This window comes from Lepus europaeus, chromosome 20 (genome assembly GCF_033115175.1).
Source record: "Lepus europaeus isolate LE1 chromosome 20, mLepTim1.pri, whole genome shotgun sequence".
NCBI classification, from domain to species: Eukaryota; Metazoa; Chordata; class Mammalia; order Lagomorpha; family Leporidae; genus Lepus; species Lepus europaeus.
In genome coordinates this window covers 3688536-3760624 of record NC_084846.1, presented here as the reverse complement: position 1 = coordinate 3760624, position 72089 = coordinate 3688536, and the positions used below count along the sequence as shown (strand labels likewise).

General features: G+C 39.8%; 2 protein-coding genes across 2 annotated transcripts; one reads left to right on the top strand and one right to left on the bottom strand.

Moving 5' to 3' along the window:
- Positions 1-4085: 4085 nt before the first annotated feature.
- Positions 4086-5065, bottom strand: LOC133750020 (vomeronasal type-2 receptor 116-like). The gene is given in 2 exon segments (XM_062179407.1): positions 4086-4171; positions 4174-5065. Coding segments are annotated over 2 exon segments (978 nt in total).
- A 14484-nt stretch (positions 5066-19549) lies between these two features.
- Positions 19550-58803, top strand: LOC133750019 (vomeronasal type-2 receptor 116-like). Its single transcript, XM_062179406.1, has 11 exons — positions 19550-19563; positions 21219-21510; positions 24569-24808; positions 26029-26226; positions 26804-27223; positions 39221-39273; positions 39496-39787; positions 41715-42521; positions 53846-54073; positions 55267-55390; positions 57890-58803. The coding sequence occupies exons 1-11, from the start codon at positions 19550-19552 to the stop codon at positions 58801-58803; spliced, it is 3582 nt and encodes a 1193-aa protein (XP_062035390.1).
- The last annotated feature ends 13286 nt before the right edge of the window (positions 58804-72089 follow it).

Here is a 72089-nt window from a genome sequence, read left to right as displayed (position 1 = left end):
CATTAAACAAACAAAAATAGGGTCAGTGTTGTGGCATGGTAGGTAAAGCCACCAACTGAAATGCCAGCATCCCATATGGACATTATTTGTGTTCCAGTTGATCAATTTCCAATCCAGCTCCCTGCAAATAACCTAGAAAAAGCAGCAGAATGTGGTCCAAGTACTTTGGAACCCCACACCCGTGTGAGATACCCAAATGAAGCTCCTGGCTCCTGGCTTCTGCCTGGCCCAGCCTGGCTCATTGTGAACAATTAGATTCTCTCTCTCTCTCTCTCTCTCTCTCTCTCTCTCTCTCTCCTGTTCTCTGAATTTTTGATTTTCAAATAAAATAAATAAATCATTTTTAAAAAGAAAGAAAATGGTATTAATACGTATGGCTACACTGGCAGTAAGACTCCTACTCTTTTTTTATCCTTGGTTCAAGCAAGAATACAAGCTTCAGGGACTAGAGTTGTCATATAGGAGGTAAAGCAACTGCCTGCAATGATGGCATCCCATACAAGCGCCAGTTCATAACTGTCTGCTCCTCTTCCAAACTAGCTGCGTGCTAATGTGCCTGGGAAACCATCAGAGGAAGGCCAAATACTTGTGCCTCTGCAATCCCCGGAAGAAACTCCTGGTTTCTGGCTTTCTTCTGGCCCAGTTCAGGCCACTGCAGCTATCTGGGGAATGAATCTGCCCGAAGGAAGATTTTCTCTGTCACTTCTCTCTCTCTCTCTCTCTATTAGGCTCTCCTTCTCTCTGTAACTGACATTCAAACAAAAAAGTAAACATATTTTGTAAAAAAAAAAAAAAGAAGCATCTATAAAAATTTGAGGAATCTCACAATTCTTTTCAATGCATACCCTTTACTTTTTATAGAATCTGTAGGTGCTTCTGGCACCTGTCTCAGAGACACATTGGACACACATAGGCAAGTGTACATTGTACAATGGGTTGGTGTATGATACTTTAGTTTTCTTTCTTTCACTAACTTACAGCATGTTGAATATTTTCACAAAATTTGTAGTCACTTTTTTGTGATCTTCTTCATGAGGGAAATGATATATAGCTTTTTTGAAGTTACTGAAATGAAAACATTTCTAGACCTAAGATTATGGGAATTGAAATATCCTTTTGGAAGAATTCAAATTATTATAAACATATTTATTAAGCATTGAACAGTGAAACTATTTACCAATGAGATTTAGTACATTTTTGAATTTCTCAAAACAATCGGCTTTGATATTTAACATTCCTTAAATGTTTGCCTTTGGCAAAGGTTTTTGGGGTTACCAAGTTGCATCATTTTTAGGATGTTGTGTCTCTATATTTCACCTTGTTTTTTCCTTTTATTCTTTTTTTTAAGCTTTTATTTAGTAAATATAAATTTCCAAAGTACAATTTAATGATCACAATGGCTTTTTCCCCCCATAACTTCCCTCCCACCCGCACCCCTCCCATCTCCTGCTCACTCTCCCATTCCATTCACATCAAGACTCATTTTCAATTACTTTCATATACAGAAGATTAATTTAGTATATATTTAGTAAAGATTTCATCAGTTTGCACCACACAGAACATAAAGTGTAAAATACTGTTTGAGTACTAGTTATAGCATTAATTCACATTGAATAACACATTAAGGACAGAGATCCCACATGAGAAGTAAGTACACAGTGACTCCTGTTGTTGACTTAACAATTTGACACTCTTGTTTATGACATCAGTAATCTCCCTAGGCTCTTGTCGTGAGTTTCCAAGGCTATGGAAGCCTTTTGAGTTCACCGACTTTGATCTTATTTTCTCTTACTATATTATATATATATATCCAAAGGACAAAGTAGTGGTATTCGTTATGTATACTGCACACCATGCACAATGTCAAAGATGTAGCACAGAAAGTAATTCAGTATTCCCATCACAATTCATGTGAAGTAGCTCCCTGATTGTCAATTGTGTATGAGAAAGTTTTGCTTTCAAGCATTCTAGATATATAAAGGGAGCCTTAACAAACACAAATATTAAATTTTTTGTGTAGACATTATTTCTCAAATTGAGAGAGTCTCGTCCTGCAAGGGGTGGGAAAGAAGAATACCAGGTAGAATCAGTGTCAGAGTTGAGCTTGAGAGGATGAACACCACCGACAACAACTTACACAAAATTTAATCTATTTGTCCCATGTACATGCATATAAGAATTACTAAATATATTCTACATATTAATGATGGATTCAGATAAAGTAGTAGTAAAATGCAGACAAACCCATCTATAATTCAGGAAGAAGTCATCCTCAGTATCTAGTGATATTGCTTTCAAGAGGAGCATAAGAGTTTCCTCTGCAAATATGCACATGCTACATTGGTGATGTAGAGTCTTGTCAATGTACACATTGTGAAATAATGCTTCTTCATGTGGGGAAGGTGTGGCAGCAACATGGGGCCCTGTTGTGGAGGAAGCCACCCCCATACTGCACTCTGTCATTCTGAGCACAGTGATGACATTTCACATGACCATTGCTTTAAAGAGAGTGACTGCTTGCTAACAGCATGGAAGAAAACAGGCAAGATCCCCACATGCTGTGTATGCTTTGCAGTTCCAACTGTGGAAGGCGTGAACATTGGATGTAGCATCATCAGGGCAGTGGTCTTTCCCTTATTTTATCTCCATGTCTCTGAGGAGCACAGCCCCCTCTCTCAGCAACCACTGTTATATGCTCACTATGAGACTACTGTAAGTCTTTACTGCATTGATCACTTACAACTTTGGTGTTCATGTGTTACCATAGCATAATATGAGTTACCTTGGAAATACAATCAATTTCCAGTCCAGAACCCTCCAAAGCTACTGTGTTCTGTGTTTGGCAGGGATATTTTTGAAATTTTTACTAAAATAAACAAATATTTTCACTGCATTTTCTACAGAATCATTTGAAATATCCTGTGCAGTCAGACGAGCTGAAGGTGCATACCCAAACATATATTTTTACAAGAATGCACATACAAGTTGTTCATAATACTGAAAGTGTGAGACATCCAAATTGTCATCTGTGAATGATGGAATAAGTTAAATGTGGGAAATCCATAACATTGAATGTTAAACAGCTACAAAATAATGAAGGATACCTGCTATAATTTGGGTGAATTGAAAAAGTAATGACATGTGAAAGAAGTTAGATTTAAGAGGTCACATATTATCTCATTCCATTGCTAGGAACTATTCAGAATAGGTAAACCCATAGCAACTAAAGGAGATGAACGTTTGCATGAATTACATTCATGGAGGTTGTCAAGTGGTTGCTTGGTGGAGAAAGGCTTTGATTATGGGGTGATGCAAAGGGCTACGATCTACAGACATGATAATTGCACAAACTTGTAAACATACTTTATAGAAAATCAATGTGGAATTTGAAAGTGAATGTACTGTAATACCACATCCTTATACTATACTTCAGTGATTCCTATTGAGTATGTGAATTCTCCCTCAATAATAGCATCATTGTCCCCTGGAATAAGAACTCTAAGCAAAGGCCAAAAGAGAAAGCTCTCAAATGATAGAGGACACAATTATAGAATCACTCATATGTAATCGTGAAAACTACCTACATATTTGATCAATATAGCATTTCAACATATCCAGGCGGTGATCCTTTACTAACAGGTTTGTGTCCAAAGAGAAGAATGCTCAAGGATTAGTTGACTCTTGTATTTGGGAATGAAATGCCACTTACATTATTACCACAAAATGAAAAATGCTCCATGAAGTTTGGAGATTCAAAATAAAGCAAGTTTAACTGAGACATAATTTTAAATATTAGCACTTAGAGTGTCTAACTTGATAAACAAAAATGAAATTAAGTAGTTTGTATATTTTCAGTGATAGCCTTATCATATAAAGTGAGATTGCTGTTTATAAGTTGATGGTCAGCTCTGTTTCAGTTTTAAATTTTTTTCAACTTTTATCTGATAAATAGAAATTTCTGAAATACAAATTATGGATTACAGTGATTTTTAGTTTTTCTTATTTGACAATTTTGGAATGCTATGTTCCTCTTGTTTTCATTTACAAAGGTTGAAAATGTGAAGGAATTCCTAAGAAAAAATAATTTAGGATCCTCTTGAACTGCTCTGATTTTTTAAAGCTTTCAAAGAATTTTTATCGGGTTTTATGAGAATAACATAGCATTTGAGTCAAAGATGCAGCCCAGGATACCTGCACTGGAGGCCAAGATGGAGAAGACCTCCACAGCCACCATGACCTTCCCCTTGGTGCTGTGGTAGACAGGCAGGAAGGTCACCCAGACACTGCAGAACACCAGCATGCTGAACGTCAGGAACTTGGCTTCATTGAACGTGTCAGGCAGATTCCTGGCTAGGAAAGCCACAATGAAGCTCGCCAGGGCCAAGGAGCCCAGGTAGCCCAGGACACAGTAGAAGGCAGTGACCGAGCCCTTGTTGCACACCAGGATGATGTGGCCAGGCTCAGAGTGTACATCTATGTCAATAAAGGGGGGAGAACTTCCCAACCAGATGCCACAGAGAGCCAGTTGGATGAAAGAGCAGATGGGAATGATGAAGTTAGAAGCTCCTATTACCAGCAATCGCCTCATTGTTCTCCCAGGTTTCAGAGCTTTGAAGGCCAGAATCACAGTGATGGTCTTGGCCAGCACAGTGGAAACAGCCACTGTGAACACAAGGCCAAATGCTATTTGCCGGAGGAGGCAGGTGGCTGTGTTGGGACGGCCAATGAAGAGTAAGGAGCAGAGGAAGCACAGGAGCAGGGTGATGAGCAGGATGTAGCTGAGGGTCCTGTTATTGGCCTTGACGATGGGAGTGTCTCGGTGCCTCACAAAGACCCAGAGGACCGCAGCTGTGAGGACAGAGAAGCACAGAGCCATGCAGGCCAGAGCCATCCCCAGAAATTCCTCAAAGCCTAAGAAGGTCATCAGCTTGGGGAGGCAGTGATTTCTCTCCATGCTTGGGTACTCTTGATCTGCACACAAGATGCACTGTTCTGCATCTGTAGGGGGAAAAGCACTTAAGTAAGAAAAAATCTTAAGTTTTCCCTGTTGAGCAAATTTCTGCATTCCTAACCCAGGAAGAATTCTCATCTACAGCTGGCAAACATTCCACCAAACAAAACCTTTAGCAGATGGCAGGGCCTAAATTGCATCCTCCTTAGGTTCACTGATGAACATGGATGCTTCCTGTCGGGGCTAGAGCTCAGGCCCGACATGAGCTGCAGCAAACTGAGGCTGCCCTTTGCCTGACCCTGTTTCCTGGAGTTGTTGTTCAGAGGCACATGCAGGTGTTCTAGACCTCTAACTGCATAACAGGATGTTATTGAGGTTATCGGTTGTTTGAATTTTATGTAGCCTTTTGTTTGTTAGGCCATACTGATTCTGTGTAACTATCTTCGAGCTTGTGGGGCTGGGGGTATATATACTCATTTCTTGCTGTGTTTGGGGCCAGTGGTTGAAGAGCCTCTCAAGAAAGCGGCCTCCGGTCCCTTGTTGCCAAGCTCCCTACCTTGGCTTGAAGGCTTCAAGGCATTAAACGCTGATGAACGGACCGAGTACTGTGTCTTCGCTTAGTTTGTCGAGTGGCCACCGACAGCTGGTCCCGTGACTCAGATTCGCTTCAACCACAGGTAAGCCTCTGAAGAGGGAAGTCTGCGGCCAATAGCCATGGGGAGTTAAGGGAGGTGGATTAGCACGTGTAGGGCGTGGGAGCCTAGGGTTTGCCCTGGGAGCCTCTTAAATTGACCATGGGGAATACACAATCGCATAAGAATGTAAAGAGGATAATTAAGGCCTTGCTGAAAAGTGCCAGGATGCCGGTTGCGGGACAGAACATTTCTGAGTTTATTGACAATGTAAGAAGCCATACACCTTGGTTTACTGAAGAATGCCTCCTAACACATAGAAGGTGGAGGGAGCTGGGAAAACATCTTAAGGGAAAGAAACTCTCACCAGAGGCATGGCACCTCTGGCGATGTATTGACCAAGCCTTTGAGAGTAATCAGGAGGAGGTGGTCCAATGTTTGCTGGCCGACTCTGAGTGCCTCGAGAAAGAGAGCAGGGCTGGCAGTCAAGGTGGAGACAGTGATATTGGAGCAGCTGCCAGAAAGGACAGGTGGGGAGGAGCCATCAGCTTCCCCAGAACCCACGCCTCCAGAACCGTGGTGGGCAGACGGCCCACCACCGGGATATCCTTCAGATGGGGAGCCCCCTGACGGTGCAGACCTCAACTAGTGAGACAACAACTCAGTCAGAGAGGGCATTTCCGGCCATTGCGAGAAAAAACAGACCCGTGCAGACAACCAGATCCAAGCCCGACTGGGGAGCCTATTATAATCCATTCCAGGTCTTTCCAGTAACTGAGGATGCACAGGGAAACAGGGGTTGGACTCCAGTTGATTTTGCCGCCCTTAAAGAACTTCAAAAGGCAGTCAATCTATATGGACCCCAAGCTAATTTCGCTCACGCCATCTTAGGCACGCTGGGGATGCAAGGGCTAATTCCCGATGACTGGAAAAACATTTGCAAGGCAGTCCTGGGAGGAGGAGATTTTCTCCTCTGGATGTTGGCTTATTGGGAGTTAGCCTGTGCCCAGGCTACTAAGAGTCGCTTGGATGGACAGCCGGCATGGGATGAGGATATGCTATTGGGAGCGGGACACTTTGACATGGAAGACAGGCAATGCAGGGTGCCAAGAGAGGTGTTAATACAAATAAGGGAAATCGCGCTTAAAGCATTGAGTGTCGAGCCAAAACACGGAGAGATAAACCATAGTTTTACAAAAATCTTGCAATGACCCTCTGAGCCCTATGCAGACTTCATTCATTGGCTTAATGAGGCAGCAGGCACCTTATTTAACTCTGTTGATGAGGCCATGCCTTTAGTCTCATTCTCTGCCACTTTGTTTCAGATGTGTTTCCCTGTCCTAAGCAATGGGCTCCTATGCTGATGACCAGCTCTTTTCTGTGCTGCTATAGTTAATTTATCTGAGAGTTTGCAAACTGTGTCTTGAAGTTTTCATGTTTTATTGGATTTGTCTGTCTTTAATGTTTGAGTGACTACCTAACTCTAATCAGATCTAGCCCACAGCCTTGGTTACTAGTTTTTGGCTGAGCGGTTTGACTCTCTAACAGTTTAAATTCTCAAGTGGAGTCTAACAACTTTGGGACTTCCAGTAGGATCCCTGGAACTCTCAAAGAATGAGACTCTAAATTTGTCAAAGTAACAACTGTTTGAGTCAATTCAAATTATACAAAGTGTATCAAAATGTTGTAAATAATGTCAGAACTACATTGTATTCATGTTTTTGCTTTTCAGCTAAAGTGGTCTTACAAGTCTTTACATGTCCTGAATATGCTTAAAACTTGTTTCTTATACAAATCTGTTTTTGCAAAAACTATAGTGTCTCTTTTTAACAGTGTCTACTTAATTGGTTACTCTGCTGTTTCTAAAGTTCTCTTTTTAGCTCTGTTAAATAGTTCTGAGTTATGTGAGGATTTTGTGTGCTAACTCTTATGTTCAAGGTTTTTATTTCGGGTTCCCAAGGTAATCTAGTGTGTATTCTACTGTCTCTGTTAAGTTCAGATTGATGAAAAGCATTGTTAAATATCATTATGATTAGACCTGGTCTAAAAGTGTTAGGATCACCCTGTCTAATGAAGGGCTATCATTTCAGGATGTTAAAAAATTCTATTCTAACCAGATACTATAAGTTCTCTTGGCACCTTTAACAAAGTCTCTAAAAATCAAGATTCTAAATTCTCTAAACTTTTGGTATCTCCAAAAGGGCCCCTGGAGATGTCAAAAGATAGATCTCTCATCTTACAGAGATAATAACCAATTGGGATGTTTAAAAGTGCTGCCAAGACGTAAAATGATTCAACACTCTACTAAAATTACTCACGACCCACAAGAAATTTTTCAAAAGGGTCAAGGGAATCAAGGTTCCAAAAACATTGGGGACATTTAACCCCTAAACCTCAGATGCTCGTTAGATGGAGAGACCCTCTCACCCAACACTAGAGAGGGCCTGACCCACTGATTGCGTTGGGAAGAGGATTTGGCTGTGTGTTCCCCATAGGGGAAAATATGCACACTAATTAATTTCCTTTTTGTTTATTAATGTAGATGCTATAAATGTTCATAATTGAAAATATGTCTCAGTTATACCTGCTTTATGTTACTTTCCTGAAGGTCTTTTATTTTTCCTTTTGTTGTTAAAATTTAAGTGGAATTTATTTCCCAAACACAAGAGTCAACTAATCCTTGAGAATTCTTCACTTTGGACATTGTATTCTTCACAAATATCTTAGTCAATCATTACTGTCTGGTTATTTGAATAGCATACCTTTATTACAACTATCAGTAGAAACAGAATTAAAGGCAGTATTCTGTAATCATTTGACTGCTTTCTCTTTTTTCCTTTGCTTAGTGTTCTTATTCCAGGGGACAATGATGCTATTATTGTGTGTTGAAATTCACATACCCTGTGGGAACCACTGAAGTAATGTACAAGGATGTGCTATTACAGTACTTTTATATTCAAATTCTACACTGACTTTTTATAAAGTATGTTCACAAGTTTGTGCAATGATCATGTCTGTGTAGATTGAAGCCCTTTGCATCATCCCATAATCAAAGCCTTGTCCACTAAGCAGCCACTTGCAAACTTGCATGAACGTGGTTCATGCAACCATTCATCTCTTTAGTTGCTATGTGTTTACCTACTCTGGACAGTTCCTGGCAATGGAATGAGGTCATATGAGACCTCTTAGATCTAGCTTCTTTCACATGGCATTACATTTTCAATTTATCCAAGTTATAGCAGGTATCCTTCATTATTTTTATAGCCACAGAACATTCAGTTTTATGGATCTGCCATATTCAACTTATTCAATCATTCACAGGTAATGATTTGTGTTGTTTCCACACTTCCAGTGTTATGAATAGATTGTCCTGAGTATTCTTGTAAAAATATGCATTTGGGTATGTACCTCGAGCTCTTCTGAGTGCACAGGATATTTCAAATGGCTCTGAGGAAAATGCAGTGAATATATATGTTTATTTTTGTGAAAACATCTTGTTTTTATTTATTCATGTTTTAGGCAAGTTTCTAAAACTTAAAGCTACTAAAAAGACACTCCCCAAAAGAAGTGACTTCCAAGTGAAAAGTTTTCAAAATAATGAAGATACTAAAGAAACAAAACTCTCTATTATTCAAATATAAAAATACATAAATATAAATAAGTTGAGTGTTAAAATTCTAAAAGTAGTATTTTGTGTGATATGAATTTTCATGACATTTCTCATTTTCATAAACATGCATTTGATAATTTGTTTATTTATTTTACATTAAAATTTTAAATAATGTTTTCTAAAGGTAGGTAATTATGTTCTTTAATATGAAATTGATGATGCCAGCACTGTGGCGCAATGTGTTGATACTCTGCCTACTCGCCAGCATCCCATATGGGTGCTGGTTCTGGTCGCAGCTGCTCCTCTTCTAATCCAGCTCTCTGCTATGGCCTGGGAAAGCAGTGGAGGATGATTCAAGTCCTTGGGCCCCTGCACCTCTGTGGGAGACCAGAGCAGGCTTCTGGCTCCTGGCTTCAGATTGGCACAGCTCCAGCCATTGCGACCATTTGGGGAATGAACCAACAGATGGAAGACCTTTCTCTCTGTCTTTCCCTCTTACTGTTGTAACTCTATCTCTAAAATAAATAAATAATAATCTTTCAAAAAATAATATAGAATGATGATAAAATACTCAAGCGATTTAAGGGCTTTGCTAATGAGTGCACCCATCCCAGATTCTTTCACACATATCACTGCCAAACACGGAACATAGTAGTTTTGGAGGATTCCGTGCTGGAAATGATTTTATTTCCGAGGTTAGTCAGGTATGCATTAGTAACACATGAACCCCAAAGTTGTAAGACATCAATGCAGTAAAGATTTACATTAGTCTCGGAGTAAATATGTAACAGTGGTTGGTGAGAGAGGGGGCTGTGCTCCCCAGAGACATGGAGATAAAATAAGGGAAAGACCACTGCCCTGATGATGCTACATCCAATGTTCATGCTTTCCTCACTTGGAATTTCAAAGCATATGGAGCCTCTGGGTATCTTGCCTAATTTCATTCCTTCTGTGAACAAAAGTCGCACTCCTTAAAGCAATGTGCATGTGAAATGCATCTTCTCTGTGCTCAGACTGACAGAGTGCAGCATGGGGATTGCCTCATGCACAACCATGCCCCACGTTGCTGCCATGGTCCACACCTTCCACACATGAAGAAGCGTTTTTCTACAATGTATACATTGACAAGACTCTACATCACCAATGTAGCCTGTGATCATTTGCAGAGGAAACTCTTATGCTCCTCTTGAAAGCAGTATCACTAGATACTGAGGATGCCTTTTCTTTTTTTAAATTTTTTATTTTTTTTTTTATTTTTTGACAGGCAGAGTGGACAGTGAGAGAGAGAGACAGAGAGAAAGGTCTTCCTTTGCCGTTGGTTCACCCTCCAATGTCCGCTGCGGCCAGCGCACCGCGCTGATCCGATGGCAGGAGCCAGGTGCTTCTCCTGGTCTCCCATGGGGTGCAGGGCCCAAGCACTTGGGCCATCCTCCACTGCACTCCCTGGCCACAGCAGAGAGCTGGCTGGGTAGAGGGGCAACCGGGACAGAATCCGGCGCCCCAACCGGGTCTAGTATCCAGTGTGCCGGCGCCGCAAGGTGAAGGATTAGCCTAGTGAGCCGTGGTGCCAGCCGAGGATGCCTTTTCTTCCTGAATTATAGTTGGATTTGTCTGGAGTTTACTTCTACATTTTCTGAATCCATCACTTATATTTAGTAACTCATGGGACAAATAGATTAAATTACTCAAAGCGATATAAGTCCAGGAAAAAAAGCAAATAAGCATGTAAAAAAATCTCAGAGAGTTTATTTCACCATCTAATTCATTTTTTTTACTTGTAGTAAGAGTAGTTGAAATATCTGTGTCCCAAACAAGACTAATGTCTGCTAACACTAACTGATAAAATCAAAAAGGCAGAGAAGGATCCAGCATGGGAAGGGGGAGACACAGCAGACTCATAGAATGGCAGATGTCCTAAATAGTTCTCTGGCCTCAGAATCAGCCCTTAAGGCATTCGGATCTGGCTGAAGAGCCCATGAGAGTATTGTAGGCATGGAAAGCCAAGACACTCTGGCAAAAAAAAAAGAAGACCTAAATGAAGGATGTCAGCGAGTATGATCCCAGTGGAAAGAACGGGGCCGTCAAGGTGGGAGGTACCTTTCTCTGAAGGGTGGAGAGAACTTCCAATTTGACTATGACCCTTTTGGAATAAGATCGAAGTCGGCAAAACCTAAAGACTTCCATAGCCTTGGCAACTCATGACTAGAGCCTAGAGAGATTACTGACGCCATAAACAAGAGTGTTAAATTGTTAAATCAACATCAAGAGACACTGTGTGCTTACGTCCCATGTGGTATCTGTCCTTAATGGGTTGTCCAATGTGAAGTAATGATATAGCCAGTACTGAAATAGTATTTTTACACTTTGTGTTTATGTGTGGGTGCATACTGATGAAATCTTTACTTAGTATATACTGAATTGATCTTCTGTATATAAAGATAATTGAAAATGAAAAAAAATATGGGGGCAAACTGTTGAAATCATTACCTAATATATACTAAACTGATCTTCTGTATATAAAGAGAATTGAAAATGAATCATGATGTGATTGGAAGGGGAGAGGGAGTGGGAAAGGGGAGGGTTGTGGGTGGGAGGGAAGTATTTGGAGGGGGAAGCCATTGTAACCCATAAGCTGTACTTTGGAAATTTATATTCATTAAATAAAAGTTTAATAAAAAAAACTTGGTGTTAAATTGGAAATTACATAGAATATTAATCAATTTTTAAAAAACTATCATGTAGGATCTCTGTCATTAATGTGCTGTACACTGTTATTTAATGCTATAACTAGTACTCCAACAGTATTTTTTCACTTTGCGTTGCTATGTGACGGCAAACTGTTGAAATCTTTATATATACTAAATTGATTTTCTGTATATAAAGAGAATTGAAAAATGAATCTTGATGTGAATGGAAGGGGAGAGCGAGCAGAAAGGGGAGGGTTGCGGGTGGGAGGGAAGTTATGGGGGGGAAGCCATTGTAATCCATAAGCTGTACTTTGGAAATTTATATTCATTAATAAAAGAGAAAAAAAGAAATAGTCTGTGTTCTTATTTACAGTTAGTAATTGGAATAATTTACAGTGAATTTTTCAAAGGGTCCCAAAGATCTATGCCTAATATGCCTTATAGTAGGCATCATAAGCCCAGAGATAAGGTTTAGCTCAGACTATGAATAGTTGCAATATCGTGTGGAGATTAGGAAGCTTTGTTTTTGGTCACACACTGATCCTTAAATTCAAAGGAAAATCACAGTCTCATAAAGTAGTCCAAAGGTAGAGATGGAACATAACATTAGTAGTCTGTATACATACGTTTAAATTTATAGAATGTTTCTATTTTTGTAACTTTGGGCCTACCAGACAACGCAAGGTGTCTTTAAGGAGAACTTGTGAATTCTGAAAAGTCTATGGATCGATTTGTATTTGTTGAACCAAAATTGAGCTTGGGTTTCATTTATTGAACTTAAATAGAATTTTAAATAACCCTACCACTCGATGTTTGACCTACACAAAATCATAGTGACCTGTCCACCCATGTTTTGCTTATGTTATTGAAGAACTAGGTTTAGCTTCCACACAGATGCAGCCAAATCTTTGGGATGAGTTCCAAAGAGCCCATACCCTAGCCAACCTTGAACTACATCATACACCTATCTTGATTGTGTTAAGAATTCCCAATTTGTTGGAAGGGTTCATGGAAAAAAATTTTCTCATCATTTGAACCTATGCATGGTGGCCACAAAAACTAATTTCTACCAAAAAGAAACATTGAGGATAGGGATGTTGAAGAAAAAATAAGGACTGCTGAGTACACATACACCTCCTGCCGCTCATTTGACTGCTCTCTCTCTTTCTAATTATGCCTGTCCTACAGCTTCAGCAACATCCAAGGGAAAGCACATTTACAAACAGTGCTGGGGTTGAAGAATTTCCCTGTCATCAAGTCACCATATAGCACACCACAATATCCATAGTGTGTGGATTTTCCTCTGGGTCTTGGGTTGTTGGCTCAAATTCGAGTTTCCCTGCGAGAGTGCACATGAACAAGGCTTGGTCATTCATGCAGACAGATAGAAAGGCCTACTGCATTCAAGGACAGTCATTCCATGAGAAGAATTTGAAATAGAGGGAGGAGAGAGGAGATGACGTGTGAAATTTTAAGTATGCATTCAATTCTTATTTCACATGTATGCATAAAATATGATGTTCCTCACACATGTCATCAGCAAGTGTCTTTCAATTGTGCAACTTTCTATCAGCAGCTGAGAATATATTAGGAAGAAAGCTAATACATTGGTTAAAAGCAAATTAAGAGGGAACACACACACACACACAGATGCTATATATATATATATATATATATATTCCTGTATTCATTGAAAGGCTTCATTATATATGGTGAGAAATGTTACGTATTTTGATGTACTATAAACACAATTAGATTACACAAGATGATGTAAAAGTGTAAGTGCAGGGATGAACTACTGCCCTTCTCTGGATACACAAATTATGTGCAATTCCTGAATTCTATTTCTCCATTAGAGTACTACAGGCCTGGGAGAGATATTAGGCACAACCATGAAGAGACTTCCTGGGGCACCCATAGGGTCATCAGTCATGAATGTGACCTTTCACCTTCTTGAAAAAGGATTTTGTGCAATGATTTAAACTGAATTTTTTTTACTTCCCAAAGTAATTATTTCTTTTTACCTTTTTCATTTTTTTTCATTTATTAAACTTTTATTTAATGAATACAAATTTCCAAAGTACAGCTTATGGGTTACAATGGCTGCCCCCCTCCCATAACTTCACTCCCACCTGCAACCCTCCCCTTTCCCGCTCCCTCTCCCCTTCCATTCACATAAAGATTCATTTTCAATTCTCTTTATATACAGATTATCAGTTTAGTGTATATTAAGTAAAGATTTCAACGGTTTGCCCCCATAATAACACAAAATGAAAACAAAATACTGCTGGAGTACTAGTTATAGCATTAAATAAGAGTGTACAGCACATTAAAGATAGAGATCCTACATAATATTTTTTTATTAAACTTTTATTTAATGAATATAAATTTCCAAAGTATAGCTTGTGGGTTACAATGGCTTCCCCCCTCCCATAACTTCCCTCCCGCCCGCAACCCTCCCCTTTCCCGCTCCCTTTCCCTTTCCATTCATGTAAAGATTCATTTTCAATTCTCTTTATATACAGAAGATCAGTTTAGTATATATTAGGTAAAGATTTCAACATTTTGCCCACATAGCAGCGTAAAGTGAATAAACTACCATTGGATTACTAATTATAGCATTAAATAGCAATGTACAGCACATTAAAGACAGAGATCCTACATAATTTTTTTTTCGAATTGATTAATTTTCTATGCCATTTCCATTTTAACACCCGGTTGTTTTTTTTTTTTCATTTCCAATTATCTTTATATACAGAAGATCGATTCAGTATATAATTAGTAAAGACCTCATCAGTTTGTACCCACACAGAAACACAAAGTGTAAAAATACTGTTTCAGTACTAGTTATAGCATCACTGCACATTAGACAACACATTAAGGACAGATCCCACATGGGATGTAAGTACACAGTGACTCCTGTTGCTGACTTAACAATTTGACACTCCTGTTCATGGCGTCAGTAATCTCCCTAGGCTCTAGTCATGAGTTGCCAGGGCTATGGAAGCCTTTAGGGTTCGCTGACTTTGATCTTATTCCGATAGGGTCATAGTCAAAGTGGAGGTTCCCTCCTCCCTTCGGAGAAGGGTACCTCCTTCTTTGATGGCCCCGTTCTTTCCACTGGGATCTCACTCACAGAGATCTTTCATTTAGGTCTTTTTTTTTTCCGTGATATCTTGGCTTTCCATGCCTGCTATACTCTTATGGGTTTATTGCAGCTCAATTCACAATAGCAAAGACCTGGAATCAACCTAAATGTCCAACAACAGTAGACTGGATAAAGAAATTATGGGACATGTACTCCATAGAATACTATACAGCAGTAAGAAACAACGAAACCCAGTCATTTGCAACAACATGGAGCAATCTGGAAGACATCATGCTGAGTGAATTAAGCCAGTCCCAAAGAGACAAATATCATATGTTTTCCCTGATCGGTGACAACTGAGCGCCAAAGGGGAAACCTGTTAAGTGAAATGGACACTATAAGCAACAATGAACTGATCAGCTCCTGTCCTGACTTTAGATGTACAATGTAATACTTTATCCTTTTTAGTATTTGTTGTTGTTGTTTTTGTTCTAGTACTATTGGTTGAACTCAGTAATTAACGCACAATTATCCTTAGGAGTTTAAATTTTAACAGAAAAGTGATCCCTGTTAAATCTAAGAGTGGAAAAAGAGAGGGAGGAGATGAACAATTTGGAACATGCTCAATCGGACTGGCCGCAAATGGTGTAGTCAGAAAGGTGCCAGGGGATTCCCACACAATCCCACCCAGGTGGCATATACCAATGCCATCACACTAATCCAAGTGATCAATATCAGCTCACAATTGATAGTTCTGATAGGTCTAAGAGTCAAAGAGATCACACAAACAAGACAAGTAACTGCTAATACTAACTGATAGAATCAAAAAGGGAGAGAAAGATCCAACATGGGAAGCGGGATACACAGCAGACTCATAGAATGGCAGATGTCCTAAACAACACTCTGGCCTCAGAATCAGCCCTCAAGGCATTCGGATCTGGCAGAGATCCTACATAATATTTTTTTAAAAAAATTAATTAATTTTCTATGCCATTTCCAATTTAACACCAGGTTTTTTTTTCATTTCCAATTATCTTTATATACAGAAGATCGATTCAGTATATAATTAGTAAAGATCTCATCAGTTTGTGCCCACACAGAAACACAAAATGTAAAAATACTGTTTCAGTACTAGTTATAGCATCACTTCACATTGGACAACACATTAAGGACAGATCCCACATGGGTTGTAAGTACACAGTGACTCCTGTTGCTGACTTAACAATTTGACACTCCTGTTCATGGCGTCAGTAATCTCCCTAGGCTCTAGTCATGAGTTGCCAGGGCTATGGAAGCCTTTAGAGTTCGCTGACTTTGATCTTATTCCGATAGGGTCATAGTCAAAGTGGAAGTTCTCGCCTCCCTTCAGAGAAAGGTACCTCCTTCTTTGATGGCCCTGTTCATTCCACTGGGATCTCACTCACAGAGATCTTTCATTTAGGTCTTCTTCTTGTTCTTTTCTTTTCCATGGTGTCTTGGCTTTCCATGCCTACAATACTCTCATGGGCCCTTCAGCCAGATCCGAATGCCTCAAGGGCTGATTCTGAGGCCAGAGAACTATTTAGGACATCTGCCATTCTATGAGTCTTCTGTGTATCCCACTTCCCATGTTGGATCTTTCTCTCCCTTTTTGATTCTATCAGTTAGAATTAGCAGACACTTGTCTTGTTTCTGTGATCCCTTTGACTCTTAGACCTATCAGATCCATCAATTGTGAACTGAAACTGATCACTTAGACTAGTGAGATGGCATTGGTACATGCAACCTTGATGAGATTGTATTGTAATCCCCTGGCACATTTCTAACTCCACCATTTGGGGCAAATCCAATTGAGCATGTCCCCAATTGTACATCTCCTCCCTCTCTTTTTCCACTCTTAAATTTAACAGGGATCACTTTTCAGTTAAAATTTAAACACCTAAGAATAATTGTGTGTTAATTACATAGTTCAACCACTAGTACTAGAACAACAAAACAACAACAACAACAACAAATACTAAAAAGGATAAAGTATTACATTGTACACCTAGAGTCAGGACAAGAGCTGATCAGGTCATTGTTTCTTATAGTGTCCATTTCACTTCAACAGGTTTCCCCTTTGGTGCTCGGTTGTCACTGATCAGGGAAAACAAATGATATTTGTCTCTTTGGGACTGGCTTAACTCACTCAGCATGATGCTTTCCAGATTCCTCCATCTTGTTGCAAATGACTAGGTTTCATTGTTCCTTACTGCTGTATAGTATTCTATGGACTACATGTCCCATAATTTCTTTATCCAGTTTACTGTTGATGGGCATTTGTGTTGGTTCCAGGTCTTAGCTATTGTGAATTGAGCTGCAATAAACATTAATGTGCAGATGGCATTTTTATTTGCCAAATTAATTTCCTTTAGGTAAATTCCAAGGAGTGGGATGGCTGGGTTGTATGGTAGGGTTATGTTCAGGTTTCTGAGGAATCTCCAGACTGACTTCCATAGTGGCTTAACCAGTTTGCATTCCCACCAACAGTGGGTTAGTGTCCCTTTTTCCCCACATCCTCTCCAGCATCTATTGTTGGTAGATTTCTGAATGTGATCCATTCTCACCGGGGTGAGGTGAAACCTCATTGTGGTTTTGATTTGCATTTCACTGATTGCTAGTGATCTTGAACATTTTTTCATGTGTCTGTTGGCCATTTGGATTTCCTCTTTCGAAAAATGTCTATGAGGTTCTTGGCCAATCTCTTAAGTGGGTTGTTTGTTTTGTTGTTGTGGATTTTCTTGATTTCTTTGTAGATTCTGGTTATCAACCCTTTATCTGTAGTATAGTTTGCAAATATTTTTTCCCATTCTGTCGGTTGCCTCTTCACTTTGCTGACTGTTTCTTTTAAAGTACAGAAACTTCTCAATTTGATGCAATCCCAAATGTTAATTTTGGTTTTGACTGCCTATGCTGCTGGGGTCTTATCCAAGAAGTCTTTGCCTGTACCTATATCTTGCAGGGTTTCTCCAATGCTCTCTAATAATTTGATGGTTTCAGGTCGTAGATTTAAGTCTTTAATCCATGTTGAGTGAATTTTTGTGTAAGGTGAAAGGTATGGGTCTTGCTTCAAGCTTCTGCATGTGGAAATCCAATTTTCCCAGTAACATTTCTTGAAAAGACTTTCCTTATTCCAGGGACTGGTTTTGGATCTTTGATCAAATATAAGTTGGCTGTAGATGTTTGGATTGATTCCTGGTGTTTCTATTCTGTTCCATTGGTCTATCCATCTGTTTCTGTACCAGTACCATGCTGTTTTGATAACAACTGCCCTGTAGTATGTCCTGAAATCTGGTATTGTGATGCCTCTGGCTTTGTTTTTGTTGTACAAGATTGCTTTGGCTATTCGAGGTCTTCTGTGTCTCCATATGAATTTCAGCATCATTTTTTCCAGATCTGAGAAGAATGTCTTCGGTATCTTGATTGGTATTGCATTGAATGTATAAATTGCTTTTGGGAGAATAGACATTTTGATGATATTGATTCTTCCAATCCATGAGCTTGGAAGATTTCTCCAAATTAAAGGGATACAAATTGGAAAGGAAGAACTCAAACTATCCCTCTTTGCAGATGATATGATTCTTTATTTAGGGGACCCAAAGAACTCTACTAAGAGACTACTGGAACTCATCGAAGAGTTTGGCACAGTAGCAGGATATAAAATCAATGCACAAAAATCAACAGCCTTTGTATACACAGGCAATGCCACAGCTGAGGAAGAACTTCTAATATCAATCCCATTCACAATAGCTACAAAAACAATCAAATACCTGGAATAACTTAACCAAGGATGTTAAAGATCTCTATGATGAAAACGACAAAACCTTAGAGAATTATTTCTACAATTGCCAAATGAATCAAAACAGTTGACTGACCAAACAACTCTTGGCCCCTGTGCACACAGGTTTACAGAGCTCTGTCCTGGCAATGCCCTAGGGAGGAATGAGAGTCCAAGGCATGTTTTTCCAAAACTGTTTTTCCTCCTAATGGAGAGTGGCAGGTGCTTGGCCTCAGGGTGGGATGATGTCATGAGTTCCCGGATGGGACACAAATGAAGCAATGGAAATATATAGAAGCCAGAGGTGATCTGATCACAGGGACAGTAAGTCAAAGCCACAGCCTTGTGACTTTTTTGAAATGTCTTCCTTGTGATTCTAGCTGTGTCCCTGTGTGACACAGTAGAATAGCACACACAGGCTACAGGTTGAGAACATACAGCTCTATTGGGATCAGCTGTGCCCTACACAGAACTCTGTTCTCCCTGCAGGGAGCTGAGATAGCAGATATAATCCAGGCCATTTTCACCTAATATCAACTGGGATTTGGGCCTTTAATTTTACGGTGGGTTGACTTGACATGTTGTTTTCTATGATGTTTCTCAACCTACTCCTGAATTTTTCATGCAGTTCACAGGACATACCTCCCAGGAACTGTTATAATTCCATGAGACCAAGTGTCTACAGAGGTGGAGACCTGGTACTGGGTGGGTTTTTCCCCCTTTACTTTCTGGAACCAGAATCAGAAATGATCCAGTTTTCTTTTTTATCCAGGCCAATGGATAAGATGGCAGTTAATTGGTAAGTGCCACATTGAGTTATGTGTCAACTGTGGTTCAGACTGTGAGAGTGTGCTTGTTTCTGTGAGTGGTTAATTGCACTTGAGAATTCCAAGAAAAAAAGAACTTGTAGGACTGCAGATCAATGAAGGCTGGAGTTCTTTCCCTTCTTTTGCCTTTCACAACCTTCCTTTTCCATTTTCTGTTTGCTCTCCACTCCTGCATTGAGTGTGAGATGAGCATTTTGTATCCACTCTATTGATCTCACCTCCTGATCAGCCTCCAATAGTCCTGAAATGAATGTGCAGGGTCAGAATTTAAAAGCTGGCTATCTTGTACACAGGGAAAGAAGAAGTAAATTTTTCAGCTTGCAGCTGACACCAAGTGCTGTAAGTAACCCAGCAGTGAATAAAAATCCCCTTAAAAGGGAATTAATTGCAATGAAGCAAAATGATTAAAAGCAAGGAACATTTCCATTCAATGATCCTAATTTCCATTTAATAACAAGTATGTATGGAACAATTGTCAGTGGCATATTTTTTGATGGGTCTACTTAGTGTATAACAAATAATCCTTCTTTCTGAAATAAAAAACATTTAGAACCAACCTTTTACTAAAAGGAACAAAATTTGACTCTTTTTTACAAAAATAAAATTTCAAGTTCTCCGTGTAAGAATAATACAAAATTGTGTGAAATTTGAGAAAAAATGTACTAACCTAGAATCAAACACTGCACTTCAAAAATGCATAAACATATTTCATGAATGTAATACATATTGAAATGACAATCTATTAAGCTCAGCATTCAAACACTTGAATCAATGCACCTATACAACAGGTGATTGCATACATTTCTTAAATCCCACATAATGTATTGACAAGTATGTATTTGCTTGACATTCAAATGATGGATGAATTGTAAAAATAAGAAAAAATTCCAAGAAGAGGAGCAAAGATATCCATTGTGTGAAAAGAAAACATCCACACTCTCAGACCAGTTACATTTCAGAGCCATTACTAAATCCCAAGAACTCATAATTTTGCTTAAGCTATGTAGAAACATGCCGAGAATGTTAAAGAATAAAATGTGAAATGTTGAAAGAGATTTCAGTGCATGAGGAAAAAATCAAAAAAAATAAAATGAACATTGTAAATCTTCTGAGAATTAGACGTTCTCAATAAAATGCTCATTTTCAAGGAAAATATATTTGAAAAAAATTGCTTCTGTGAGTGTTGGTACAGTAAGTGGAAAAATTACAGAAAGGGCTCGTGAAAATGGCTTTGGTGAATAGATTAGAGATGCTCCCAAATGCTAACATACCCGACAAGTCAGATGGTATTCAACTATTTTAGAAGTTACTGAAAACAGAGATGTTTGCCACTTGGGTTCATCCCTAAGTAGAAGTGAAATCCCATGTTGGGGCACATCAAGGCTTTCCTGAAGGGCTTGGGAAGATGAGTGTGATCATGGACACAGTTTGCTTCAGAAGAGTCTGAGGGTCATACCACGATCTTCTAGGGCCCTTGGAACCTCACTTACTCCTCCTGCATGTGTCAGAGCTGAGGCACCTCTGAGTGGCAGCCCGAGTCTGAACATTGCTGCCTCAGGACATGGCTGTATTGTTGCTCTGATTTCCATGGTGTCTCCCTGCTCCCTGATGCTGCCCCTCTCTTTAGGCAGCTGTGGAAGAACTACCAATATGTGCTGGCCTTCCGTTTTGCCATCAAGGAGATCAATAAGGACCCTCAGCTCCTCCCCAACATGACCCTAGGTTTCCAACTCTACAATTCCATTACCAGTGGTCAGTTCACCCTGAGGAACACTCTGCACTGGCTGACGGGAAAGCATCATCTCATCCCTAACTACAGCTGCCAGACACAAGGCAAGACAGTTGCCATCATTGCTGGAACAATGTCAGCATTTTCGGCTGAAATTGGAACGATGTTGGAGCTATACAAGACCCCACAGGTAAATGGGTTGTGAATTCTGGAGAGAAATGTTTCCATCTCCCAGCAGATCTGCCACATCTGAAGCAAGGGTCATTGGAAGCCAAGTGACATATACCACTGTGAGGTGAAAGAGATTCTGGAGATCTCATTTGGCTGTGAGAAAGGGAAGGAGCAGTGGAAGCTGAGAGCCTCCACCCAGATCCATTTTGGACCAAGGTGTCCATCCCCACCTGCTGGCAATGCTGATTGTTGACTATTCACAGGAAATACCCACATCACAGACAAATCCTAGGATGACTCCATGTTAGACATGGGTATATAAATCATCGGCACGTACTTTTCATTTGGAACACACTGAGGACCATGACAGTCCCAGTGATCACAAAGAGTGTTTGGTGCTGAGTTGTAGTTACATGAGATTTCACCCTCTCCCTATCCCAATCCTGACTTCATCACATTCAGCAGATTCTTTCACAGGGCTCCCAGCTCACTTTCCATGTCAACACAGTGATTTACTCTTGGAGTGTGTTGGATAGACTGAGAAACAAAGAGATGCAGGCAGTGCACACACATTCACAGGTTTGGTCACACATTACCCACTATGGTGCTGGCGCTGACGCGCTGTGTTGAAACTGAGGGACTAGCACTCAGTTGAAATCTCATAATAAGGGTCAGGAACCAATTAACTAATTCAATCAAGCTTCCTCCAGGGCTCTGAATTCATGGTTTCAGGATTCTTAAAGAGCCCCACTTCAAATGGGTAGCAATCTGCACTAATTAACATTAAGCTAGACTGGAATAGCTTAGGAAGATTGTGGCCTGAGAAGCAACTTTCCAAAACTCAGAGATGGTAGGTGAATGAATTATTCAAGGCAATTTAGGTTATGCTGTGAAAACAAATGAAATTCAAACTATGAAGTGATCAAGAGAGTAAAGGGTTATTTGTCTCGGAGGTAACATTTAGCATCAGTTGCAGTGAAACTGTTCTCCATATGTGACATGGGGTGATAAGTGGGAAGGATCATTGTCCTGGTCCAAAATCTCTCACGAGAGAGATTTTCTATCTTGTCCATTAAGGATTTCTGTAGTTCAAGAATTTGTTTTTGAGAACTTCTTAATGTTCTTATCAATTTCTTGAGATCTGCTTCTTGCATTTCTTCTATCTCATCATCTTCATAATCTTGAATTGGGGTGTCTTTTTCATTTGGGGGCGTCATAGTGTCTTCCTTGTTCTTGTTACCTCGGTCTTTGCGTTTGTTGTTTGGCATGTTGGAGATATTTGGTTTCTTCACTGTGGTGTTTTTTCTTGTTACACTATGGCTCTATATTAGTGGACTGTCTACTTTCGGTGGAGCCTTAGAGGCTTGAGATAAGTGTGGAGTGAGAGCTGTGTTTGGCTCCTCAGGGTTGAGGGTGTGTCAAAGATGACACTCCCAGGTTAGGCGTGGTAAATCTCTCTCTTTTTTTTTTTTTGATTCAAAAGGAAAGTTATTCCGCACAGCTGAACGTAATTGGAGGTAGTTAGCAGGCAAATGATATACCCACAAGAGCCAGAGATTGGAAGCTCTTTCCCAAGGACCACACAGGGAATCTCTGCTGCCCTCGGTGTGGGCTCCAATTCTCCTGCAGTCTCCCACTGGGTTGCCAAGTTAGATGCTAATCTCCTGTTATTTCACCCCTCCCCCCAGAGTCAGGTTTTTCTGCTAGGCTCAGGGCCGGTGCAGACCTGAGGTCGCCCTGCTTATGACGTATGTCCAAAATGGCGCCTGCTCTTTGTCTTGCTCGCCTTTGAGGGGTGAGCAGAGAGAGAGAAACTCGTGTCCGTATAGGTCACTTTTTTTTTCCTCTCTCTCTTCTAGTTAGCCTGGTGAACTTTTCTCCATGGAGTTTCAAGCCTCGTTCCCTCTAGTCTCCTCTTTCCGCTTGCCCGCTGGTGTCTCGGGCTATTGAGGTTCGGCTCACCTCGAGTTCCAGCACTGGTGTGTTGAGTCTGCCACTGGTGTCCCGAACTTGGGCTCCCACGCTCTCCACACAGGTCCACTGTGAATCACTAGTTCTGGAAGAGTTTCCGCTGCTGTTTCTTCCCCTACTCTTCCTTGACCCTGAAGTATCTCCACTTTTATTAACCTGTGTGTCTTGCTGAACTATCAATGTGCTCCCTTCCTATTCCGCCATCTTGCCCCCTGATTGCATAACATTATCAAATATCACATAATCTAATGAAAAGTATGTATTTGCTTGACATTCAAATTATGGATGATTTGTAAAAATAAGAAAAAAAGTTCCAAGAAGAGGAGCAAAGACATCCATTGTATGAAAACGAAACATCCACATTCTTGGACAGGTAACATTTGAGAGCCATTACTAAATCCCAAGAACTCATAATTTTGCTTAAGCTATGTAGAAACATGCCGAGAATGTTAAAGAACAAAAAGTGAAATGTTGAAAGAGATTTCAGTGCATGAGGAAAACAGTGAATAAAAATAAAGTGAACCTTGTAAATCCTCTGACAATTTGACCTTCTGAATAAAATGCTCATTTTCAAGGCAAATATATTTGAAAAAAATTGCTTCTGTTAGTGTTGGTACAGTAAGTGGAAAATTACAGAAAGGGCTCGTGAAAATGGCTTTGGTGAATAGATTAGAGATGCTCCCAAATGCTAACATACCCGACAAGTCAGATGATGTTCAACTATTTTAGAAGTTACTGAAAACAGAGATGTTTGCCACTTGGGTTCCATCCCTAAGTAGAAGTGAAATCCCATGTTGGGGCACATCAAGGCTTTCCTGAAGGGCTCGAGAAGGTGAGTGTGATCATGGACACAATCTGATTCAGAGGAGTCCAATGACCATTCCATGATCTTCTAGAGCCCTAGAAACCTCACTCAGACCTCTTCCATGTGTCAGAGCTGAGGCACCACTGAGTGGCAGCCTGAGGCTGACCATTGCTGCCTCAGGGCATGGCTGTGTTGTTGCTCTGAATTCCATGGTGTCTCCCTTCTCCCTGATGCTACCCCTCTCTTTAGGCAACTGTGGAAGAACTACCAATATGTGCTGGCCTTCCGCTTTGCCATCCAGGAGATCAATAAGGACCCCCAGCTCCTCCCCAACCTGACCCTGGGTTTCCAACTCTACAATTCTGTTACCAGTGACCACTTCACCCTGAGGAGCACTCTGCACTGGCTGACAGGAAAGCATCATCTCATCCCTAACTACACCTGCCAGACACAAGGCAAGACAGTTGCCATCATTGCTGGAACGATGTCAGCATTTTCGGCTGAAATTGGAACGATGTTGGAGCTGTACAAAACCCCTCAGGTAAATGGGTTGTGAATTCTGGAGAGAAATGTTTCCATCTCCCAGCAGATCTGCCACATCTGAAGCAAGGGTCATTGGAAGCCAAGTGACATATACCACTGTGAGGTGAAAGAGATTCTGGAGATCTCATTTGGCTGTGAGAAAGGGAAGGAGCAGTGGAAGCTGAGAGCTTCCACCCAGATCCATCTTGGGCCAATGTATCCATCCCCACCTGCTGGCAATGCTGATTGTTGACTATTCACAGGAAATACCCACATCACAGACAAATCCTAGATGACTCCATGTTAGACATGGGTATATAAATCATAATCCTATACTTTTCATTTGGAACACACTGAGGACCATGACTGTCCCAAAGATCATCAAAGAGTGTTTGGTGCTGAGTTGCAGTTACATGAGATCTCACCCTCTCCCTATCCCAATCCAGACTTCATCACATTCAGCAGATTCTTTCACAGGGCTCCCAGATCACTTTCCATGTCAACACAGTGATTTACTCTTGGAGTGTGTTTGATAGACTGAGAACAAAGAGAGGCAGACAGTGCAGACACATTCACTGTTTTAGTCACCAAATACCCCTTATTGTGTTGGTGCTGACTGTCAGTTGTGAAACTGAGGGACTAGCACTGAATTGAAATCTCATAAGAAGGTGTAAGGTACCAATTAAATAATTCAGTCAAGCTTCCTCCTGTGCTCTGAAATTACAATTTCAGGATTCTTAAAAAGCCCCACTCAAACAGGTTGAAATCTGCACTAATTAACATCAAGCTAGATTGGAATAGCTTAGGAAGATTGTGGTCTGAAAAGCAACTTTACCAAAACTCAGAGATGGTAGGTGAATGAATTATTCAAGGCAATTTAGGTTATGCTGTGAAAACAAATGAAATTCAAACTATGAAGTGATCAAGAGAGTAAAGGGTTATTTGTCTTGGAGGTAACATTTAGCATCAGTTGCAGTGAAACTGTTCTCCATATGTGACATGGGGTGATAAGTGGGAAGGATCATTGTCCTGGTCCAAAATCCATGTCTTCTTCTTCCCTCGGATGAATATGAAGATATGTAGGTGTCTTACAAATTGCCTTTTATGCAATGAATGAGGATGTGTTTTCCTCCAGCTGAAGCAATAGGCATTGCAGCATGGATTTCTTTGAGCCCAGTTGTTAGAAATTGGTCTTCTTTACCCACAAAATCAGATTGTGATGGTTTTCTTTCCATTCAGATCACATATGGTCCCTTTGATCCCATGCTAAGTGAGACAGCCAAGTTTCCATCGCTCTATCAGATGGCCACCAGTGACAGCTCTCTGGCCTGCGGAATGCTCTCATTGCTGCTCCATTTTGGCTGGATTTGGGTGGCGATCTTTGTATCTAATGATCTGAAAGGAGAGCAGTTCCTTCAGGATATTTCAGCCAAGATGGTAAAGAAAGGCCGGCGCCGCGGCTCACTAGGCTAATCCTCCGCCTTGCGGCGCCGGCACACTGGGTTCTAGTCCCGGTCGGGGCACCGGATTCTGTCCCGGTTGCCCCTCTTCCAGGCCAGCTCTCTGCTGTGGCCAGGGAGTGCAGTGGAGGATGGCCCAAGTCCTTGGGCCCTGCACCCCATGGGAGACCAGGAGAAGCACCTGGCTCCTGCCATCGGATCAGCGCGGTGCGCCGGCCGCAGCGCGCCTACCGTGGCGGCCATTGGAGGGTGAACCAACGGCAAAGGAAGACCTTTCTCTCTGTCTCTCTCTCTCACTGTCCACTCTGCCTGTCAAAAAGTAAAAAAAAAAAAAAAAAAAAAAAAAAAAAAAAAAAAAAAAGATGGTAAAGAAAGGTGTCTGCTTGGCCTATGCATTAAAGCTTCCTAAGTCTAAGAAAAGTTATGAAAAAACTGATATATATTTCTTAGCTGATCTTTGCATTTTATCAGCAAATGTGCATATTCTATATGGTGATGTGAGGAGTCTGCATACCATGGAATTTCTAAGCAAATACTATTTAACCCTGGGGAAGGTGTGGATCATGGCTGCAAAATGGGAGATTGTTGTGCATGAGACACAACATATGCTGCACTCTTTCCATGGAGGCTTCTCATTTTCACACCACAAGGGGGAAATCCCTGGCCTCAAGCATTTTGTCAAGACAGTGGACCCTTCCCACTACCCAGAAGATTTCTTCCTCAGTCAACTATGGCTTCATGCTCTTCACTGCTTACCTTGGGGCTCACACTGTGGAACAATTGGAGTCTGCCCCCCAAATGCTTCCTTTGAGTTTTTCCCAGGACACATTGACATGCTGACCATATCTGACTCCAGCTATTTCATCTACAATGCTGTGTATGCAGTGGCCCATGCCCTCCATAAGATGCTTTCAGAGCAAATAGAAAAGGGACCTCCAGGTGATGCAGCTCAACCTAGGATTCTTCCATGGCAGGTAAACATCTCCCAGAACAGGACATGCACTGAACACCTGTTGGCATCCTCAGGTATTTAGTGTAGTTCCACATGACCAGGTTTTCATGTAGAAAATCTAGCATGATCAGGCATGTTGCAAAGTGGGCTCTTTCACATCTCACTGGGCATAGATACATCTGTAATAGTTATCTGTGTGTGGAGGATTTATATCTGCTATTGAACAGTTTAGAATACTTTTTCTGCTATGGGACATGTTGAAAATATTTAAAAACAGTATACACACTAAGAAATGCACGTAAGTATACAGAGAGCCAATGATTTGTCATCCAGACAATTTTATACTCTATAAATAAATTAGCACAAATAAGAGAAAACTTAATATTTTTTATGCCTGACTTTTGTAATATAGTGCAATATTCTTCAGTTTTAAATGTCAAATATTCATTCTTTCTCATGGATGAGTAGCATTCCACTTTATATGTGTGTGCATATATGTGTCTGTATATATATATAGATGTACATATATATTTTTAGGTATGTATATATATATATATATATATATATGTATGTATGTCACATTTCATTCATCCAGTCATCAGTTGATGGACATCTAGATAATTCCACATCTAGGCTAATGTGTATTGAGCTGCTATAAACATGGGAGTATAGGTAATTCCTTCATGTGCTAATTTCACATGAATACAAGCTAGTCCTTGTAATGAGCTGTGTTAATATAAACCAGGGAGCTGTCAAATATCTTAATACTGCTCATTACAAGCACATGAATAATTCCTTTGAATACATTTCCATGTGTGAACAGCTGGACCATAAGTTACCACTAGTATTGGTTTTCTGAGGTTTCACTCTACTAAATTCCATTATGGTTGTACCAGCGTACAATCTTTCCTATCAACAATGTATTGGGGTACTTCTTTTCCAGATCCTCACCAGACTTTGTTATTTTTCACATTTTGGATAATGCTCATGCTATGTGGCGTGGAGTGAAATCTCACTGTAGTTTTTTTATTAGCACTTTCCTGATGGTTAGTGATCCTGACAACTTTTCATGTTTCTCTTGGCCTTTTGTATTTCATCCTTTGCAAAATGCCTGCTCATATCCTTAGTTCATTTCTTTTTTTAAAAAAGTTTATTTATTTATCTGAAAGTCAGAGGTAATCAGAGAGAGGAGAGGGAGAGAGAGAGTGCGAGAGAGTTAGAGATAGAGAAAAAGTACAAACTGATGAGATCTTTACTAATTATATACTGAATCGATCTTCTGTATATAAAGAGAATTGGAAATGAAAAAAAAAACCTGGTGTTAAATTGGAAATGGCATAGAAAATTAATTAATTTTTTTAAAAAAATATTATGTAGGATCTCTGTCTTTAATGTGCTGTACACTCTTATTTAATGCTATAACTAGTACTCCAACAGTATTTTTTTTCACTTTGTGTTGCTATATGGGGGCAAACTGTTGAAATCGTTACCTAATATATACTAAACTGATCTTTTGTATATAAAGAGAATTGAAAATGAATCATGATGTGATTGGAAGGGGAGAGGGAGCAGGAAAGGGGAGGGTTGTGGGTGGGAGGGAAGTTTTGGGAGGGGGAAGCCATTGTAACCCATAAGCTGTACTTTGGAAATTTATATTCATTAAATAAAAGTTAATTTTAAAAAAAAGAAAGAGAGAGGTCTTCCATCCTATGGTTTATTACCAGTTGGGTGCGTGGCCGGAGCTTGATACAAAAAAGGAACTAGGAAATTCTTCTGGGTTTTCCACATGGGTGCAGGGGCACAAGGACTTGGGCCATCTTCTACTGCTTTCTCAGACTTCAACAGATAGCTGGGTCCGAAGTGGAGCAGCTGGGTCTCAAACCAGTGCCCATATGGGATGCCGGCACTTCCCCTAAGGCCAGGGCATTAACCTGCTACACCACAGCACCAGCCACAGTTCATTTCTTAATTTGCATGCTGATAATGTGGTTGTTAAGTTTCTTGAACTCCTTATACAATCTGGAGATTAGTACTTTATTGGATGGATATTTTACTAATATTTCTCCTATTCTCAGAGTTGTATCTTTACTTTGATGAATGTCTTTTGCTGAGCAGAAGTTACTTAGCTCTATGGAATCCCATGTGTCTATTGTCACCTTTATTGCCTGTACTTTTGGGGTCTTAGCCAGGAGATCATTGATTGGGCACAAGTCTGCAGTGTTTACCCAGCATTTGCTTCTTATAATTTGATGGTTTCAGGTTTTAGGCTTAGATCCTTGATAAATGATGAGTTGACATTTGTATATGATCTCAGGTTGCAGTCTGATCAACTCTCTGAATGTGAAAATCCAAATGTCTGCATTTGTTGAGGAGACTGTCCTTTCTCTAGGGAGTGAGTTTAGCTCCATGTAACATTTTCTTTTTTTATTAAAAAACTAATTTAATTGGAGAGCAGCAAGATGGCGGAATAGGCAGGGAGCACACTATTAGTCCGGGGGGAGAGAAAGTTTAATATAAGTGGAGATACTGCAGGGTCAAGGAAGAGTAGGGGATGAAACAGCAGAGGAAACTCTTCCGGAACTAGTGATTCACAGTGGACCTGCGTGGAGAGTGTGGGAGCCCAAGTTCGGGACACCAGTGGCAGACTCAACACACCAGCGCTGGAACGCGAGGTGAGCCGAACCTCAATAGCCCGAGATACCAGCGGGCAAGCGGAAAGAGGAGGCTAGAGGGAACGAGGCTTGAAACTCCATGGGGAAAAGTTCACCAGACTAACTAGAAGAGAGATAGAAAAAAATTAAAAAAGTGACCGATACAGACACAAGTTTCTCTCTCTCCGCTCACCTCTCAAAGGCGAGCAAGGCAGAGTGGGCGCCATTTTGGACATACGTCATAAGCAGGGCGACCTCAGGTCTGCACCAGCCCTGAGCCTAGCAGAAAAACCTGACTCTGGGAGGAGGGGTGAAATAACAGGAGATTAGCATCTAACTTGGCAACCCAGTGGGAGATTGCAGGAGAATTGGAGCCCACACTGAGGGCAGCAGAGATTCCCTGTGTGGTCCTTGGGAAAGAGCTTCTGATCTCTGGCTCCTGTGGGTATATCATTTGCCTGCTAACTACCTCCAATTACGTTCAGCTGTGCGGAATTACTTCCCTTTTAAATCAAAAAAAGAAAGAGAGATTTACCACACCTAACCTGGGAGTGTCATCTTTGACACACCCTCAACCCTGAGGAACCAAACACAGCTCTCAGTCCACACTCATCTCAAGCCTCTAAGCATCCACTGAAAGCAGACAGTCCACTTAATATAGAGCCATAGTGTAACAAGAAAAAACACCACAGTGAAGAAACCAAATATCTCCAACATGCCAAACAACAAACGCAAAAACCGAGGTAACAAGAATAAGGAAGACACTATGACGCCCCCAAATGAAAAAGACACCCCAATTCAAGATTATGAAGATGATGAGACAGAAGAAATGCAAGAAGCAGATCTCAAAAAATTGATAAGAACATTAAGAACTTCTCAAAAACAAATTCTTGAACTACAGAAATCCTTAATGGACAAGATAGAAAATCTCTCTCGTGAAAGTGAAATATTAAGGAGGAATCAAAATGAAATGAAACAACTAGTAGAACATGAAACACTGATAGTGACAAGAAACCATAATTAAATGAAGAATTCAATAGAACAAATGACAAACACATTAGAAAGCCTTAAAAACAGGATGGACGAAGCAGAAGAGAGAATATCAGACTTAGAAGACAGAGAACAGGAAAGGAAACAGGCAAACCAAAGAAAAGAAGAAGAAATTAGAAATCTAAAAAATATTGTCGGGAATCTACAGGATACTATTAAAAAACCCAACATTCGGGTTCTAGGAGTTCCTGAAGGCATGGAGAGGGAGAATGGATTAGAAGGCATTTTCAGTGAGATACTAGCAGAAAATTTCCCAGGTTTGGAGAAGGACAGAGGCATCTTAGTACAGGAAGCTTATAGAACCCCTAATAAACATGACCAAAAGAGATCCTCACCACGACATGTTGTAATCAAACTCACCACAGTGAAACATAAAGAAAAGATCCTAAAATGTGCAAGAGAGAAACGTCAGATTACTCTTAGAGGATCTCCAATTAGACTCACAGCAGACTTCTCATCAGAAACCCTACAAGCTAGAAGGGAATGGCGAGACATAGCCCAGGTACTAAGAGAGAAAAACTGCCAGCCCAGAATACTATATCCTGCAAAGCTCTCATTTGTGAATGAAGGTGAAATTAAGACTTTTCATAGCAAACAGAAACTGAAAGAGTTTGTTGCCACTCGTCCTGCCCTGCAAAAGATGCTTAAAGATGTGTTACACAGAGAAACACAGAAACATGGTCACCAATATGAAAGAAGGTAAAGGAAGGAAACCTCACAGCAGAAGATCACAGGAAGCTCAATTTCTCTTTGACATACAATTAAACCCTGATGCTCTGTTAAAGCAATGTGTGAAAGTAATCTATTATGTTCTCTTGATGTCTGTTAAATTCTAATTGTTCAAAAACAGCTGAATTTTTATTAAGAGCTATGGGTTATTTAAATATGTGCTTATTTTCAAAAATTTGAATAATCACCTTGTAACAATGATCAAATTTGGTCTATGTTATGTCATGATTTTAAGGAATCATTTCAACCAGATATTTTGGATTTTGAGCCTTCTTGGCATTCTTGACAGGCATTCAAAAAATCAAAGTTTCAAACAATCTGGTCTCTCAAATTTCAGTAAATCCTGGACTTTGGTTTTTCCAGTTTGGGCCCAACTGAAAAAATTGAAGGACCTATGTCTCTCATCTTATAGAGACACCAACTAATCAGGCTATTTGGATGATATTAGAAGGACTGTCAAGATGTGATGTGGTACCAGACTTTAAGTTTCTATAATGGAAAATGCTATGAATACAAATGTTTGAGAATTAAAAAGTCTAATGATCTTGTATTACTAGACATGATAGTTATCTTAATGAGAAAGCCCCAGAGGCCTAAAGGGTTAAATACTTGTAAAATCCTACAGGTGCTTTCAAAAATACTGTGAAGTAAGCAAGTGCCTCTCGTTGGTTGATAAGTTTATAATTTTAAACATGGCGACTTAAAGTCTTTTGTCATCCACAGTTACATATGATGTGTGTTCATAAAACTAAAGCGTTGTTGGTTCTGTGTTTAGCTGTCCTCCTATAGGTTCCTATGGACTTTTTCCAGCCACTTCTATTGTAGTCAGTACTTTGGGATGGCTCTGTAAACAGATGAAGCCAATAATGTATTAACAGTACCAACTGAGAGAAAGTATGGTTAACTGATGTTACTAAAAACAAAAAGCAATTCAAATCAATTGGAAATCTACAAAAAGAGCTAAAGATTTTAATAGCTATTATTAAAATTGCTATATTGGTCTACTATGCTATATTATATGTGTGTACATATTGTATGTCCACATGGGGAAATTTTATTAAGAGTTTTATTTTAAATGGCTTATAGATAAGATTGTCCATAAATTTAAGCTGCTAAAATCAATCAAAGATACATTTTAATTTGAGTGACCTGAATCTGTGTATCATATGTTTTAAACGTGTTGGTAGAAAGAAACTAAAAACATTTTAGATGGTTGTGCTTAAGTTTACTGGTTAAACAAACTACACCATGTTAGATATTTAAGAGGTGTTTTCAAATACATGATTCTTAAAATTTATAGAAGGCATTGGACCTTCTTGTAAATGTTTTCTTAAGTTGTTATCTAGTGGTTGAAACTGTTTGCTAAGTATTCATGTGATATTGCTATTGTCAGCAAGCGATCTAGGACTTGCTCCCTCATTTATTCTAAGCCCAACTTGTTCTTTCATTTCTCTATTCTCTTCAAGGTAGGAAACTAATTCTATTATGAAGGAATCTGTAGGCCACACAATTTAATCTTTAGACCGTATAAAAGAAATGGCTAACATTTTTCTGTAATAGCAGAGCCAAAATAAGAACTTAAATAATAATCTCATAGCTAGATTCACTTCGCCATCAGCAAAGTATACAGTAAGCAGAAAAAACCTCCCTTTCAGACAAAAGGGAAAGAAAGTTTTTAAGCGAGAATATAATTTTCCTCATGGGCATTGTCTACCTTAGAAAAACTACTACAGAACATGCCTGTGACTATAGACTTGTAGTTCAGGCCACCGAAGATTAGAGATGGGACTTGAGCACTCCCTTGACTTGCATCCTCTGGTCTGCTTTAACACAAACCAGGAGGAAAAGAAAGCTCGGCATCAGAAGCAATGGGTGGCAGGCCTATTAATGGCTGATCTGTACAGTGATCTGCCCTCAAGGAGACCCAACAGGCCAGTCCACTGCTGTGGCTTTCAATGTGGTAAGCCTGGGCTTCAGCAGAAGTCAGCTAGTGAAGAGCCCTGGCAGCTCTGCCAAGAGTTGGATCACTGGAAATGGACCTGCCCTGGAGTCGAAGGATGCCCAGGTCAGAGCCACAGATCTTATTGGCTCTAAGCTGAAAAGCCCTTCACTCAGCCCAACTTCCAAAGTGACCACTGCAGCTGAGGGGATGGTCAAGTAGGGTCAGCAACATTGCAGGCAGAACTGTAAATTGCTTGTTAGAGATGCCCCCTGCCTTTACCTGGCCAGCTCTCCTCCCAGGCCAGCCAAGTAATGAAAGTCAACAGAGTGCCTTCCCCTAGGAGGTTCACACCTCCCTTAGGATATACCCCATGTGAAAAGATAGGTAGGTCTGGGCCTCTTAACTTACAAGGCCAAAAGCCCACCAGATTATTATCAAGCCCCTTCTATCAAGTTCTATTTGCCTCTAAATCAGAAAACTTAATTGTAGCTTAGACAGCACCTTTCTTAGCTCCTCTAATAATGACTCTGTCCTTTGTTCTAGACCCTGTCTAACGTACTTGGGCCTCATTCCTGTGTAATCATAACCTCTACTCTACCACCAATGGCTCTACTCCCAACCTGTGTGTACTGATGTTCCTCTTCCCCACTTAATGCTGTATAATTGTTCAAACCTGGTAAATGCCACTCTTAGGATCATTGGTTACTATCCTCACTCTGTCTTTTATGACCTTGTCTAAATATGATCAGAGTCGGCAAACTTGGAAGGCTTCCATAGCCTTGGCAACTCATGACGACAGCCTAGGGTGGTTACTGGCACCATAAACTAGAGTGTCAATTTGTTGGGTCAACAACAGCAGCCACTGTGCACTTGCTCCTCATGTGGGATCTCTGTCCTTAATGTGCTGTACATTGTGATTTAATGCTATAACTAGTACTCAAACAGTATGTTTCACTTTGTGTTTCTATGTGGGTGCAAACTGTTGAAATCTTTATACTAAATTGATCTTCTGTATATAAAGAGAATTGAAAATGAATCTTGATGCAAATGGAAGGAAAGAGGGAGCGGGAGAGGGGAGGGTTGTGGGTGGGAGGGAAGTTATGGGAGAGGGAAGCCATTGTAATCTATAAGCTGTACACTGGAATGTTATATTCATTAAATAATATTTAAAAAAAGATGTAAAAAAAAGAAATTGGTACAGGAACAATTGGAAAAGGGACACATAGAGCCCTCTACTAGCCCTCACAACATGCCTAATTTTCTTACTTTTATTACTTTGATTCCCAAGAGGTCATCCCAGCTTATAAACACTGGGGATCCTCTCCATCCCACACCCCAGACCCTATGGTTAGGTGGAAATACTCACTGACTGGAGAATGGAAGGGACCACACCCTCTGCCAACAAAGGGCCGAGGATATGCTTGTGTCTTTCCAGAGAATGAGGGACAGCCCTTTTGGGTACCAGCAGAAACATCAAGCCTGCAACTGATAGTCAACCAGAACCAGCTGAGCAATTGAGAATCTGCCTTGTTAGCAGATGCACCTGGTACTGATTGTAAAGCTGCTGCCCTATCATCCTACCCTGAGAAACTGCCCACAGCCACATCTGCTACTGCTTTATACCCCACTTAGCTCAGATCAGCCACTCAAACAGCCCACAGCCTGTGTGCAGTCATGCCATTCCTGATTACCATTGTTCCTTATTCCTACCCCCATCTGAGCACGCACTCCTGTGGTCTCCATTTTGAGGGCTGGTTAGTCAATGATGGGTAAGATCCCCTGGGGACAACCTAAGAGAGGCACAGCCACCTAGGGAGACCACATGGAAAGGGTCATCAATGGTATGGCCAAGGATCATGTCTCTCATTGCTCAAAAATAAACAAAAAGGGGGAAATGTGGAATAAGAAGGCCATGCCAAGATGGCCACTGGCAAGTCAGTGTCAGTTACTCAGGAATGGCTTCAGAACCCACCTGGCAATGGAGCCTCTCTGGCAACAGGCTGTGATTGGCTAGGGCATAAACCACCCCTTGACCGGATTGGCTGCCTTGGCTATATAAGCTGCTGTGCCAACTGAAATAAATGAGTCTGCAGGCTGCTCACCTCTGGCCTGCTTTCACCCAACTCCTGGTGTCTGTGTGGTGACTCTGCCCCTCTTGCCCCCACAGCACTCCTCTCAGAATGAATCCACAGCAACACAGATTTGTCTGGATATTATTTTACATTATCTGAATCCATCACTTACATGTAGAATAGATTTAGTAACTCATGGGACATACAGATTAAATTAGTTGAAGAGATTAAAGTCCAGGAAAGAGGCAAATATGCATATGTAAAAAATCTCAGAGCTTATTACACCATCTAACATCTTTTTTTTACTTCTGAAAAGTCTATGGATAGACTTGTATTTGTTGAACCAAAATTGAGCTTGAATTTTATTTATTGTACTTACATAGAATTGTAAAAAAAATCTACAACTATATGTGTGACCTACACAAAAATCATAGGGACCTGTAAACCCATGTTTTGCATATGTTATTGAAGAACTAGGCTTAGCTTCCATAAAAATATAACCAAATCTTTGGGATGTGTTGCAAAGAGTCTATACCCTAGCCTACCTTGAAATACATCATACACCTATCTTGATTGTGTTAAGAAAATTCCCATTTTGTTGGAAGGGTTCATGGAAAAAAATTTCCCATCATTTGAACCTATGACATGGTGGCCACAAAAATCAAAAAACAAAAAACTAATTTCTACCAAAAAGAAACATTGAGGATAGGGAGGTTGAGGAAAAATGAGGACTGCTGAGTACATATCCACCTCCCACTTCTTTGATGGCTCTCTCTCTTTCCAATTATGCCTGTCCTATAGCTTCAGCAACTTCCAAGAAAAAGCCCACTTACAAACAGTGCTGGGGATGACGAATCCTCCTATGATCACAGCACCGTATGGCACACCATGATATCCATAGTGTGTGGATTTTCCTCTAGGTCTTTGGTTGTTGGTTAAAATCAGGGAGTTTCCCTGCCAAGAGTGCACATGACCAAGGGTTGGTCATCCATGCAGACAGATAGAAAGGCCTTCTGCATTCAAGGAGGTGTCGTTCCATGAGAATAATTCTAAACAGAGGGAGGTGAGAGGAGATGACATGCTAAATTTTAAATATGCATTCAATTCTTATTTCACATGTACACATAAAATATTATGTTCCTTACACATGTCATCAGCAAATGTCTTTCAATTGTGCAGCTTTCTATCAGCAGCTGAGAAAAAATTAGGAACAAAGCTAATACATGGGTTAGAAGCAATTTAAGATAAAAGAAGCATGCACAACCACACACAACACAGCTGCTATATATATATTCATATATATATATACGAATAATTCTTAATGGCTTAATTATATATGGTGCAAAACTTTACTGTATTTTGAAGCATAATGAACACAATTAGATTACATAAGATTATGTATAAGTGTAGGAATGAACTACTGCCCTTCTCTGGATATAGTTATTTGCAATTCATGAAGACTTTTTTTCCATTAAAGTACTACAGGCCTGAGAGAGATATTAGGCACAGCTATGAAGAGATTTCCTTGGGTACATAAAGGGTCATAAGTGGTGAATGTGACCTTTCACCTTCTTGATAAAGAATTATTTGACATGATGAAACTGAGTATTTTTTTAATTCCAACACTAATTGTTTCTACAATTGCAAAATCCATAAAAATGCTAGACTGACCTCACAACTCTTGGCCCATGTGCATGAAGGTTTACAGAGCTCTGTCCCAGCAATGCCCTAGGGAGGAATGAGAGTCCAAAGCATGTTTTTCCAAAGCAGTTTTTCCCCTTACTGGAGAGTAGCAGGTGCATAGCCTCAGGGTGGGGTGATGCTATGAGTTCCTGATTGGGACAGAAATTAAGCAATGGAAATATATAGAAACCAGAGCTGATCTGATCACAGGGACATTAAGTCAAGGCCTCAGCCCTGTGACTCCCTTTGAAATGTCTTCCTTGTGATTTCAGTTGGGTCCCTGTGTGACTCAATAGACTAGCACACACTGTCTACAGGTTTAGTGCATATAGCTATACTGGAATCAGCTGTGCCCTACACAGAGCTCTATTCTCCCTGCAGGGAGCTGAGAGAGAAGAAATAATCCAGACCATTTTCTCCTAATATCAACAGAGATTTGGGCCTTTAACTTTATGGTTGGTTGACTTGAGATGTGGTTTTCTATGATGCTTCTCAACCTACTCCTGAATTTTTCATGCAGTTCACAGGACATACCTCCCAGGAACTGTTATAATTCCATGAGACCAAGTGTCTACAGAGGTGGAGACCTGGTACTGGGTGGGTTTTTCCCCCTTTACTTTATGGAACCAGAATCAGACATGATCCGGTTTTCTTTTTTATCCAGGCCAATGGATAAGATGGCAGTTAATTGGTAAGTCCAACATTGAGTTATGTGTCAACTGTGCTTCGGACTATCAGATTGTGCTTGTGCTTTATCTGTGAGTGTTTAATTGCACTTGAGAATTCTAAAAAGTAAATATACAGAAGTTGCAGGAATGCAGATAAGAGAGGGCTGGAGTTCCTTCTGTTCTTTTGCCTTTCACAACCTCCCTTTCCATTTTCTGCTTGATCTCCACTACTGCAGAGAGTAAGAAATGGACATTTTATATTCACTCTATTGATTTCAGCAAGAAACATTTCAATTTAATGCTCCTAATTTCCATTAAAATAAGTAAAAGTAAGTATGGAACCATCTTCAGTGGCATATTTTTTGATGGGTCTACTTAGTGTATAACAAGTAAGCTCTGTTTCTGAAATAAAAATCTTTTGGAATCAACCATTCATTGAATAGAACAAAATTTGACTATTTTTAGGTAAAAAAAAAGTTTCAAATTCTGTATGTAATAATAATACAAAATTGTATGAACCTTGAGAATAAATGTATTAACCTTGAATCAAAGACTGCATTTTAGAAAATGCATAAACATATTTCATGAATTTAACATATTGAAATGGCAATCTATAAAGCTCAACATTCAAACACATGAATCAATGCACCTACACCACAGATGATTGCATCAATTATTAAATTCTACATAATCTGTTGACAAGTATGTATTTCTTGACATTCAAATTATGGATGAATTGTAAAAATAAGGAAAAAAATTTCCAAGAAGAAGAGCAAAGGTATCCATTGTGTGAAAATAAAACATCCATAACACTGTTGGACAGCTAATATTTGGGAGCCACTACTAAATCCCAAGAACTCATAATTTTGCTTAAGCTATATAGAAACATGCAGAAAATGTTAAAGAGTAAAAGGTGAAATGTTAAAAGAGATTTCAGTGAATGAGAAAAACAGTGAATAAAAACAAAGTGAACCTTGTAAATATTCTAACAATTTGACCTTCTGAATAAAATGCTCATTTTCAAGGAAAATATATTTGAATGAAAATGCTTCTGTGAGTGTTGGTATATTAAGTGGAAACTTACAGAAAAGGCTCACAAAAGTGGCTTTGGTCAATAGAGATGTTAAAAAACACTTGGGTAACTGACAAGCCAGATGATGTTCAACGATTTTAGAACTTACTGAAAAGAGAGATGCTTGTCTCTTGCTTTCTATCCCTAATTAGAAGAATAATCCCATGTTAGGGCACATCAAGGCTTTCCTGAAGGGCTCAAGAAGGTGAGTGTGATCATGGACACAATCTGATTCAGAGGAGTCCAATGACCATTCCATGATCTTCTAGAGCCCTAGAAACCTCACTCAGACCTCTTCCATGTGTCAGAGCTGAGGCACCACTGAGTGGCAGCCTGAGGCTGACCATTGCTGCCTCAGGGCATGGCTGTGTTGTTGCTCTGAATTCCATGGTGTCTCCCTTCTCCCTGATGCTACCCCTCTCTTTAGGCAACTGTGGAAGAACTACCAATATGTGCTGGCCTTCCGCTTTGCCATCCAGGAGATCAATAAGGACCCCCAGCTCCTCCCCAACCTGACCCTGGGTTTCCAACTCTACAATTCTGTTACCAGTGACCACTTCACCCTGAGGAGCACTCTGCACTGGCTGACAGGAAAGCATCATCTCATCCCTAACTACACCTGCCAGACACAAGGCAAGACAGTTGCCATCATTGCTGGAACGATGTCAGCATTTTCGGCTGAAATTGGAACGATGTTGGAGCTGTACAAAACCCCTCAGGTAAATGGGTTGTGAATTCTGGAGAGAAATGTTTCCATCTCCCACCAGATCTGCCACATCTGAAGCAAGGGTCATTGGAAGCCAAGTGACATATACCACTGTGAGGTGAAAGAGATTCTGGAGATCTCATTTGGCTGTGAGAAAGGGAAGGAGCAGTGGAAGCTGAGAGCTTCCACCCTGATCCATCTTGGGCCAATGTATCCATCCCCACCTGCTGGCAATGCTGATTGTTGACTATTCACAGGAAATACCCACAGCACAGACATATCCTAGATGACTCCATGTTAGACATGGGTATATAAATCATCAGCCTGTACTTTCATTTGGAACACACTGGGGACCATGACAGCCCCAAACATCATCAAAGAGTGGTGCTGAGTGGCAGTTACATAAGACCTCACCCTCTCCCTCTCCCAATCCTGACTTCATCACATTCAGCAGATTCTTTCACAGGGTTCCCAGATCACTTTCCATGTCAACACAGTGATTTAATCTTGGAGTGTGTTTGATAGACTGAGAAACAAAGAGAGGCAGACAGTGTACACACATTCACTGGTTTAGTCACCAAATACCCACTATGGTACTGGTGCTGATGCTCTGTTGTGGAACTGAGGGACTAGCACTCAATTAAAATGTCAAAAAGGTTTCAGGAACCAAGTACATAATTCAATCAACTGCCTTCATGGGTCTGCATGCACATTTCAAGCATTCTTTTTTTAATTTTTTTATTTTTTATTTCATAAATGTGAATTTGCAAAGTGCAACTTTTGTATTGTTGTGGCTTCCCCCCCCCCAAGCTCCCTCCCTCCTGTGGCTCTCCGCTCTCCCTCTCCCATCCCGTCCTTTATCAAGTTTCATTTTCAATTACATTCATATACTGAAGATCAACTTAGTATATACTAAGCAAGGATTTCAACAGGCTGCATTCACACAACCGCACAAGGTATAGGGTATTGTTCGACTAGTAGTGTTTTTAAGTTTCATAGTAAAACACATTAAGGACAGAGATCCTACATGGGGAGCATGTACCCAGTGACTCCCGTTGTTGATTTAACAATTGGCACTCTTATTTATGACGTCAGCAATCACCCGAGACTCTTGCTATGAGCTGTCTAGGCTATGGAAGTCCCTTGAGTTCACCGACTCTGAACTTGTTTAGTCAAGGCCGTGTCACAGTGGAGGTTCCTTACTCCCTTCAGAGAAAGGTGCCTCTCTCCTTGATGGCCTGTTCCTTCTGCTGGGGTCTTGTTCACCAGGATCTTTCATTTAGATTGTTTTTTGCCACCGTGTCATGGCTTTCCATGCCTGTGAGACTCTCATGGACCTTTTAGCCAGATCCGAATGTCCCAAGGGTTGATTCTGAGGCAGGAGTGCTGTTTTGGGCATTTGACATTCTATGAGTCTGCTCATTTCCAGCATTCTTAAAGGACACCAACTTCAAAGAGGTAGCAATCTGCACAAAATAACTTCAAGCTAGACTGGAATAGCTTAGGAGATTCTGGTCTGAGAAGCATCTTTACCAAAACTCAGAGATGGTAGTTGAATGAATTATTCAAGGCAATTTAGGTTATGCTGTGCAAACAAATGAAATTCAAACTATGAAGTGATCAAGAGAGTAAAGGGTTGTTTGTCTCGGAGGTAACATTTAACACCAGTTACAATGTGGGCTGTTCTCCACATGTGACATGTGGTGAGAAGTGGGAAAAACTAATGTCCTGGTCCAAAATCCATGCACTCTTCTTCCTTCGGGTGAATATGAACGTACATGGGTATCTTACACATTTTCTTTCATGCTATGAATGAGGATACGTATTTCTCCTCCTGAAAGCAATAGGCATTGAAGCATGGATTTCTCTAAGCCCAGATGATAGAAATTGGCCTTCTCTACCCAAAAGAGTCAGATTGTGATGGTTTTCTTTTCATTCAGATCACATATGGTCCCTTTGATCCCATGCTAAGTGAGAGAGCCAAGTTTCCATCGCTCTATCAGATGGCCACCAGTGACAGCTCTCTGGCCTGCGGAATGCTCTCATTGCTGCTACATTTTGGCTGGACTTGGGTGGCGATCTTTGTATCTAGTGATCTGAAAGGAGAGCAGTTCCTTCAGGATATTTTAGCCAAGATGGTAAAGAAAGGTGTCTGCTTGGCCTACGCAACAAAGCTCCCTGACACTAAGAAAATGTATGAAAAAATTGAAATCTCTTTCCTAGAGGGGATCCAAATTTCATCAGCAAATGTGCATATTCTATATGGTGATGTGAGGAGTCTCTATACCATGGAATTTCTAAGCAAATACTTTTTAACCCTGGGGAAGGTGTGGATCATGGCTGCCAAGTGGGAGATTGTTGTGCATGAGACAGACCACATGCTGCACTCTTTCCATGGAGGCTTCTCATTTTCACACCACAAGGGGGAAATCCCTGGCCTCAAGCATTTTGTCAAGACAGTGGACCCTTCCCACTACCCAGAAGATTTCTTCCTCAGTCAACTATGGCTTCATGCTCTTCACTGCTTACCTCGGGGCTCACACTGTGGAACAGTTGGAGTCTGCCCCCCAAATGCTTCCTTTGAGTTTTTCCCAGGACACATTGACATGCTGACCATATCTGACTCCAGCTATTTCATCTACAATGCTGTGTATGCAGTGGCCCATGCCCTCCATAAGATGCTTTCAGAGCAAATAGAAAAGGGACCTCCAGGTGATGCAGCTCAACCTAGGATTCTTCCATGGCAGGTAAACATCTCCCAGAACAGGACATGCACTGAACACCTGTTGGCATCCTCAGGTATTTTTATTGCAGGTCAACATTACCATGTTTTCATGTTGAGACTGGCATGATAAGGTATGATGGAGAGTGGATTCTTTCATACCTCACTGTGCTTGGATACATCTGTAAGAGTTATCTGTGTATGGAGTATTTGTTATCTCCTCTTGAACATTTTAAAAAACATTTTCTGCTATGGAACATGCTGAAAATATTTAAAAACAGTATATATGCTAAGAAATGCACAAAAGTCTACACATAAATTAGTTTTTGTTCTTGCATCACACTCATAATCAACACGCAAATTCAGCACATAGCATTACTAGTATCCCAAAGGAGCTCAGTAGCCCGAACTCAATTTGTTTAACATGTGGAAGAGGAGCATATTGTCATTAACAGGATATGATACAGTGAAGCAATATTAATGTTATATAGCCAATTATCAGACATCCACAGAATTTTATATTCTATATATTAACTAGCATAAATAAGACAAAAACTGATATTTTTTAGGTCTGGCTTATATAATTTACTGTAATGATCTACAGTTTTAAATCTTAAGTATTCATTCTTTCTTTTTTTTCATATATTAAACTTTTATTTAATGAATATAAATTTCCAAAGTATAGCTTATGGGTTACAATGGCTTCCCCCCTCCCATAACTTCCCTCCCACCCACAACCCTCCCCTTTCTTGCTCCCTCTTCCCTTCCATTCACATCAAGATTCATTTTCAATTCTCTTTATATACAGAAGATCAGTTTAGTATATATTAGGTAAAGATTTCAACAGTTTGCCCCATATAGCAACACAAAGTGAAAAAACTACCATTGGAGTACAAGTTATAGCATTAAATAACAGTGTACAACATATTAAAGACAGAGATCCTACATAATATTTTTTTAAAAATAATTAATTTTCTATGCCATTTCCAATTTAACACCAGGTTGTTTTTTTCATTTTCAATTATCTTTATATACAGAAGATCAATTCAGTATATAATTAGTAAAGATCTCATCAGTTTGTCCCTACACAGAAACACAAAGTATAAAAATACTGTTTCAGTACTAGTTATAGCATCACTGCACATTAGACAACACATTAAGGACAGATCCCACATGGGATGTAAGTACACATTGACTTCTGTTGCTGACTTAACAATTTGACACTCCTGTTCATGGCGTCAGTAATCTCCCTAGGCTCTAGTCATGAGTTGTCAGGGCTATGGAAGCCTTTAGAGTTCGCTGACTTTGATCTTATTCCACTAGGGTCATAGTCAAAGTGGAAGTTCTCTCCTCCCTTCAGAGAATGGACCCTCAATCTTTGATGGCCCCGTTCTTTCCACTGGGATCTCACTCACAGAGATCTTTCATTTAGATCTTTTTTTTCCATGGTATCTTGGCTTTCCATGCCTACAATACTCTCATGGGCTCTTCAGCCAGATCCGAATGCCTTAAGGGCTGATTCTGAGGCCTGAGTGTTGTTTAGGACGTCTGCCATTCTATGAGTCTGCTGTGTATCAGACTTCCCATACTGGATCTTTCTCTCCCTTTTTTATTCTATCAGTTAGTATTAGCAGACACTTGTCTTGTTTGTGTGATCCCTTTGACTCTTAGACCTATCAGAGCCATCAATTGTGAGCTGAAATTGATCACTTGGATTAGTGAGATGGCATTGGTACATGTCACCTTGATGGGATTGTATTGGAATCCCCTAGCACATTTCTAACTCCACCATTTTGGGCAAGTCTGATTGAGCATATCCCAAATTGTACATCTCCTCCCTCTCTTTTTCCACTCTTAAATTTAACAGGCATCACTTTTCAGTTAAAATTTAAACACCTAAGAAGTATTGTGTGTTAATTACAGAGTTCAACCACTAGTACTAGAACAACAACAACAACAAATACTGAAAAGGATAAAGTATTACATTGTACATCTAGAGTCAGGACAACAGCTGATCATGTCATTGTTTCTTATAGCGTCCATTTCACTTCAACAGGTTTCCCCTTTGGTGCTCAGTTGTCATCGATCAGGGAAAACAAATATATTTGTCTCTTTGGGACTGGCTTAATTCACTCAGCATGATGTTTTCCAGATTCCTCCATCTTGTTGCAAATGACCGGGTTTTGTTGTTTCTTACTGCTGTATAGTATTCTATGGAGTACATGTCCCATAATTTCTTTATGCAGTCTACTGTTGATGGGCATTTGGGTTGCTTCCAGGTCTTAGCTATTGTGAATTGAGCTGCAATAAACATTAATATGCAGATGGAATTTTTATTTGCCAAATTAATTTCCTTTGGGTAAATTCCAAGGAGTGGGATGGCAGGGTTGGATGGTAGGGTTATGTTGAGGTTTCTGAGGAATCTCCAGACTGACTTCCATAGTGGCTTCACCAGTTTGCATTCCCACCAATAGTGGGTTAGTGTCCCTTTCTCCCCACATCCTCTACAGCATCTGCTGTTAGTAGATTTCTGAATGTGAGCCATTCTCACCGGGGTGAGATTGAACCTCATTGCGGTTTTGATTTGCATTTCACTGATTGCTAGTGATCTTGAACATTTTTTCATGTGTCTGTTGGCCATTTGGATTTCCTCTTTCGAAAAATGTCTATTGAGGTCCTTGGCCCATCTCTTAAGTGGGTTGTTTGTTTTGTTGTTGTGGATTTTCTTGATTTCTTTGTAGATTCTGGTTATCAACCTTATCTGTAGTATAGTTTGCAAATATTTTTTCCCCATTCTGTTGGTTGCCTCTTCACTTTCCTGACTGTTTCTTTTGGAGTACAGAAACTTCTCAATTTGATGCAATCCCAAATGTTAATTTTGGTTTTGACTACCTGTGCTGCTGGAGTATTTTCCAAGAAGTCTTTGCCTGTGCCTATATCTTGCAGGGTTTCTCCAATGCTCTCTAGTAATTTGATGGTTTCAGGTCGTAGATTTAAGTCTTTAATCCATGTTGAGTGGATTTTTGTGTAAGGTGAAAGGTAGGGGTCTTGCTTCATGCTTCTGCATGAAAATGGGAAATCCAATTTTCCTAGTACATTTATTGAATAGGCTGTCCTTATTCCAGAGATTGGTTTTAGATCTTTGGTCAAATATAAGTTGGCTTTAGATGTTTGAATTGATTTCTGGAGTTTCTATTCTGTTCCATTGGTCTATCCATCTGTTTCTGTACCAGTACCATGCTGTTTTGATAACAACTGCCCTGTAGTATGTCCTGAAATCTGGTATTGTGATGCCTCCGGCTTTGTTTTTGTTGTACAAGATTGCTTTGGCTATTCGAGGTCTTCTGTGTCTCCATATGAATTTCAGCATCATATTTTCCAGGTCTGAGAAGAAGGTCTTCAGTATCTTGATTGGTATTGCATTGAATGTATAAATTGCTTTTGGGAGAATAGACATTTTGATGATATTGATTCTTCCAATCCATGAGCATGGAAGATTTCTCCATCTTTTGGTATCCTCTTCTATTTCTTTCTGTAAGGTTTTGTAGTTTTCATCGTAGAGATCTTTAACGTCTTTGGTTAAGTTTATTCCAAGGTATTTGATTGTTTTTGTAGCTATTGTGAATGGGATTGATCTTAGAAGTACTTCCTCAGCTGTGGCATTGCCTGTGTTTACAAAGGCTGTTTATTTTTGTGGATTGATTTTATATCCTGCTACTTTGCCAAACTCTACAATGAGAGCCAGCAGTCTCTTAGTAGAGTTCTTTGGGTCCCCTAAATAAAGAATAATATCATCTGCAAAGAGGGATAATTTGAGTTCTTCCTTCCCAATTTGTATCCCTTTAATTTCTTTTTCTTGCCTAATATCTCTGGCTAAAACTTCCAGAACTATATTGAAGAGCAGTGGTGAGAGTGGGCATCCCTGTCTGGTACCAGATCTCAGCAGAAATGCTTCCAACATTTCCCCATTCAATAGGATGTTGGCCGTGGGTTTTTCATATATTGCTTTGATTATATTGAGGAATGTTCCTCCCATACCCAGCTTGCTTAGAGTTTTCATCATGAAAGGGTGTTGTATTTTATCAAATGCTTTCTCTGCATCTTTTGAGAGAATCATATGGTTTTTCTTCTGCAGTCTGTTAATGTAGTGTATCACGTTGATTGTTTTGTGAAAGTTGAACCATCCCTGAATACCAGGGATAAATCCCACTTGGTCTGGATGGATGATGTTTCTAATGTGATGTAGCATTCTATTGGCCAGAATTTTATTGAGGATTTTTGCATCTATGTTCATCAGGGATATTGGTCTGTAATTCTCTTTCAATGTTGCATCTTTTTCTGGCTTAGGAATTAAGGTGTGGTGGCTTCATAGAAAGAATTTGGGAGGATTCCCTCTTTTTTGATTGTTTTGAAGTTTGTGAAGAATTGGAGTTAGTTCTTCTCTAAATGTCTGGTAGAACTCAGCAGTGAATCCATCTGGCCCTGGGCTTTTCTTTGTTGGGAGGGCCTTTATTACTGTTTCAATTTCTGTGTCAGTTATGGGTCTGTTTAGGTTTTCTATGTCTTCCTGGCTCAATTTAGGTAGGTTGTATGTGTCCAAGAATCTGTCCATTTCTGATAGATTTCCCTGTTTGCTGGCATACAAGTCCTTGTAGTAATTTCTGATGATTCTTTTTATTTCTGTGGTGTCTGTTGTTACGTTTCCCTTTTCATCTCTGATCCTATTGATTTGGGTCTTTTCTCTTCTTTTTTTAGTTAGTTGGGCCAATGGGGTGTCAATATTGTGTATTTTTTCAAAAAACCAGCTCCTCGTTTGGCTGATTTTTTGTAATGTTTTTTTGGATTCAATCCTGTTGATTTCTTCTCTGATTTTAATTATTTCCCTTCTCCTATTGGGTTTGGGTTTGGTTTGCTGCCGATTTCTAGATCCTTGAGATGACTTGAAAGCTCATCTCTTTGGTGCCTTTCCAATATCTTGATGTAGGCACCTATTGATATAAACTTTCCTCTTAACACTGCTTTTGCTATATCCCATAGGTTTTGGTATGTTGTGCTGTTATCCTCATTTACTTCCAGAAAATTTTTGATTTCTCTTTTAATTTCTTCTATGACCCATTGTTCACTCAGGAGCATGTTGTTCAATCTCCATGTGTTTGCACGTGCTCTGGGGATTTCCAAGTTGCTAATTTCCAATTTCATTCCTTTGTGGTCTGAGAAGCTGCATGGTATGATTCTCATTCTTTTGAATTTGCTGAGACTTGCTTTATGGCCTAGTATGTGGTCAATCCTAGAGAAGGTTCCATGTACTGCTGAGAAGAATGTTAAGTTTTTAGATGTAGGATGAAATATTCTGTAGATATCTGTTAGATCCATTTGGGCTATAGTGTCATTTAAATCTACTGTCTCCTTGTTGATCTTCTGTCCTGTTGATCTGTCTATCTCTGAGAGTGGAGTATTGAAGTCCCCCAGTACTATTGTATTGGGGTCTAAGTCTCCCTTTAAGTCCCTTAACAAGTCTTTTAAATAAGCTGGTGCCCTATAATTAGGTGCATATACATTGATAATCATTATATCTTCCTGTTGAATGGATCCCTTAATCATTATATAGTGCCCCTCTTTGTATCTCCTAACAGTTTTTGTGGTAAAGTTTATGTTGTCCGATATTAAGATGGGTACGCCCGCTCTTTTTTCATTTCTGTTGGCATGGTATATCTTTTTTCAGCCTTTCACTTTCAACCTGTATGCATCATTTTTGGAAAGATGAGTTTCTTGTAAGCAGCAAATAGATGGGTTTTGTTCCTTAACCCAATCAGCCAATCGGTGTCTTTTAACTGGACAGTTCAAGCCATTAACATTCAATGTGACTATTGAGAAGGAGTAACTTTGCCCTGCCATTAGCCAAAGATACTTTCTAATATATGGTTTGAGATTCCTGTGATCTTTTGGTGTGAGGTTTCCTTCCTTTACCTTCTTTCATATTGGTGACCGTGTTTCTGTGTTTCTGTATGTAACACATCTTTAAGCATCTTTTGCAGGGCAGGACGAGTGGCAACAAATTCTTTCAATTTCTGTTTGCTGTGATAGGTTTTTCTTTCACCTTCATTCATAAATGAGAGCTTTGCAGGATATAATATTCTGGGCTGGCAGTTTTTCTCTCTTAGTACCTGGGCTATATCTTGGCATTCTCTCCTAGCTTGTAGGGTTTCTGAAGAGAAGTCAGCTGTGAGTCTAATTGGAGATCCTCTGAGAGTAATCTGGCGTTTCTCTCTTGCACATTTTAGGATCTTTTCTTTGTGTTTCACTGTGGTGAGTTTGATTACGACATGTCGTGGTGAGGATCTCTTTTGGTCATGTTTATTAGGGGTTCTATGAGCTTCCTGTACTAGGATGTCTCTGTCCTTCTCCAAACCTGGGAAATTTTCTGCTAGTATCTCACTGAAAATGCCTTCTAATCCTTTCTCCCTCTCCATGCCTTCAGGTACTCCTAGAACTCGAATGTTGGGTTTTTTAATAGTACCCTGTAGATTCCTGACAGTATTTTTTAGATTTCTGATTTCTTCTTCTTTTCTTTGATTTGACTGTTTCCTTTCCTGTTCTCTGTCTTCTAAGTCCGATATTCTCTCTTCTGCTTCACCCATTCTGTTTTTAAGGCTCTCTAATGCGTTTGTCATTTGATCTATTGAGTTCTTCATTTCATTATGGTTTCTTGTCACTATCACAGTTTCATGTTCTACTAGTTGTTTCATTTCATTTTGATTCCTCCTTAATATTTCATTTTCGCGAGAGAGATTTTCTATCTTGTCCATTAAGGATTTCTGTAGTTCAAGAATTTGTTTTTGAGAACTTCTTAATGTTCTTATCAATTTTTTGAGATCTGCTTCTTGCATTTCATCAATCTCTTCATCTTCATAATCTTGCATTGGGGTGTCTTGTTCATTTGGGGGCATCATAGTGTCTTCCTTGCTCTTGTTACCTCGGCTTCTACGTTTGTTGTTTGGCATGTTGGAGATAATTTATTTTATTCATTTTTTTTGCTGTGGTGATTTTTTCTCGTTATACTATGCCTCTAAGTGGGCTGTCTGCTTTGATGGATCCTTAGAGGCTGTGATGGGTGTGGCCAGAGAGCTCTGCATGATTCTTCAGGTTTAAGGCTGTGCAAAAAGTGACTCTCCTTGCTCCTTGCTGGATCTCTCTCTCTCTCTCTTTTTTTTTTTTTTTTTTGATTCAGTTGGGAAGTAATTCCGAATGGCTGAGTGGAATTGAGGGTAGTTGAAATCCGGTCTCTGTGAGTATTCATTTGATCTACCCCTGGGACCACACAAAGAGTTTATGCAGCCCTCAATGTGTTCTCAAGTTTCACCTTAGACCCAAAGTTACTGAGTTTGTGTACTCATTGCCGCTTTAGATATGTAAAATGGTGCCTGCTGTTTGTTTTGCTCAAGTGGAGGGAGGGCCTCTGCCTTTCCCCATTAATGTCTCGCGTTTATGAGGCTTTTGTCTTACCTCCCATTCGTTCCCGCGCTGGGGAGATTCTGCAGCTCGGCTCCCATGTTTGGGTTTCCACGTGGTGGGCTCCTTGTAGGTCCTCTGTGTCACATCCACTAGATCCGGAAGCATTTCCTCTACAGTTTTTTTCTTGAATCTTTTTCTGAGGCTACAGTAATTCCACTTTTATGAAACTTTATTTTCCAGACTATAGGCACACGTCCTCACTATCCGCCATCTTGGCTCCGCCCCCCAAGTATTCATTCTTTCTTATGGTTGAATAATATTCCACTATACATGTGTATATATATATATGTACACACATTATATATGTACATGTATGTATATATGTGTGTGCATATGTCATATTTCCTTCATCCAGTCAGCAGTTGATGCACATCTAGATGATTCCACATCTTAGCTAATGTGCATTGAGCTGCTATAAACATGGGAGTATAGGTGATTCCTTCGTGTGCTGATTTCATTGCCTTTGAATACATTCCCAGGTGTGGACAGCTGGACCATATGGTAAAACTAGTATTGGTTTTGTGATAATCACTCTACTATCTTCCATTATGGTTGTACCAGCTTAGAATCTTTTCCATCACAATTTATTGAGGTACTTCTTATCTAGATCCTCACCAGACTTTGTTATTTTTCACACTTTGGATAATACACATTTTAAATGATGGGGAGGAGTGAAGTTTCACTGTAGTTTTTATTGGCACTTCCCTCATGGTTAGTGGCCTGAGCATCTTTTCATGTTTCTCTTGGCCACTTGTATTTCATCCTTTTAAAAATGCCTGTTCATGTCCTTGGTTCATTTCTTTTTTTTTAAAGATTCATTTATTTATTTGAAAGTCAGAGTTACACAGAGAGAGGAGAGGCAGAGAGAGAGAAAGAGAGAGGGAGAGAGAGAAAGAGAGAGAGAGACGTCTTCGATCCGATAGTTCACTCTCCACTTGGCCGCAATGGCCAGAACTGTGCCCATCCGAAGCCAGGAGCCAGGAGCTTCTTCCAAGTTTTCCATGTGGTGCAGGGTCCCAGGGATTTGGGCCATCTTCTGCTTTCCCAGGTCATAACAAGAGCTGGATTGGAAGTGGAGCAGCCAGGTCTCCAACCAATGCCATATGTGATGCTGGTGCTTCAGGCCAGGGCATTAACCTGCTGGACCACTGCGCCAGCCCAAGTTCATTCCTTACTAGGAATGTTGTTAATGTGGTTGTTAAGTTTCTTGAACTCCCTCTACAATCTGGAGATTAGTACTTTATCGGATGAATATTTTACAAATATTTTCTCCCATTCTGTAAGTTGTATCTTCACGTGGATGAATGTGTCTTTTGCGGAGCAGAAGTTACTTGGCTTCCTGTAATCCCATGTGTCTATTGTCACCTTTATTGCCTGTACTTTTTAGGAATTAGCCAAGAAGTTAGGCACAAGACCTGCAGTATTTCCCCAGCGTTTGCCACTTGTAATTTGATGGTTTCAGGTTTTAGGCTTAAATCCTTGGTAAGTGATGAGTTGATATTTGTATAGGGTGTAAGGTAGTAATCTGATTTCAAATCTCCTCATGTGGAAATACAAATGTCTGCATTTGTTGAAGAAACTGTCCTTTCTCTAGGGAGTGAGTTTAGCTCCATGTAACATTTTCAATTCAGACTCTATAATGAAAGATCATAGAAGAATAATTTTTCTCACTGTATGATGAAATGCTGTAAAATATCTTAATACAGCTCATTACAAGGATTAGGAATAAGGTAATTATCAAAACTATACTTTTCTTTGGAATAATTGTGAAGCCAAGAAATATGGGGTCAACGTTATTTCATAAAATGACTCTGACCCAGGAAGTGATGTCATACAGAAAACCTGCCACAAGCAGTGAGGAGGGGCTGTGAACCTATTATTATATACAAGATCACTAAGCATGCACATAAGCACAGGGTACACCCACTGGGATATACATGGATTTGTCTGGATTTTAACTCTGGCTCACATAAATCTAATGTCCATTGTAGAGCACAATTAGGAACATCTCCATGCATGTACAGGAAAACATACTGATCAAATTATTTAGTAAATCAAATAAATTTAATCTCTCACAGAAGAAATATATATAATCTATATTATACATATATGTAAATGGACATCACCATGTTTACTTGACTATGTAACTTCTGTGTTTATGTACAATAATAATTGACATTTCAGTTGTGATTTGGTAGTCTCATAATTAGAAAAGTAAGTATATTGGCGAAGAATGTTTCCAAAGAAGAGATTGTTGTTATTTATGAAGTTCTTGGTTCAAGTTAGTGAAGACATGATGATAGTTGTTTATTAAGAGAAATTATGCTTGGATTTCTAATTGATTTAACCAAATTTAACCAAGTTATTGTGAGAGAGCGAGAGACAGAGAGAGAAAGAGAAGACAGATCTTGCATCTGTTGATTCACCACTGGCTGCAAGGACCAGGACTAGGCCGGACCAAGCCATGATATAGGAGCTTCAACTACGTCTCCCATGTGAGTGCAGGGGCCCAAGTTCTTGGACCCTCATCTGCTGCTTTCCCAGGCACATTAGCAGAAAGCTGAATCAGCAGTAGAACAGCTGGAATTTGAACCAGCACTCACAGGGTTGCTGGGCACTGGGGACAGTGGCTTTACCTGCTGCACCACAAGGTCGGAAAAAATTTGTTAAATTAAAGAGAAATTTACTGATATAAAAGAACAGGTTTCATGCTTTCATTGATACAAATCTTTTTTTTTGACAGGCAGAGGGGACATTGAGAGAGAGAGTCAGAGAGAAAGGTCTTCCTTTACCATTAGTTCACCCTCAAATGGCCACTATGGCCGGCGCACCACTCTGATCCAAAGCTAGGAACCAGGGGCTTCTCCTGGTCTCCCATGTGGGTGCAGGGCCTAACGACTTAGGCCATCCTCCACTGCACTCCCAGGCCACAACAGAGAGCTGGCCTGGAAGAGGGGCAACTGGGATAGAATCCGGTGCCCAAACTGGGACTAGAACCAGGTAGGCTGGTGCCACAGGTGGAGGATTAGCCTATGGAGCCATGGTGCCAGCTCATTAATTCAATTCTAAGAAGATAACCATTGTTTCTTCCTTTCCTATCTCAATCCCCTCTAATTCCTTTACTGATTTTCTTTTAATGTCAATTAACTTTAAATCACAGGTTTAATACCACACTAATCATAATGTTCCAGAGGTGAAAAGTAGAAATACCACTGCTACACAGGAATTTACACAAGGGTGATAAAGTATAATTGAATCCAGATATATCAGTTTCATTTTTATATATTGTGATTTTTTTCCTTTCTTATTATGTAGTACCTATTACCAACAAAACTTATATGATATTTTCTTTATGGAATGAGTATATTTCACAATGAATAATGATATCCAGTTGCATCCATTACTTTGCCAAAGAACAGATTTCATTCGTTTTTGGGGACTGGTTAAACTTTTGAAAGTGCACATGAATGTATTCCCCTGGGGAACCATCACAACAATCAAGATATTTCACATATAAAGCCAGGTTGTTTTCATGTGGAAGAACTAAGATGAGCTTTCCTAAACCTCTAACCAATCGATCATGGTCAGCCACCCTGTGGGATACATGCTGTAATGTCTCTGTTTGGATTCAGATACTCCCCATCATTTTAATAGGGGAGAGGCAGAATTCCCCTCACTTGAACCTACAATATGGTGACCATTCAGCCCAAAATCAGACTCCACAAAATAGACTCTCTGAAGATAGAGAGGAGGGGAGAGAAGGATTTCTTGGTACATGTGCACCTCCCACCTCTAATCTGAATGCTCTCCCTCTTTCCAATTGTACCTCCCCTCCAGCTTCATCCACTTCTGAGGAAAATCCAATTTACCAACAGTGCTGGGGAGGATGTTTCCTTCCAGGAAATGAGACACCGTATGGCACACTACGATATCCACAACATTGTGAACTTTCCTGCTGGATTTCGGTTGCTTATTAAAATTGGGGAGTTTTCCTCTGAAAATGCACATGACCAAGGCTTGATCCTCAATGAAGAGATGATAGAATGGCCTGTAGCATTCAAGGAGGTGTGGATCCATGGGAATGTTGGATACCTACAGAGGGTCTGAGGAGACTCTGAGAGGACACAATATGTGGGATTTAAATGAGCATTCAGTTCCCATTTCACATCTTGGCTTCAAAAGATATGGTGTTGCTGACACATATATGAGCCAGTGTATATTAGAAGTGCACATTTGTATTAGATATTGTTGTTTTTACTCTGGGCATATTTATGCATCCCGAGTTTGAGTGACTAGAAAGAGCAATGTTAAGGAATAGAGATATAGATCAATATGTAGACATAAAATACTAAATGCACGTCTACACAAATTCTAAATTTTATTTCAACTCTTTTATTTATATAAGGTGAAAAAACTTCATGTATTAGATATATATTTATAAACATAGTGATATTTTAATCATATGGTGAGAGTCATTATTATGTTTTGATGCAGTATGAACACAAGTAAATTATGAGTGGACTTATCCATCACCTGTTTGTAGAAACTATTCCTATTTTCTATATTTTCATTGTGTTTGCCAATCAGTTCAGTTTTTCTTCTGAATAGCACCTCATAGCTGTGATAAAAATTTTATCATCATTGTACTGTTGAAATACCCCAGACAATTTTTTATTGTTTTAAATAGCTGCTGTACATTATATTACAAATCTTTGATAATATCTAGAATTGTTGCTCTCCCTGGGTCTAGAAGTCCAGGAGTAGATCAATGCACAATCCATGTATATAACATTTTCTCTTAATTTCTGTGTGGCCTTGTCTTTTCCTGAATAGTTATTCAGAAGTGTACATAGTCATGCTGATTTTTGGATATTTTTTCTGGCATGTAACATCTACTCAATCTAGGAAAGAAGCATGTAAAATAGTCTCAGACATACAAATCTCAAAATAATTACCACATTAAAAGCTGAATGGAAAAAATTTCAGAGGAAGCAATTCAAAAGAAAAAATGCTTAGCATAGATCTGGTTATGAATGAAATTAAAGTGATCAGGTACCCTCATAATATTTGCTAGACAGCTGATAAACCTGGGATGAGAATCATAGAAATTCCAAATTTGATGCCTAAGTAAAACCTAGGAGATACAGATCAGGGAGGGCGTAGTGATGACCTGGGGGGTGATGAGGCAAATAGAGACATCCCATCACAGTGCCTAATGACATATAAAACAATGACCATCACTTCTCTTTCCCCCTCAGACTCCTCAGTCTTTGTGTAGCCAGAGGTGTGGTCCAGGATTCAGGAAAATGACACAGGAAGGAAAGCCGCTTTGTTGCTATACTTGTGTTGTTTGTCCGGAGAGAGACATTTCCAATCATACAGGTAAAAAACATATAACTGAGCTATAAGAACTCCAGTCTCTGAACTATTTCTTGATTCAAAGGAAACCAAGAACATTTGCAATGGGATCAGAGTGCCCTATTGTTCTCCATGCACACCTTCACTCACTCTTTCCATACCCTTGTTGTATGCTCACTAACGCCATCTCATTATGTGTAAGCTGTTGTCTGGCGGTGCTTATCCTCTCTAGCTCTTCTCTGACACTGATTCTATCTGATATCCTTCTTTCCCATCCAGTGCAGGACAAGATTGTCTCAATCTGAGATCTAAGATCTAAACAAGAAATATAATATTTGTGCTTGTTAAGGCTCCATTTGAATATCTATAAGGCTTGAAATCAAAATTTTTTCATATACAACTTACAAGCAGGGAGCTACTTCACATGAATTGTGATGGGAATACTGTGTTATTTTCTGTGCTGCATCTTTGACATTGTGCATGGTATGCAGTACATATAACGAATGCCACCACTTTGTCCTTTGGATGTATATAATAGAGTAAGAGAAAAAACAAGGTGAATACAGAGATACAACATCCTAAAAATGATTCAACTTAGTAATACAAAAAACCTTTGCAAAAGGCAAACATTTAAGCAATGTTAAATATCAAAGCAAATTGTTTTGAGAAATGTAAAAATGTACTAAGTCTCATTGGTAGTTTCACTATTCAATGTATAATAAATATATTTATAATAATTGAATTCTTCCAAAAGGATATTTCAGTTCACATAATCTTAGCTCTAGAATTGTTTTCATTTCCATTACTTCAAACAAGCTATATAGTTTCCAGTAAAAAGATGATAACAAAAAAAATGACTTTAAGTTTTGTGAAAATAATCAACACACAGTAAGTTAGTGAAAAAAAAATTAATGTGTCATACACTGACTCATTGTACAATATACATTTGCATATGTGTGTCCAGTGCATCTCTGAGACAGGTGCCAGAAGCAATTACAAATTCTATAAAAAGTAAAGGTTACATATTGAAAAGAATTTTCAGAGAGAATTCCTCAAATTTTTACAGATGCTTATATTCTCTCTATTTTTTTCACAAATGTTTAGTTCTTCATTTCAATGTCAGTTACAGAGAGAGGGAGAGCATAACAGAGAGGGAGAGAAGTGACAGAGAAGATCTTCCATCAGGTAGATTCACTCCCCAGATAGCTGTAATGGCCCAAACTGGGCCTGGCCAAAGCCAGAAACCAAGAGCTTCCTCCAGGTTTTGCAGAGGCCCTAATTTCCAGGCACATTGGCATGGAGTTGGTTTGAAAGAGGAGCAGCCAGGACATGAACTGGTGCCTGTATTGGATGCCATAATCCTTGGCAGTGGCTTTTCCTCCTACATCACAACTCCAGTCCCTGAAGCTTGTATTCCTGCATGAACACCAAGGATAAAAACAGAGTAGGACTCTTACTGCAAGTGTAGCCTTACTAATACCATTTTCTTGCTTTTTAAAGAAAGATTTATTTATTTTATTTGAAATCATAGATTCAGAGAACAGGAGAGAGAGCGCCTCAATGCAATTGCTCATGCCCCAGATGAAAACAATGGCCTGGGCTGGGCCAGGAAGAAGCCAGGAGACAGGAGCTTCATTTGGGTTTCCCACATGGGTGTGGGGTTCCAAGTACTTTGGCCATTTTCTGCTGCTTTTTCTAGGTTATTTGCAGGGAGCTGGATTGGAAATTGATCAACTGGAGCACTAATTATGTCTATATGGGATGCTGGCATTGCAGGTGGTGGCTTTACCTACCATGCCACAACACTGACCCTATTTTTGTTTGTTTAATGGACATTTGATTGAAACAGAGACATATTCACAAACTGGCCTGTTCTTAATGACTTCTCTCATGTTGTAGAAGCAGAAGTGCATTATTTCAAGTGAGACAATTTGGTGTCCAATATGGTGTTCACATGAGCTAAAAAGATGAAAAAGCCATGCTTTCAGGTTAACAAGAGTGTCTTTCAGTGGCATCATGAAAATACCACTTACTGCTATATAACCTCAGAAAGACAACCATCTACAATTCTCTTACATTCAATCACAGTATCACAATATTTATATGGAAAGAGTGAAAAGGTGAGTCCATGCAGGAAATTAGAGTACTGAAAAAACTTACGGAGGTCCCAGGAATCAGACATCATTTATATACGTCATCACCATTTGAGAATAAGTGAGAAAAACCTTAACACTGATGACCCCAGATAAATATTCTAACCATGTGAACAAAAGGCTTCTCCTGAGGAAGACACTGAGGACTGTAGAGAAGAGGGCTTGGAAGAATCTCATGCCCATATGAAATACAGGAAATCAATCATTTTATCTCCCTGGGTCAGGAATGTAGAAATACCCTTTAGTGTTTCTTGGTATACATCAGAGCAGGCTGGACTCACCATGACATTGAAAAAGTGACCCTTTTCCTGAACAGGGAAAAATGACCAAACTGTGAAATGGAATCACTGAGTCCACCTATTCCCCACAGATGCAGAGCAGTGCACCCCGTGTGCAGATCACGAGTACCCAAACCTGGAGAGAAACCACTGCCTCCCCAAGCTGGTGACCTTCCTAGCCTTTGAGGAATCCCTGGGGATGGCTCTGGCCTGCATGGCTCTGTGCTTCTCTGTCCTCACAGCTGCGGTCCTCTGGGTCTTTGTGAGGCACCGAGACACTCCCATCGTCAAGGCCAATAACAGGACCCTCAGCTACATCCTGCTCATCACCCTGCTCCTGTGCTTTCTCTGCTCCTTACTCTTCATTGGCCGTCCCAACACAGCCACCTGCCACCTCCAGCAAATAGCATTTGGCCTTGTGTTCACAGTGGCTGTTTCCACTGTGCTGGCCAAGACCATCACTGTGATTCTGGCCTTCAAAGCTCTGAAACCTGGAAGAACAATGAGGCGATTGCTGGTAATAGGAGCTTCTAACTTCATCATTCCCATCTGCTCTTTCATCCAACTGGCTCTCTGTGGCATCTGGTTGGGAAGTTCTCCTCCCTTTATTGACATAGATGTACACTCTGAGCCTGGCCACATCATCCTGGTGTGCAATAAGGGCTCGGTCACTGCCTTCTACTGTGCACTGGGCTACCTGGGCTCCTTGGCCCTGGCGAGCTTCACTGTGGCTTTCCTAGCCAGGAATCTGCCTGACACGTTCAATGAAGCCAAGTTCTTGACGTTCAGCATGCTGGTGTTCTGCAGTGTCTGGGTGACCTTCCTGCCTGTCTACCACAGCACCAAGGGGAAGGTCATGGTGGCTGTGGAGACCTTCTCCATCTTGGCCTCCAGTGCAGGGCTCCTGGGCTGCATCTTTGTCCCCAAATGCTACGTTATTCTCATAAAACCTGATATAAATTCTTTAAAAGCTTTAAAGATTCAGAGCAGTTCTAGGAGATCCTAAATTATTTTTCTCAGGAGTTGCTTCACATTTTCAACCTTTGTAAACAAAATCCAAAGTGACATAGCCTTTCAACATTGTCAAATAAATGAAACTAAAAGCCATTGTTGGTTAGGCATTTGGCCTAGCAATTAAGATGCCCTTGTCCCCCATCATAGTAGCTAGCTTTCTAATTTGGCTCTGACTCCTGACCACAGATACCCAGGAAAAAAACCCCATTGAGTGAGTGGTAATGACTCAGAGCTATTGGGTCCCTGTCAGTCAATTATTCCTGGCTTCTGGCTCTGACCTCAATTCAGGCTCAGCCACTGCAGGCATTGAGAGGTGAAGCACTGAAAGGTTGGTCTCTCAACCACCTCTCACTTTCTCTGTTTCTCTCTCTTTCTCTCAAAAAATACAAGGCAGTCCAGAAATATTTTCATATAAAGTAAAAGGAATCACTGTTTAAACTGAAACACAGAAGACCATCTGCTTATAAATAGCAATGTCATTTTATATGATAGGGTTAGTCCTGAAAATATGCACACTGATTAATTTCCTTTTTGTTTATCAATTTAGATGCTGTAAATGTTCATAATTGAAAACATGTCTCAGTTATACCTGCTTTATATTGCTTCCATGAAGGTCATGAATTTATCATTTTTTTATAATTTAGTGAAATTTATTTCCCAAACACAAGAGTCAACTAACTCTTGAGCAATCTTCTCCTTGGATGCTGTATTGGTCAGAAACATCTTAGTCAATAATCACTGCCTGACTATTTGGATATGGTATCTTTATCACAAATATAGGCAGATTCCATGATTATAGGAATGATTCTATAATTTTGTCCTCCATCATTTGACTACTTTCTTCTTTTGTCTTTGCTTAGAGTTCTTATTCCAGTAATAATAGCATCACAATGATGCTATTATTGATGTGAAAATAACATACCCTATAGGAACCACTGAAGTAATGTGCAAGAATGTGGTGTTACAGCACTTTCACATTCAAATTCTACTTTGACTTTTTATAAAGTATGTTCACAGATTTGTGCAATTATCATGTCTGTGTGGATTGAAGCCCTTTGCGTCACCCCATAATCAAAGCCTTTGCCCACTAAGCAGCCATTTGCAAACTTCCATGAATGTGGTTCATGAAACCATTCATCTCCTTTAGTTGCTAGGTGTTTACCTACTCTGGACAGATCCTAGCAATGTGATGAGACAATATGAGACCTCTTAGATATTAATCTTTCACATGGTATTACATTTTCAATTCATCTAAATTACAGCAGGTAATTCAACTTATTCAATCATTCAATAATGATGATTTATGTTGTCTCCACAGTTTCAGTCTTATGAACAGGTTGTACTGAGCATTCTTGTAAAAATATATGTTTGGGTATACACCTTCAGCTCTTCTGAGTGCACAGGATATTTCAAATGGTTCTGAGGAAAATGCAGGGAATATATATGTTTATTTTAGTAAAAACTTCTTGGTTTTATTTATTCATGATTTAGGCAAGTTTCCAAAACTTAAAGCAACTGAAAAGTCACTCCCCAAAAGAAGTGACTTCCAAGTGAAAAGTTTTTGAAAATAATGAGAATACTGAAGAAACAAAACTCTCTGCTATCTAAATATACAAAATGCCTAAATATAAATATGTTGAGTGTTAAATTTATAGGTAAATATAAGTTACAAAGGTATAGCCAGCATAGCAGTATTTTATGGGATATGACTTTTTCATGACATTACTTAGTGGATTGCTTTTTAATGACTATTTTCATAAATATCTATTTCATAAGCCATTTATTTTGTATTGTTTTTAAAAATGTTTTCTAAAACTAAGCAATGATGTTCTTTAGTAATATTGAATGATGATAAATTATTCTAGTAGTTTAAGTGTTTTGCTAATGGGTACACCAATCCCAGATTCTTTCAAATTTAAACAAATATTAAAAAAATTTAAAAAACTTCAATTGTTCTTAAAAATAACACTCACTGAAATGAGGTAACCATTCCAAACATTAAGGTAATGCATTTTCCCCCGGTTAAAAAATAGAAATTTTTGGGGAGCGGCAAGATGGCGGAATAGGAAGTGAGCACATTGATAGTTTGGAAACACACAGGTTAATAACAGTGGAGATACTGCAGGGTCAAGGAAGAGTAGGAGAAGAAACAGCAGAGGAAACTCTTCTGGAACTAGTGATTCACAGTGGACCTGCGTGGAGAGCGTGGGAGCCCAGGTTCGGGACACCAGCAGCAGAATCAACGCACCAGCGCTGGAACGCGAGGTGAGCCGAACCACAATAGCCCGAGACACCAGCGGGGAAGCAGAAAGAGGAGACTAGAGGGAATGAGGCTTGAAACCCCGTGGGGAAAAGTTCACCAGGCTAACTAGAAGAGAGATAGGAAAAAAAAAAGTGACCAATACGGACACGAGTTTCTCTCTCTCCGCTCACCCCTCAAAGGCTAACAAGACAAAGAGCAGTCGCCATTTTGGACATACGTCATAAGCAGGGCGACCTCAGGTCTGCACCGGCCCTGAGCCTAGCAGAACAACCTGACTCTGGGAGGAGGGGTGAAATAACAGGAGATTAGCATCTAACTTGGCAACCCAGTGGGAGACTGCAGGAGAATTGGAGCCCACACTGAGGGCAGCAGAGATTCCCTGTGTGGTTCTTGGGAAAGAGCTTCCGATCTCTGGCTCCTGTGGGTATATCATTTGCCTGCTAACTACCTCCAATTACGTTCAGCTGTGCGGAATTACTTCCCTTTTGAATCAAAAAAAAAAAAGAAAGAAAGAAAGAGAGATTTACCACGCCTAACCTGGGAGTGTCCTCTTTGACACACCCTCAACCCTGAGGAACCAAACACAGCTCTCAGGCCACACCCATCTCAAGCCTCTAAGGCTTCACCAAAAGCAGACAGTCCACTTAATATAGAGCCATAGTGTAACAAGAAAAAAAAAACACAGTGAAGAAACCAAATATCTCCAACATGCCAAACAACAAACGCAAAAACCGAGGAAACAAGAACAAGAAAGACACTATGACGCTCCCAAATGAAAAAGACACCCCAATTCAAGATTATGAAGATGATGAGACAGAAGAAATGCAAGAAGCGGATCTCAAAAAATTGATAAGAACATTAAGAACTTCTCAAAAACAAATTCTTGAACTACAGAAATCCTTAAAGTACAAGATAGAAAATCTCTCTCGTGAAAGTGAAATATTAAGGAGGAATCAAAATGAAATGAAACAACTAGTAGAAAAAGAAACTGTTATAGTGACAAGATATCATAATGAAATGAAGAATTCAATAGATCAAATGACAAACACATTAGAGAGCCTTAAAAACAGAATGGGCGAAGCAGAAGAGAGAATATCAGACTTAGAAGACAGAGAACAGGAAAGGAAACAGGCAAACCAAAGAAAAGAAGAAGAAATTAGAAATCTAAAAAATATTGTCGGGAATCTACAGGATACTATTAAAAACCCAACATCCGGGTTCTAGGAGTTCCTGAAGGCATGGAGAAGGAGAAAGGATTAGAAGGCATTTTCAGTGAGATACTAGCAGAAAATTTCCCAGGTTTGGAGAAGGACAGAGGCATCTTAGTACAGGAAGCTTATAGAACCCCTAATAAACATGACCAAAAGAGATCCTCACCACGACATGTTGTAATCAAACTCACCACAGTGAAACATAAATAAAAGATCCTAAAATGTGCAAGAGAGAAATGTCAGATTACTCTCAGAGGATCTCCAATTAGACTCACAGCAGACTTCTCATCAGAAACCCTACAAGCTAGAAGGGAATGGCAAGACATAGCCCAGGTACTAAGAGAGAAAAACTGCCAGCCCAGAATATTATATCCTGCAAAGCTCTCATTTGTGAATGAAGGTGAAATTAAGACTTTTCATAGCAAACAGAAACTGAAAGAATTTGTTGCCACTCATCCTGCCCTGCAAAAGATGCTTAAAGATGTGTTACACACAGAAACACAGAAACATGGTCATCAATATGAAAGAAGGTAAAGGAAGGAAACCTCACAGCAAAAAATCACAGGAAGTTCAATTTCTCTTTGATGTAGAATTAAACTCTGATGCTCTGTTAAAGCAATGTGTTAAAGTAATCTATTTTGTTCTCTTGATGTCTGTTAAATTCTAATTGTGCAAAAACAGCTGAATTTTTATTAAGAGCTATGGGTTATTTAAATATGTGCTTATTTTCAAAAATTTGAATAATCACCTTGTAACAATGATCAAATTTGGTCTATGTTATGTCATGATTTTAAGGAATCATTTCAACCAGATATTTTGGATTTTGAGCCTTCTTGGCATTCTTGACAGGCATTCAAAAAGTCAAAGTTTCAAACAATCTGGACTCTCAAATTTCCAGTAAATCCTGGACTTTGGTTTTTCCAGTTTGGGCCCAACTGAAAAAATCGAAGGACCTATGTCTCTCATCTTATAGAGACACCAAATAATCAGGCTATTTGGATTATATTAGAAGTACTGTCAAGATGTGACATGGTACCAAATTTTAATTTTCTATAATGGAAAGTGCTATTAATACAAATGATTGAGAATTAAAAAGTCTAATGATCTTGTGTTACTAGACATGATAGTTATCTTAATGAGAAAGCCCCAGAGGCCTAAAGGGTTAAATACTTGTAAAATCCTACAGGTGCTTTCAAAAATACTGTGAAGTAAGCAAGTGCCTCTTGTTGGTTGATGAGTTTATAATTTTAAACATGGCGACTTAAAGTCTTTTGTCATCCACAGTTATATATGATTTGGTGCTCATAAAACTAAAGCGTTGTTGGTTCTGTGTTTAGCGTCCTCCTATAGGTTCCTATGGACTTTTTCCAGCCACTTCTATTGTAGTCAGTACTTTGGGATGGCTCTGTAAACAGATGAAGCCAATAATGTATTAACAGTACCAACTGAGAGAAAGTATGGTTAACTGAGGTTACTAAAAACAAAAAGCAATTCAAATCAATTGGCAATCTACAAAAAGAGTTAAAGATTGTAAAAGCTATTATTAAAATTGCTATATTGGACTATTATGCTATGTTATATGTGTGTATATATTGTATGTCCACATGGGAAAATTTTATTAAGAGTTTTATTTTAATTGGCTTATGATTAGATTGCCCATAAATTTAAGCTGCTAAATTTAATCAAAGATACATTTTAATTTGTGTGACCTGAATCTCTGTATCATATGTTTTAAACTTGTTAGTAGAAAGAAACTAAAAACATTTTAGATGGTTGTGCTTAAGTTTACTGGTTAAACAAACTACACCATGTTAGATATTTAAGAGGTGTTTTCAAATACATGATTCTTAAAATTTATAGAAGGCATTGGACCTCCTGGTAAATGTTTTCTTAAGTTGTTATCTAATGGTTGAAACTGTTTGCTAAGTATTCATGTGATATTGCTATTGTCAGCAAGCAATCTAGGACTTGCTCCCTCATTTCTCTATTCTAAGCCCAACTTGTTCTTTCATTTCTCTATTCTCTTCAAGGTAGGAAACTAATTCTATTATGAAGGAATCTGTAGGACACACAATTTAATCTTTAGACCTTATAAAAGAGATGGCTAACAATTTTCTGTAATAGCATAGCCAAAATAAGAACTTAAATAATAATCTCATAGCTAGATTTACTTCGCCATCAGTGAAGTATACAGTAAGTAGAAAAAAACCCTCCCTTTCAGACCAAAGGGAAAGAAAGTTTTAAAGTGAGAATATAATTTTCCTCATGGGCATTGTCTACCTTAGAAAAACTACTACAGAACATGCCTGTGACTATAGACTTGTAGTTCAAGCCACCGAAGATTAGAGATGGGACACGGGCACTCCCTTGACTTGCATCCTCTGGTCTGCTTTAACACAAACCAGGAGGAAAAGAAAGCTAGGCATCAGAAGCAATGGGTGGCAGGCCTATTAATGGCTGATCTGTACAGTGATCTGCCCTCAAGGAGACCCAACAGGCCAGTCCACTGCTGTGGCTTTCAATGTGGTAAGCCTGGGCTTCAGCAGAAGTCAGCTTGTGAAGTGCCCTGGCAGCTCTGCCAAGAGTTGGATCACTGGAAATGGACCTGCCCTGGAGTCGAAGGATGCCCAGGTCAGAGCCACAGATCTTATTGGCTCTAAGCTGAAAAGCCCTTCACTCAGCCCAACTTCCAAAGTGACCACTGCAGCTGAAGGGACAGCCAAGCAGGGTCAGCAACATTGAAGGCAGAACTGTAAATTTCCTGTTAGAGATGCCCCCTGCCTTCACCTGGCCAGCTCTCCTCCCAGGCCAGCCAAGTAATGAAAGTCAACAGAGTGCCTTCCCCTAGGAGGTTCACACCTCCCTTAGGATATACCCCATGTGAAGAGATAGGTAGGTCTGGGCCTCTTAACTTACAAGGCCTAAAGCCCACCAGATTATTATCAAGCCCCTTCTGTCAGGTTCTATTTGCCTCTCAATCAGAAAACTCAATTGTAGCTTAGACAGCACCCTTCTTAGCTCCTCTAATAATGACTCTGACCTTTGTTCTAGACCCTGTCTAGTGCACTTGGGCCTCATTTCTTTGTAATCATAACCTCTACTCTACCACCAATGGCTCTACTCCCAACCTGTGTGTACTGATGGTCCTCTTCCCCACTTAATGTTGTATAATTATTCAGAGCTGGTTAATGCCTCTCTTAGGATCATTGGTTACTATCCTCACCCTGTCTTTTATGACCTTGTCTAAATATGATCAGAGTCGGGGGACTTGGAAGGCTTCCATAGCCTTGGCAACTCATGACGACAGCCTAGGGTGGTTACTGGCACCATAAACAAGAGTGTCAATTGTTAAGTCAACAACAGGAGTCACTGTGCACTTGCTCCTCATGTGGGATCTCTGTCCATAATGTGCTGTACATTTTTATTTAATGCTATAACTAGTTCTCAAACAGTATGTTTCACTTTGTGTTTCTATGTGGGTGCAAACTGTTGAAATCTTTATACTAAATTGATCTTCTGTATATAAATAGAATTGCAAATGAATCTTGATGTGAATGGAAGGGGAGAGGGAGCGGGAGAGGGGAGGGTTGTGGGTGGGAGGGAAGTTATGGGAGGGGGAAGCCATTGTAACCCATAAGCTGTACATTGGAACTTTATATTCATTAAATAAAAGTTAAAAAAAAAAAAGAAAGAAAATAGAAATTTTTAATTTGTTTAAAGTCTATTAAGATAATCTGCTTATCTAAATCATTTTAGATATCAATTTATAGAAACAGAAGGAAGCATACTTTTAGAATTCTCTATGTAACCTCTAAGGTAAAACAAACATATATTTTAAATAGAGATGGGGCTCAGGGACATGGATGACCATGGGCAGGGCTTACAGGCTGCTTGACTGCCTGTGTCCTGTGTGTCCCCAGCTCACTGTGGGCTGGCTCACCTTTGTTGAGACTGGCTAACAAGTGTGCCCAGGCATGAGTATGCTCTCGATAACATCTAAATCATTGTTTGCTTTTCTCGAGGACAGGGATGAGAGTAGATATCCTTCCTACACACCAAGGAGATGGTCAGGATATGTCTAGTTCTGACCACACCATGCTCATACTGCCATCCTCTCATCCAGAATTGCCTCCCACTTCACCCACTTATCCAGTCCTGTGGTTCCCAAAAGGCCCTCTTGTCAGATATCCGGGTCTTTCAGAAAGCAAATCCTCTCCTAATCTCTCAGTTCATGCCCTTTTCCAATAAAGGGTCCTGTGCTCAGAAACTGTAGACCCAGAGAAAGCCTGTTGACAATTATGACTCAGGATGTTGGTGACAGGAGGCTCCAATACTCAAGTAAGCTCAATAAGAGAGGAAGAGTCCCCTTGGACCTCGGGTACAGTCAGCCCTTCATACCCTTCTGGCAAAGAAAAGTCAGAACCATGCACAAGGACAATTCAAATCCTGGCATCAGGAGAGACAATATAGAGATGTCCCCCTCCACACATCCTTTACAATTTATTTCCCAGTCACAGGGGCAGAGCATCAGGGCTGGGGGTTTCCCTGACTTCCTGGGATGGAGAAGGATATAACAATAAAAGGACACAGAGTTCTGACCTGCTCTGACCACAGAGACACATAGGCGAGGTCTCAGCACTGTGACTGACTTAGAAATCTCTCCCTTTGGCTTAGAGCTGTGTCCTTGTCTGGATCACTAGACTGTGATGTGCATTATGTAAGCTGCGGACACAGCAATCCTGGCTGTGCCCTGCACAGAGACCAGTTCATCCTCCAGAGGGCAGACCCTGCAGACAGTATCTACCTCATGTTCTCCCCATTTCAGCTGACACTCTGGTCTCTGGCTCTATGTTGGGGAGATCTTGACATGTCATCATCTCTGCTTATTTTCTACCTGCAACTCTACCGCTTGCACACTTCACTGGCGATGTCGGTGAGCAGTACCATACCTATCTGAGGATAAATATCTACACAGAAAGTCTACAGAAAGAGACACAAAGAATTCTTATGTTCAAGCCATAAAATACAGTGTCAGCCTCTTGGTAAGTTCAAGGTTGTGTGTATGTGTTAAGTATCTTGTGATCAAAACCACTATGAGGTTTCAACTTACCTTGGTTAGAATGGCTTACATACAAAAATCAACTAACAGATGCTGGCGAGGATGTGGGGGAAAGGCACACTAATCCACTGTTGTGGGAATGCAAACTGGTAAAGCAACTATGAAAGGAAGTTTGGAGATTCCTTAGAAACCTGAATATAGCTCTACCACATGACTCAGCCATCCCACTCCTTGGAACTTGCCCAAAAGAAATTAAATTGGCAAATAAAAGAGCTGTTTGCACCTCAATGTTTATTGCAGCTCAATTCACCACAGCTAAGACATGGAATGAACCTAAATGTCCATCAACAGGAGACTGGATAAAGAAATTATGTGATATGTACTCTATTGAATCCTATATAGCAATAAAAAAAATGAAATCCGTTCATTTGCAATAAAATGGAGGAATCTGGATAACATCATGCTGAGTGAAATAAGCCAGTCCCAAAGGGACAAATATCATATGTTCTCCCTGATCGGAGACAACTAACTGAGCACCTAAAAGGAAACCTGTAGAAGTGAAACAGACACTATGAGAAACATTGACTTTATCAACCCTTGTCCTGATTGTCAAGGAAAAACTTAACTATTTTATTCCTTTTAGTATTTTTTGTTCTACTTAATACCATTGGTTGAACTCTTTAAATAACACAAAATTTTTCTTAGGCATTTAAAATTAACTGAAAAGTGATCCCTGTTAAATATAAGAGTGGGAATAAGAGAGTGAGGAGATGTATAATTAGGCACATGGTCACTCGGAATTACCCATAATGGTAGAACCAGAAACGTGCCAGGGGATTCCAATTCAATCCCATCAAGGTGGCATACACCAATGCCATCTCACTAGTCACAGTGATCAGTTTCAGTTCATAATTAATCATTATAGGATTAAGTGTCAAAGGTTTCACATAAATAAGACTTGTGTATGCTAATAATGACTGATAGAATTAAAAAGGAGAGTACAATCCAACATGGGAAGCAAAATAGACAGCGGACTCATAAAGTTGTAGATTTCTAAACAGCACTCTGGCCTCATAATCAGCCCTTAAGGCATTCAGATTAGAACTTAGTAGATGACAGCTTCATATTTTGAAAAAATAGATTAAGGTACTCAATATTCAGCTGATTGCCAGAGCTATAAGAAACCTAAGGGTGAACAAATACACCCATCATAATGGAAAAGTGTATCACTAAGGCAAAATGATTTTAAATAATTTAATTCACCACTCTTATTATTAAAATACATAAAATTGCTCAATGGATCCACAGCATAATTTTTGCACCAGATCTGTTTAGTGTCCCACAAGTGAGTCCTCTCTGTGATCAGAAATCCAATTTTGGTTCAGGTGTGTATGGGAAAGCAACACTTCTTTAGACCACAGAAGAAAATTTTAAATTCAAGTGGAAGAATAATATATACAATACAGTATGACAAAATAGGAAAGTACCTTTATACTAAAAATGAAACACTGCCATTTTGAAACTGTGAATATACTATATGAAGGAACAAAAGTTTTCTAAAAAAAAAAAGAAATTGCCAGCGGCGTGGCTCAATACGCTAAACCTCCACTTTGCGGCGCCAGCTCACCAGATTCTAGTCCCGGTCGGGGCTCTGGATTCTGTCTCAGTTGCCCCTCTTCAATGCCAGCTCTCGGCTATGGCCCAGGAGTGCAGTGGAGGATGGCCCGAGTGCTTGGGCCCTACACCCGCATGGGAGACCAGGAGACCTGGCTCTTGCCTTCAGATCAGTGAATCCATCTGGTCCTGGGCTTTTCTTTGTTGAGAGGGTCTTTATTACTGTTTCAATTTCTGTGTCAGTTATGGGTCTGTTTAGGTTTTCTATGTCTTCCTGGCTCAATTTAGGTAGGTTGTATGTGTCCAGGAATCTATCCATTTCTGATATATTTCCCTGTTTGCTGGCATACAAGGCCTTTTAGTAATTTCTGATGATTCTTTTTATTTCTGTGGTGTCTGTAGTTATGTTTCCATTTTCATCTCTGATTTTATTGATTTGGGTCTTTTCTCTTTTTTTTAGTTAGTTGGGCCAATGGGGTGTTTACCCAACCATCCCACTCCTTGGAATTTACCCAAAGGAAATTAATTTGGCTAATAAAAAAGCCATCTGCACATTAATGTTTATTGCAGCTCAATTCACAATAGCTAAGACCTGGAACCAACCCAAATGCCCATCAACAGTAGACTGCATAAAAAATTATGGGACATGTACTCTATAGAATACTATACAGCAGTAAGAAACAATGAAACCCGGTCATTTGCAACAAGACGGAGGAATCTGGAAAACATCATGCTGAGTGAATTAAGCCAGTCCCAAAGAGAAAAATATATTTGTTTTCCCTGATCGGTGACAACTAATTGAGCACCAAAGAGGAAACCTGTTGAAGTAAAATGGACACTATGAGAAACAGTGACTTGATCAGCTCTTGTCCTGACTCTAGATGTACAATGTAATACTTTGTCCTTTTTAGTATTTTTTTGCCTAGTACTAGTGGTTGAACTCTGTAATTAACACACAATTATTCTTAGGTGTATAAATTTTAACTGAAAAGTGATCCCTGTTAAATTTAAGAGTGGAAAAAGAGAGGGAGGAGATGTACAATTTAGGGCATGCTCAATCGGACTTGCCCCAAATGGTGGAGTTAGAAACATGCCAGGGGATTCCAATACAATCCCATCAAGGTGGCATGTACCAATGCCATTCCACTAGTCCAAGTGATCAATTTCAGCTCACAATTGAGCACATTGATAGGTCTAAGAGTCAAAGGGATCACACAAAAAGACTAGTGTCTGCTAATACTAACTGATAGAATCAAAAAGGGAGAGAAGGGTCCAACATGGGAAGTGGGATACACAGCAGACTCATAGAATGGTAGACGTCCTAAACAACACTCTGGCCTCAGAATCAGCCCTTAAGGCATTTGGATCTGGCTGAAGAGCCCATGAGAGTATTTTAGGCATGGAAAGCTAAGACACTCTAGAAAAAAAAAAGACCTAAATGAAAGATCTCTGTGAGCGTGATACCAGTGGAAAGAACGGGGCCATCAAAGAAGGAGGTACCTTTCTCTGAAGGAAGGAGAGAACTTCCACTTTGACTATGACCCTATCGGAATAAGATTGAAGTTGGCAAACCCTAAAGGCTTCCATAGCCTTGGCAACTCATGAATAGAGCCTAGGGATATTACTGACGCCATAAACAAGAGTGTCAAATTGTTAAATCAACAACAGGAGTCACTGTGTACTTACTTCTCATGTGGGATCTGTCCTTAATGTGTTGTCCAATGTGAAGTAATGCTATAACTAGTACTGAAACAGTATTTTACACTTTGTGTATCAGTGTGGGTACAAACTGATGAAATCCTTACTTAGTCTATACTGAAGCGATCTTCTGTATATAAAGATAATTGAAAATGAAAAAAACCTTGGTTTTAAATTGGAAATTGCATAGAAAATTAATCAATTTTTAAAAAAATATCATGTAGTATCTCTGTCCTTAATGTGCTGTACATTGTGATTTAATGCTATAACTAGTACTCCAACAGTATATTTCACTTTGTGTTGCGATGTGGGGGAAAACTGTTGAAATCTTTACTTAATATATACTAAACTGATCTTCTGTATATTAATAGAATTGAAAATGAATCTTGATGTGAATGGAAGGGGAGAGTTGCGGGTGGGAGGGAAGTTATGGGAGGCGGGAAGCCATTGTAACCCCTAAGCTGTACTTTGGAAATTTATATTCATTAAATAAAAGTTAAAAAAAGAGTGGATACAAAATATGTCCATCTCTCTCTCCTCTCCTGAAGGAGTGGAGAGTAAAATAATATGGAAAGGGAATGTTCTGAAAAGCAAAAGAAGGGAAAGAATTACAGCCTTCATTGATCTGCATTTCTGCAATTTCTGTGTACATTTTTTAGAATTCTCAAGCAGATTAACCAATAGAAGCACACACTCATTTGCAGTCTGAACCACAGTTGACACTTAACTCAATGTTGGACTTACCAATTAACTGCCATTTTATTCTTTGGCCTTGATAAAAAAGATAAATAGACCATGTCTGTTTCTGGTTCCTGAAACAGAATGCATATTTTTTTTTCAGAATGCATATGTAAAAGTTTCAAACTTCATCTCCTTTCATCTCCCTCTGTTTCTAATTCTTCTCATAGAACCATACCACTTTGAATGCAGGAGGCCATTCTATCATCTCTGCAATGATGACCAAGCCTTGGTCATGTGCATTCTTCCCAGGGGAACGCTCCAGTTTTAGCCAACAACCCAAGACCCAAAGGAAAATCCATACACTGTGGATATCATAGTGTGTCATACGGTGCCTTGATCATGGAAGGATATGTCATCTTGAACACTGCAAATTGGCTTTTTCTTGAAATTTGCTGAAGCTGTAGGACAGGCATAATTGGAAAGAGAGAGACCACTCAAATGAGAGGTGGGAGGTGCATGTGTACTCAGCAGTCCTTATTTTCCCTCAACTTCCCTATGCTTAAGTTTTCTTTTTGGTAGAAGCTTAGTTTGTTTGTTTGTTTGTTTGTTTGTTTGTTTGTTTGTTTTTTGGTGTTCACCATCCCATGAGTTCAAATGATGAGAAATTGATTGTCCATGCACCCTTTCAACAAATTGGGTATTGTTTTAACTCAATCAAGAAATGTATGAAGTAGTTGCAAGGGTGGCTATGG

What these genes read in the sequence shown, in the direction of transcription:
- LOC133750019 (XM_062179406.1), top strand. An exon ending in CTAGGATTCTTCCATGGCAG is followed by an intron (nt 42,522 to 53,845) that starts GTAAACATCTCC and finishes CCTCCCCTCCAG; the next exon opens with CTTCATCCACTTCTGAGGAA. An exon ending in GGCCTGTAGCATTCAAGGAG is followed by an intron (nt 54,074 to 55,266) that starts GTGTGGATCCAT and finishes TTTCCCCCTCAG; the next exon opens with ACTCCTCAGTCTTTGTGTAG.